Below are 72,089 nucleotides of genomic sequence, written 5' to 3' on the forward strand. Positions count from 1 at the left end.
CATGACTTAGTAAGTGAATATGTCCCTTTAAGTTCACACATAGGTAGGTGACCTGTGGGAGGCAGGGGCTTTCAGGATTTAGGTTAAATGTAACATCTTTGGATAAAAGACAGTTTTAGCTCACTTTGTATATAACATTGTAAATGTTTGTACCATATTTAGATAAAGTGTAGACACAACACTGTTACAAGGTGGTCATTTAAGACACATAAGTAAATAAGTGCATGAACTCTGATTTAGTAGTACTTAAAGCTTGACAAGCTCAGCAGAAAACACAAATAATTTCTCTGATAAAATCTTTCTCTGTAACAGTTTTTTTATATGTTATTCAGAGCAGAACAATATTAAGATAACCTTGTTATTTTATAGACATAGAGAATTTGACATATCCCCAGAAATCTTTTAGGCAACTCTTAGATTATACTTAATTTTGACTTTATCACACACTGAAGCTTTTTATTATTCACTTTTAAAACTTACTCAGACCTTTATATAACATATGAAACCCTTTGATGGCTTGTCTTTATCTCTCTTATTTGAAACAATCTTTATGATAAATGCATCTTTATAAAATCCTTTTTTATCTAAAAATATTCCTTTTTCCTTTAACTTTTCAAAAAATAAATTTATTACCTATCTATATCCTTTTAGTTGTTGACTTTATAGCTTGTATTTTAAAATTAACTTTTATAAGAATTTTGAATTTACTATATGGACTGGAGTAACTAGTAACCCTTGGTGTTCTAAGGAATTTATGATAGGCAGAAGGCCTCATTGTCCCTCAGTCTTGAGGGGATATTGCTTTGCATGTGGAAACTGTGAGGGATTTTTGAGTTTTGTTTGCATAGGGAGGTCTGTCCAAGCTCACCCTACACTCATCTCATCAGTCCACATTGTGGAATCTATTTGTTCCTGAAGGAGAGGGCAACAGAAATAGCTGCCTGGGGGGAGGAGAAATTGACTTTTTACTTGAGATAGTAATTCTTGTCCCAGCAGGGACATTGGAGTTTCAGGTACTGCGAGAAAAGAGTGACAGAAGAGGAGGTCTCTCAAAGAGCAGGCCAGAGGCTGAGTAAAGTAGCAATCTAGGGGCTTGCCAGATTTGCCCCAAATGATAACTTTTGTCATTAACCGAGGACCTGGAGAGAAAGGTAAAGCAGAGAAATGAGCTCCATTGTCTAGCTGGAAAATGATCTTTTGTGGTTTTTTTGTCATAATAGCTACCATGGGGCTCCTAAACATCGATGTCAAGAAGTCAAGCGTGGACAGGGGGCCAGGACTCATCAATCCATAGGAGGTGGCACCTCACCTTCCATCTGGAGATAGGGGCACATAGACCTCCAGTGGTTACCTTTTCAGAGAGGGCAGGGTCCTGGTTGGGGGAGGGTCTCTCTCCTGGGCTGTCCCCCCTTAAGCATTCTCTGCAGAAGTGCCCCTCTTGTCCACCATGGTAGCAAGTTCAGTATGTAGGCCCCAGTCAGGTGGGGTCAGCAATGAGGTCATGTCTCTCTTCTTTCTCTCTTTTAGTAATGTCCTTGTTATAATATACAGATATGGCTAGTTGTATTAGTTGATCCAATGAATTTTCTCCTTCAGCCACAGACTTTGAGTTTTTGTGAATATCTGGGGCTGACTGTTAGAAATTTTCTTTGAGGAGAATGTCTCTCACCTTTAACTCTGGGTCCATTGTGGTACACTTTCTGATAGCATCCTTAAGATGCTACAGAAAGATAAGGGGATTTTCTTCAGGGCATTGCTGTAAAGTAAAGTTGTTATTTTACATTGATACCTGACACTCTGGAGAGCAGGTCTCTGAACTGTTCTGGGCCTCAGTTTCCTCACTTGAAGAATGAGAGATCTGGTTTAGGTAAAAATAAATTCTTCCACTATAAGATAGCTGAAGTGACATTAATGCCACTTATCTTCCTTACCATTTTTTTTTGATTTAGTAATGTTGGGGAATTGAACCCAGGGCTTTGTAAATGCTTGGCAGACACTTATTCACTGAGCTACTTTTTCAGCCTCAAATATATTTTTTTGTCTTTGGCTGTACTGGATTTGAACTCAGAGCTTTATTTCTGTAAAGTGGCACTCTACTGCTTTAGCCATATCACCAGGCCCTTTTAGTGTTGATCTGTCAAGGGACCTGCCTGTGCCCCTGTAGGTAGGCACATTTATTCTCTCATTTCCAGGTGCCACTAGTATTGGAGCTCATTGTAAATGGTAATCATTTCCAACCTGAGTGGCCTGGGCCAGAACCCATTACTTTTCTAAAGAGACAAGAGTCTATTCATGTAGAAGCGTAATATCCTTTCATGTCAGTTGAAGGTTTGGATCACAGAGATAAGGCTTGGATGTATTGGTCTCAGGCATCAGAATAGCTGTCCAGATGTTTTTTAGTTTCCCTTAGATCTGGTAGCTGGAAGGGGACATAGACTGGCCATCTTCCTACCATTACCTGTTGAAGGGAGAAGCACCCATTAGGATGTTTTCAATATTGGCATGGCTTGGAAGGTAGAAATTTGCATAGGGGACCTCAGCTTACTTTTTTCCCTTTTATTGAAAAGGTCTAATTGGAGTACGGTATTGTAATTTAAGGAACCCTGTGAAGGCTACTTTTCTTGGACTACCAAGGCCTATTGAAGCCAGGCCTTAGCACAAAACTTTTAACATCTACCAGCCAGAAGACTGGAAGATGCAGATCCCATCTAGAAAGAACAAAACATTAGGATCCTGTCTTTTAGTTAACAGCAGGCAGCCTCTTTAATAAAGGCTACCTTTTTAATAAAGGAATAAATCATCTATAAAGATAGAGAAGGGCATTCAGAGGGCATCCCAGGACAATAACAGTACCATGCTGTCCATTTTGAGATATTTGGGAGTATAACTTTGAGCTAACAATTAGCTTACAAGGGCTAGGTCCGGTGCCCCAAGGTGTGAGGAGGGGCTAGGAGTAGGGCTTGTGCAAGGCACCAATCCCCTCCACACACACCTGGGACAAGCAAGCCTTTCACCCTTCTCCCCTTCCTGTGTACTCTGTGTGCATATTTCTAGGAGAAGTGGTGGCGGGCTGCAGCCATCACCACGTGTGGCTGGCGTCCCAGGATGTGCAGGATCCTCTCTATGGATTTTCTTAGCTATGGCAGGCGTTTTTGCTGTGTCCAGGAGCAGGCATCCTGTGCATGAGAGCGCCTGTTTGCTTACCCTCGTCCCCTTGTGGGGGTGGAGTTAGGGTGTGAGTTTGGCAGCCACAGTTTTTTGTAAGCGCTTTTTGTAAAGCAGCTCATTTAAAGTTACTTTTGACTGAGAAGCTGGTCAACCTAGTTGGAAAAATTTAAGTCATAAGGGACCATGTTACAAGTTTTTCATGGGAGGCAGGGTCCCAGTAAGCCCAGGGAGGGGAAGGAAGACAGAGACAAAGGACATGTGGTGAGACCATGGAGGAAGCAGAAAAGGTGTCCTGATATCTTAAGTAAGGGAGGGGAAGGCAGAGCCTGGAGGCATGACACACACCTGAGGAATTAGCCATAACCTGTGCCTCTAGGTCATTCCCATTGACTGGTACTGTAACACTTCAGCAAAATGAAACCTCCATTCTTCAGTCACTGTCTCAGGAAAAGGGGACATTATTAGAATGAGGCATACCAGAATAAATCCCGGGCTTGGTCTCAGCCCACAGGGAGGGTCCATAAGCTCCTCAGAGCCCAAATCGCCATGAGGCCAGAGCTGGCAAGGACTGGCTTGTTTAACATCATGATGGAAAAGTCCCTCATTAAGATAGGAAGAGACAGGCATGTTAAGCAGTGCAAGAAGTCTGTTTACATGGGAGGTTTGGGAGAGGAATTTGTTGATTTAGAAACTGGTTTAGAGACTAATAGAATCTGCACAGGGGAACAGGAAGTACAGAGGGAGGGTTTGGTGCAGAGATTGGGAAAGGGTCGGTCATAGGAAAGTTCCTTCTATTTACCAGCATGCTCACAGAAATTGTATAAATCCCTTAAAATATTGGGATTGAAAGTGCCATTAAGTGGCCATTTGGAGGCATTGTCTAATGGATATTGGGGCCATGCCTGATTACAGAGAAAAATGAGCTTTCATGGCTTAAGACCAGGTGTTAGGCAGAGGGGCCCAAGGTTGACCAGGAGACATCCCAATGGGGAGTCTGAAGGAATTTGGGATGGTCCAACTCCCAAGGTGAGGGCTGACCTGAGGAGACATATGGTGGGCATCCCCAAAATCTGAGGTTCTCAGGAGAGAGAGAGAGAGATGTGGAGTACCCATAGGGAACTTCTTTGCCATGGGATTCCACAATTCTTAGTGGGGAACCCAGTTCTCAGGGACTAGAGCGAGCTGAGACCTAGTGCTATGATTTCGAGGAAATGAGAGAGATCACAGCTATGCATGCGAGGAGGACTCACCAGGAGAGAGGACCTTGAGGAAAGATTGGCTGGTAGTGGATGGCAGTTGGAGGCATGCTAGGGAAGAGGAATTTCCCTTTGAGCTAGTGAAGAAGTGGCATTTTCTAGGATTCTAGGATTGGGAGTTCTGGCAAAGCAGCTCAGATCCCAGAGGAAGCGAATGGGAGTTGAGAGAGAGAGAGAGAGGTATGGGTTGGGGAAGTCCTGGAGAGCAAAGTCAGTGCCGGGAGTGTACCCCAATCTGAGTCACGGCACCAAAAACACCACTCACAAAGAAAGCTCACGAGAGAAGTCTCATGTCCGTGGAAGAAAGTTTAATGGCAGGCCCAAACTGCCAGGTTGGCTGGGGAAAAGAGGGCACAGCAGGGAATCTGGGCCAGGGGTGGCTTTTATAGAAGGGGAAGGTTAAGGAAGTTAATGTATATGTGGTATCTCTGGTGTGGTTGGGCTGTCTTAGAGAGTGGGAATTTGTTTAAGGGCGGGGCTGTCCTTGGAAGTTCCTCAAGTGAGGTCTGAGGATAAAATGGCCACTGATTTATAAATGGCTACATTATTGTTCTATCACCAACACTCAAGGGGAGGAAGGTGTACACAGCAGGTGGAAGAAATCTTAGACATTACCTTTTATTCTTTGGCTGTATTGTTAGTGCCTTCATTGTACTCATGAATTGTGAGTGCTACATTATCCTCATAAATGTATGTATATTGTGATCAATCAGATAGAAACTAATAGAAGCCATTATGGATTTGATTGTGTAAGGGTAGCAATGACAGAAGTGACTCCATTTTGGATGAGAGAGGCACTTTAGAAACAGACATGTAAAGTAGTGTTGGGAAACAACAGGCTTGTCAGAGAAATAACAAGCTTCTCACCAAAGTAACAAGATGCAGCTATACAAAGTGAGTAGTGGCCCAAAGGCCAGAAGAGTTGGGCAAAATTCCAAGGCCAGGAATGTCCGGTTCATATTTAATGAGAAAATGACTAGGTGCCAATCACAAAAAAGAACAATTGGACCTAAGCCAATGCCCTGTGTCATCTCCTGGACTTCAGCCTTTCTTTCACTAAGCCCTTTCACTAAGTTCCACCCGTCAGGGTGCTTTGCTATCCTTTCAATAAATTTTGCACTTGCTTTAACTCTTAATCCCTGGTCGGTGTCTTCAATCATCAACTACCCAGGGCACTAACCCAAGGAACAACATTCTGTTATCAATTAGGCAAGACCATTTCATAACAAAGAAAGAACATAAACAAAGGAAAGAATCCAGTTGTGATATTCAGGACAGCATGATATGGCAGCAGTGAAAATAGGAAAGTGCATTGGAGACAGTTGGGGAGCTGGGGTATAGTTTTTTGTTGTTCTTGTTGCTGTTTTTTCTTTATCTTTATTAAATTGTTGAAATTATTAGTATATTACAGTTGTACAGTGGGTATATTGTGACATTTACAACAGTGCTAACAGTATATGTTAGCCAGATTCATCCCCTCTATCCTTCCACTTTACCCACTACTTCTCTTTGAACAGTTTCAACAGGTCTCATTTTTACATTTTCATGCATAAATAGATAGTAATTCCACCATATTCGTCATCCTCACCCGTTCCTTTTGCCCTCCCCTCTTCCAATGGTACCCATCCCAGATGGGGCTTCTCTGACTTTCCTGACCTTCATTTTTTAAAAACACATTTTGTTTTTTTATGATAGTTATACGGGGACTTTCAATCTGAGTTTTCCATATATAGATTATACTCCAAATTGGTTCATCCCCTTTCTATCTTACTCCCTTTCTCATGGTGATTTCAACAGGTTTGAATGTTCCTTACTCATAGTGGCCTAAAAAGTACTTCAACCACATTCACCTTCTTTACTTTCTTCATTTACATCCCTCCTAATATTAGTGCCTTTCCTTTGGTGTGACCTGTTTTACATTCTTGTCCTTAATTGTTTAGGTGTTTATTCATTGTTCAGTAGGATTTTTGTCTTGCTACTTTGCCTGCAAATGTACTGTGATTAAGTCATTCTAAGCCCACTCCACTGCATTTCTTCTCCCTTTCTCCCCATCCTGAATTGTTCAACAGTTTTTAGTGTGTTTTGTTGTGTCATATTCCTAAACAGATGTGATATATTTCATTATTATTCACTATCTTTATTTCCTTATCTTCCTCCTCCCTTAGTCTCCTCTACCAGTCTCACTTTTGGGTACATGTTCTGTATATGTTGATATGTATATATGATAGTGCTTGTATTTTCATTTGGCCTATATTCCAATGAAAGATAGCATATGGCCATTGTTTTCTGAACCTAGCTAACTTCACTTAAGATGATGTTCTCCAGTTAAATCCATTTACCTCCAAAAATCAAAATTTCATTCCTTATAGCTGAATGAAATTATATCATATAAATACGACATATTCTTAATCCATTAATCACTTGTAGGGCACCTTGACAGTTTGTATAGGTTGCCTATTGTGAGTAATGCTGCAATAAACATTGGTGTGCGGTTGTCTTTATTGTAACCGTGACTTACATTCCCTCAGGTATGTCCCTAGATGTAGTCATATGGCAGTTCCATTTTTAGTTTTGAAGGTCCTCCATACTGTTTTCCATAGTGGTTGTACTAATTTACTTTCCCACCAACAGTGTATGAGGTTTCCTTTTATAACACATCCTTGCCAACATCTTTTGTTGTTTGTGTTCTTGAACTCAGCCATTGTAATAAGAGTGAGATGAAATCTTAATGTGGTTTTGATTTGCATTTCCTTTTTGGCTGGGTTGTTGAGGATTTCCTTGTGTGATTTTTGGTCATTTGGAATTCTTTCTTTGAAAAAGCTCTGTTCAGTTTACTTGATCATTACTTCATTTGGTCATTGATTTTTTGGTAAATACATTTCTGAGCTCCCAGTATATTCTGGTTATTAATCCAATGTCACATGCATAACTGGTGAAGATTTTCTCCCATTCTGTGAGCAGCCTCTTATATCCAGTGAAATTTCTTGTGCTGTGCAGAAGCCTTTTAATTTCATGTAGTCCCATTTGTCAATCCTTTCTTTTAGATACTTAGCCATTGGAGAACTATAGGAAGTTACTGCTTGTGCTTATATGTTCCAGTGTATTCCTTAATCTTTACTGCACTAGTTTCAAAGGTTCAAGGACCTTGAATTAATGTCCCACTTTATGTTAATATTTTATTTGTACAGGGTGAAAGAGATGGGTCTAGTTTCAGCTTTCTGTATGCAGATATCCAGTTTTCTTGACATTTGTTGAAGAGAGTGTCATTTCTCCATTGTATATTTTGGGCAACTTTGTCAAATAACAAGTGGGCATTTCTGTATGGATTTATATCTGGGTCCTCTATTCTGTTCCTTTGGTATAAATGTCTTGTTTTGTGCAAGTATCTTGCTGTTTTTATTGATATAGCTCTGTAAAATAGTTTGAAGTCAGGTATTATGAAAACTTTAATGTTGTTCTTTTTGCTCATATTGTCTTAGGTATTCATAGTTTTTTTATGCTTCCATATAGACTTTAGGGTTGATTTTTCAACCTCTGTGATGAAAGTAATTGGAATTTTGATGGGGATTGCATTAAAAATGTAGATTTCTTTTTCTAATATACTCATTGTCATAACACTGATTCTGCCAATTCATGAACATGGGAGATCTTTCCATCTTATGAGGTATTCTTTGATTTCTTTCTTCAATGATTTATTGTTTTCATTGTAGAGGTATTTTACTTCTTTGTTAAGTTCATTCCTTGGAATTTTTTTGCACTTATTGTAAACGGAATTGTTTTCCTAAACTTTTTCTCAGTCTGCTCATTATTGTTATATAGAAAGGTAAACTGATTTTGTATCCTGCTCCTTTTCTGAAGATGTTTAAGATGTCTAGGAGATGTTTGGTGGAGTTTTCTGGGTCTTTTAGGTGGCTCATATCTTCTGCAAATACAGATCATTTTAATTCTTCTTTTCCTACTTGAATTCCTTTTATTTCTTCTTCTTATCTTATTGTTCTGATTAGAAATTTCAACAGTATGTTTAATAAGAGTGGTGAGAATAGACACGCTTGCCTTGCTCCTAACCTTAGAATAAATGGTTTCAGTTTTTCCCCATTTAGTATGATGTTGGCTATAGCCTTGTTGGATATAGTCATAAATATGTTGAAGTGCATTGCTTCCATTCCTCATTTCACTAGAGATTTATTGTGAAAGGATGTTTAATTTTGTCAAAGGCTTTTTCTGCATCTATTGATTTTGTGTTTGCTCTGTTAGTATGTGGTACATTCAATGATTTCCATGGGGTGAATGATCCCTGTATACCTGGAGTGAAACCAACTTGATCTTGGTGAATAATCTTTGTGATATGTTGTTTAATTCATTGAAGATGTTTGCCAATAATTCTCTCTTTTTGCTGTGTCCTTGTCCAGTTTTGGGATGAATGTAATATTGGATTCATAGAATGGTTTCGGCAGTGTTCCTTCTCTTTCTGTTTCATGGGGAAGTTTGATGAGTATTGGTATTATGTCTTCTTTGAAGGCCTGATAGAATTCACCATTATCTATCAGTTCCTGAACTTTTCTGCTTTGGTAGACTCGTTGTGGCTGCTTCAATTTCATTAATTGTTATAGATCTATTTAGGTGATTTATATCCTCTTGGTTCAATTTTGATTGGTCATATGTGACTGGAAATTTATCCATTTCTTCCAGATTTTCCAATTTATTTGAATATCGGTTTTCAAAGTATTCCCTAATAATCTACTTAATTTTGTGTTTGTTGTCATATCTCCTTTTTCATTTCTAATTTATTAATTTGGTCCTCTTCACTCCTTATTTTAGTTCAGTTTGCTAATAGCTTATCAATTTTTTTTATTTTCTCAAAGAATCAACTTTTTGTTTCATTGATTCTTCATCTGTTTTTTGGTCTGTATTTCATTGGGTTTTACCCATATTTTTATTATTGCTCTCCCTCTACTGGTTTTGGGTTTAGCTTCTTTTTTTGTCCTAGGAGCTTGAGATGAAGCATTAGGTCATTTATTTGACATCTGTCTGTGTTTTTAGTTCATACATTCATACCTGTAAACATTCCCCTTAGCACTGCCTTTGTTGAATCACATAGGTTCTGGAAGGTTGTGCTTCATTTTCACTAGATTCCAGGAACTTTTTGATAACCCTGCAGTCATGGAGAAACATGTTGTTCAGTCTCCAGGTATTCAAGTATTTTCTGCTGCTTCTTTTGTTGTTGAGTTCTAGTTTTATTCCACTGTGGTCAGACAGTATGCGGGGGGTTATTTCAACTTTCTTACATTTATTAAGCCTTGGTTTGTGTCCTTAAATATGATTTATTTTGGGTTGCTGGGAACAAAAGTATATCATTCTGTTGCTGGATGAAACACTTCGTAGATGTCTGTAAGGTCCATTTGCCCTCTGGGGTCATCTAATTCTGAAGTTGCTTTGTTGATTTTTTGTCTGGATGACTAACCTATTGGTGATAGTGGAATAATGATGACTCTATCACTGTGTTGGGGTCTATCTGAGTTTTTAAGTCTAATAATGTATGTTTAGTGAAGTTGGGTGCACCAATATAAGGTAAGTAGAAGTTAACAATTGTTATTTCCTCTTGATGTATTGTTCCATTTACTAGTATTAAGTGACCTCCTTTGTTTCTTCTTACTAATTATGTTTGACAGCTATTGTGTGTGTGTGTGTGTGTGTGTGTGTGTGTGTGTGTGTCTGTCTGTGTAGATACTCTTGCCTGGTCTTACTTTTTAATCCAGCATGACTATAAAAATATGGAATTCTTTACAAATGTGTGTCTTTCTTGCACAAGGGCCATGATAATCTTCCCTGTATCCCTTCAATTTTCGTATGTGTGCTGCCAAAATGAGTGCTAAGATATAGTTTCAAATACTGCAAACTGGCTGAAAACAGACCACTACAACTTCAAGTTAAGAGCCAAACACTTGTTAATGGAGTATTAGCAAAGGAAAGGCAAAATGATATAATGCAAAATAATTAATATTATTGTGAAATTTATGAAATCATGCTACCAAATGCATAAATAAACAAATTAGAAATGAGTTTGTGGTCACTTAATTACCACGTGGCAAAAGCAGAATTGTAATAGAGAAGAAGTTCAAGAAAGAATGCAGGGTCTTAATGGACTATGTTTAAAAAACATTTTTATATAAGGAACAAGAGTGTTTTATTAAAAGCTTTACTCAAGTTAGTGAGATTGTTGAAGCAATTCTGTTTATGTGTCCAACTGAGTGCTATGCCTACTCAAGCCATTGGCCCCACGAATGGGTGAGAAGGTGAGAGCTTGAAATGATACCTCTCACTTGACCATAAACTGCTTTGTTCTTTCAGTCTACACTCTTCCTTGGGTTTCCTGGAGCTCCCATATGTGGAGGTGCTTAATGAGCATGAGGTTTACCAGTCAGAAAGATCAGAGTGAACACTGAGTGTGGCTCTCAGTCTCAGAATAATGCACTAATGCAGTATTACTCTTATCTCTGACTGGAAAAAGGAAGGACAGGAACTGCTATGGGAGACTTGAGTAGCCATAGAGATTTTCCCAGATGTCTACAGGCCCTAAGCCATGGAACAATAATTGCCAACAAATGGGAGGCCATGATTAAGGGGAGAAACAATATAGGAGATGGCAAGGAACATTGCATAGCCTTGGTATAGAGCATTGAGGGGACAGACATGAAATTGGAGGTTCTGATTCTCTTTGTATCAATTGGGTCTTAGGGGAAGAGTTCAACTGCATTTTCTTGTGGTGATTTTGTACATTCACCTCACTATTAAAAGGGTTTAGAAAGAATGTTACATATACAGAACCCCTATTATTTTATCCATAGTACACTTTCATACCACATTTTTTATAAAACAGTGGGCCCAAATTCATTGCTCCTAATCAAAGTTGAAATACATTTTCTCTCTTAACTACATGATCTACTTAATACAATGAATCTTAAGTTTTCTCTGAAAGTCCTTTTAAAAATTCTTTGACACAAAAGTAAGGCAGAATTCCTAAAAGCTTCCATAAAAGTTACTAGTAATCTTTAGTCTTTCACAAAATGTCTAGCATTGCCCCAAAAACTTTCCAATTTTCAGGTAATTATATGATCAAATCAGTACTTCAGAAGAACAGATGATCTTAAGCATTGCAACAATTGACTAAACAATCATGGACAACTGTCTGATGTCTATGAACTCAAAGCATTTCCCTTTCATCCTGAGGAAGGAGGCATGTGTTCTCATGGCAAGAATGGTCCCAGGGAAGGAGTCAGAGCCTTACACAGATTTCAGTTCCAGGAGCTCTCCTAGGACTGTGGGCAGTTGTAGTCCACTCACTTCAGACGTGTTCCCAGTGGAAACAGTATTTTAGGAGACCAGGATCAAATTCAACTTTCTTCCTCTTGCAAATGAAACAAACATGATTCAAGGGCTTTGTACACAACAGAGATTCATGAAATGCTTGCTACTAATAATGCTTCCATCCCTTGATATTTAACACCAGTTGCAAGTTATTATGAATTTCTTATACAGGAAGCTGGCACAAAACAGGAAGGACTGACTCCCAAGATCACTTTGTAGGTAAATAACAGTCAACTGCACATAAGGTTTCTTCCAGTGAGGAGGGCTAAAATGTCACTGAAGTCTGTCTGCCTGGTACTTGCTCACACAGTAAGCATTTAGGTACTTAAAGAGACTGAACAGCACATGTTGAACATCATTTCATAGTTATATTGCAACTAGGTCTTCTAGAGAAATGAAGATTGGCATGGAATGGTAACGGACTCTCTACTATAAAGTTCACCAATTAGGAATTCAGTAGTTCCCCTCAGAGGCAGTGTTGATGCACACACGGACTCCTTGGCTGTTCAGCTTTCCTCTGAGTCCCATGAAGCAATATGCCTGCAGAATGGCACTGTAATAAACTTCACAGAATGTAGATTTTATATTGAGGGTGCAGAGCCCCAGGAAGATGCATTTTCAAGTGAAGTGACTTGATTACCATGGCAGAAAGTCTGGAGAGTCTATTATGTCCTGTGAGTAAGTAGCATTGTCATTTCTGGAGAGCTTTTCTGAGAAGGAGAGTCTCACGTCCTACCCAACTTTCCTGAGTATGATCTGCATTTTAGCATGATTTATATACACATTAAAACTTGGGGAAAATTTGTATAGATGATGCAACTAAAACTTATTTTTAGGGATAATAGCAAAGAGGTCACTGATAGTGGGAAGTTGCTGGCTCATGTTGGTAATCCTAGCTACTTACAAAGCTGAGATTGGGAAGATCATGGTTGGAAGCAAGTGGAGATGGGGAGGAGTTTGTGAGATGCAATCTCAACCATTACCTGGGCACAATGGTATGTGCTTGTCATTTTAAACTATGCAGGAGGGTAAGATTGGGAAGATGGTGGTTCCAGGTCAGCTCTGCTAAGAAAAAGTTTTTAAAATCCATTTCGGCAGAAAAGGCTGGGCATGGTGGTGTTCACATGTTGATCCCAGCTGTGGGGGAAAGTGTAAATAGGAGGATCAAATTCCAGACTTGCCGGGAAAAAACCAAGAAATTACCTCAAAAAAAAACAGAGCACAAAGGGCTGGAGGTATAAGTACAAAGTCCTGAGTTAAAATCCCAGTCCCAACCCTCCCTAAAAGTGTCACTCATGTTTACTTCTGAGAAAACTGATTTTAAGCAGAATCATACCTTCTAAAATGAAGGTTTAAATAAAACACACAGTCTCTAAATAATACTCCAAATATTTTGGTCTCAATATATTTTTTGAGGTCTGCTACATTTTTTATTAGGATATATTTATTACATGGGGGGGATTCATACTATCAGTTGTGATTAGGTTTATATTGTCCATTGGTTACATTGCCCCAATCAACCATACCCCTCAACCCCCTTTTTGCTCTACATAGAGCAATGATAAGAGCTTTCTTTGTTCCATTTTCTATATGCATATGAAGTCCATCAAACATATACTTTCACTTTAATCTCCTTCATTCACCTTACTTCCTCCCACTTGTTCACCCACACACAGTACCTATTTGACAATCCTGCCTTTCATTATTAATATTTAAGTTGATGTTCAAAGGAGTTTTTCAATGTATTCCCACTGTGTGTGTACTTTACTTTTATTTGTTAAACACTTTCTGGTCTGTTCTCAATTTAAAAGTTATTCACCCTGGCAAGAAAACTTCAATTTAAATGAGAAAATTCAATCAGCAGACACCAATACTCAGACGTTAAAAATTACCTGACAAGGGTTTTAAAACAGACATCAAGCATAAACATGTTCAAAATAAAATTTTTAAATGGAAGGTCTCATTAAAGAAATAGAAGATATAGGGAGAAACAAATGAGAATTTAGGAAGTAAAAATAAAATAATTTTAAAAATCTCAAGGGATGAGCTCAACAGCAGAACTGATGGATGATGAGAAAAAGTCAGTGAGGTGGAGGACAGAACAATAGCAACTGCTCATCTGAGCAGCAGAAAGATAATGGGGTGGAAAACTGGGTCAGAGCCCATAGAAGTGTAGGACCAGAACCAAAGGTCTAGTATTGGTGATGTCAGGGTACTGTCTGGAAAAGGAAAAGAAAACAAAGCTTTATAAACTATTCAAGAAAATAATACCTAGACACTTCCAACTTTGTAGTCATAAATGTGTGCATTCAGGAAAGTGAGTGCACACTAATCAGAATGTCTACAGAACTTCAGGTAGTTACACAAGATAACAAAATCTGGAAACAAAATGAAGAAAGCATGTTAAAAATAGTCACCTTACCCTAGGGAAAAACAATTCTAGTGAAAGTATATTTCTCAAGAAAGTTCAGAAAGCCCAGATGAGAGTGGCCCAATATTTTGCAAGCACTTAAAAAGAATTGCTAATCAAATTCATATAAAAATGACATCGCCCTTCAGCAATTAATATGTTGATTTCCTAATCAACACATTCTTAGATGATGGAAAACCAAAACAACTGGTCACCAGTAGAATAACACTAAAAGAACATTTACAGGAAGCTCTTTTAACATGGAGAAAATTAAAAGGAACCTTGAACCATCAAGAAAAGAAAAACACAGTAAGAAAAAATATGGGTAAATACTGTAAGTTTCCATATTCTTCATGATTTTCATAAGTTGTGTCTGATGGACCAAACAAAACTAACAACACCATCTGCTCAATTATAAATATGTATTGGGGACATATTTTTAATCATATTATGAATAGGGACAGATACATTGATGCCAAAGGAGCCAATGCTCTTATGTTGTTGGTTTTAATGGGGGGGTTTCTTTGGTTTGTGATTAAAGTCCTTTATTTTTGTATCATATTAAATGATTTTATACAACCAGTCATGTAATGAAACCCAACAAACTCTTCAAGGATTCTGAGGATCTGGTCTTAGCAGCAAGGATTTAAAAGAACTTAATGTCATTAGCCAAATTATTTGAGCAGCCAGGTACTTGAGACTTATCTTATTATTCCAGATACCTTAGTTGTACTTTTGTCTGGTAGTCTTATTCTGTTTATTTGTCAAGTCAGTGCGAGTGCCAGCTTTAACTAGGCTAATAATGATAGAATCCAAGGTCAAAAGATCACTGATGGGGCTATTGTACTGAACATTAATATGAAGGGCATCTTCCCTCCACAGGACTTACCTCAGCACCTCAGAGCAGCAGGAAATTTGTGACAAGTGTCACTGGTGTGGAAATCAACTGGGGTAACTGAGTTGACAGTCCAGATACAGTAAAGTGAAACTTTCATGAATTCTGGGGTCATGGCTAGTCAGCTTGTAGACATACTTGGTAATTTTGCACTGAATGTCTTTGCTTTGGTGGAATATACACTAAATGTACAGATTACATTCATAGTTGTCCATAGCATTGTAGAATTAGCGTCTGTGATAATTTTCACTCTGTTAATACTTAGTTCTATTTACAAAACACATTCTATGTTGGTGGCCTTCATGGTTTCATTCAAAGGTATCATCTGTGAGAAAACTTGAGCAAATCAAAGATCCTCTTGAGTATTCCCATTTTCTTTCAGACTGAGGTTCACCATGTGAAGCAGCAACCTGCTACACTGTTGGAATTCCATGCTTTCCATGTAAACAACTCCTGCCATAAATGATGGAATGAGAAACATCAGTATTTTCAGCACTTAAAATCTATTCCCAAATATAACGCCTTCCATGTGAAGAGTATCTCAGTCTTGACAAATGGACTCCAGTTCCTGAAGCTTTCTACATTCAGTTCTATTCCCATAAGGATGGATTGGTGGGATTCGTTCTTTTTTCCAAGAACGTCATCACCATCTTGAAACTTTTCCAACATGGCTAAATATCAATAGTGACATGCTTTTGGTATGTAACAGTTCTCATAATCATTTACATAAGAGGATCCAAGAGTTGTAAAGCTACAATCTGAGTTCTTAGATTAAAATTAACATTGGAGAGCAACAGTTCAAGGACATCAGATTTACAGCTTTCAGCATTGACCATCAATGGCATCATCCCATGGCTGTTCACTACTATTGCTGTTCACCATTTTTCCAGCTCCTTCACAGTATCTGTGTGCCCAGCTTCATCTGCAAAGTGTAATGCTGTGGCTCCACAATGTGTTATGCCATTGCTATCAGCTCATTGTTTTAAAAGGTATGTGACCATGTTAGTGTGTCCCTTATATGCTACAGTCATTAGGCATGTGTCATATATATTGGCAATGGTGATGATGTCATTAGACCTTGGTCCTCACAGCCCATTCAGTAGGATGTTGCACTTCCACAATACCCAGGCAGCAGCATGTCTTGAGGAGAGCATAGACACAGAGTAGCCATGCTATAGGAGGCATATGTATAACCCAGCCCAGGAAGAGAAAAAAGTTAGAATAGGTATCAATGCAATTTAAAACATAAATCAATAGAGAAAAATCATTGGAACAAAGGACTGGTTCATTCAAACTATCAGTTAAATTTATAAACCTATAGCAAAACACACACACACACACACACACACACACACACACACACATAATACTCTCCCCAGGAGAGTTAAAAGCAACTTTTGGGAGTTTCCAAGTTGTTCTAATGATATGACTTGGGATATAAATGTTCAGAACTGTTTTATATAAAGGTTTATTTATGACTTTCCTAAGTAGTACTCTGAGTATGTAGGCAGCATGACTTATTTGGTGAAGGTCAACTGCCCTCCACCTTTCTTCCAGATTTTATCTTTCTTATGACAAAATCATTCAGTTTATGGTGATACACTGATCACCCTTGCAAAGTGAGACTCTTATGTCAAAGTGATGACTTACAAGGTAAAAAAAATTAAGCACCATTTTGAGGGTGTGTGAAACTAAGTGAAGACCACCAAAATGAAGCTACCAATTTAGAAGTCACTACAGCAAGAGAGTCAGCCATAATCATGTTTTGGAAGAGAAACAAAGACAGGTAGGGAAGTGGTTAAACTTTTCACAAGGGGAAAAAGATAGAAAAAGAAAGCTTCAGATATGTCCTGATTCAGAAGATTGCCAGAAGTGAGGCACCCTATGGCAGCAGGTACGTATTTGGCTTTCTCTGGTCTGCCCTGAGGTGAACAAACCTCTCAAGTACATGCTGAGTGGAAGGAGCCATACTCAAAAGGCAACATATGAGGTGATTTCATTTGTATGAAATGTACAGCACAGTAAATCAATAGAGACAGAAAACATGTTGGTGTTTGACAGGGGCAGAGGGGAGAAGAGGTCAGGGTAAGAAACAGCTTAATGGGTACATACTTTCCCTTTGGGATACTGAAATTGTTTTGAAACTAGCTACAGGTGGTGTTTGCTCAGAATTATAAAATGTGAGTTATATGACAAATGAATTAAGCTCGATAAAAAGTGAGTTAGATTAAAGTTGATAGAAATGTAAGGAGCAATGAATTCACTGAAAAACTTCAGATAATCAAATCAGCATTTCCACATTTAATTGCTTTACCTGGAGAGTGAATCAACCTGGAACACTATAACGAAGAAACTTGTCCAGCCTTAAGAGAGGACAGGCAGCTATAGCCTCTGCCATGGATTTTGGGAATAGTTGCAGGTGCCTCATAACACGGAGGGTAGATGGCCCTGTGGTCAGGCTGAAAACCTGCAATGTACAAAACACTGTGTCTTATTGATTTGTCCAAGGAAGCCTTAAGCCTGTTTGTCACTTGTGTGCTCCAAACTGCACTGATGACATAACTGCAGTGGAGACGCAAGCTTCCTCCCTCTCAGGCACGCAGGACCCCAGTACTGTTCACAACTCAGCCTTGCTTCAATAGAGAGGAACAGTTAGAGGAAATGAGTCTTTGGAGGTAACTCTAATGTTTCTTTTTGTGATTTCCAAGGAAACTCCCATCCAAGCATGACTCCCTATCTTTGCTGGAGGAAATGTCCCAGGGTTTGTCTGCCTTTCACCCACTTCCAAATCACTGTGACTCACACCCAGGTTTCAGCCAAAGCAGGACCAGACCCAGAGTTTTCTGTATTCCTTCTGCCACTCAGACTACTGAGAACCCAGTGCTCACAAGATAAAGGATCTGCTTTGCTGCCTCAGTGTCCAAACATTTGTACAGGAATCACAACATCAGCCCAGCCAATCAGAGACAAGATGCACACACACCATAAGCACAGGCACATTCATGCATGCACACACTCATGCACACTTGCCTGAGCACACATGCACCTCTGATCTGCAGAGTTGGAGGTAGATCCATATTGTCATGTACTTTTAAAAAATATACAGAGGAAAAATATATAATTTTCAAAAAGATTGAGGTAGTTTATATTTTTTGACTTGCAAAACTCTCTTTTGCCTAATCAAACAGATCTTGTTTTACACCCTGCCCTTCTGTTTTTAAAGTATGTCTTAATTGTTCAAGGAAGTTTTGCTGTGGTATTTCACACATGAATATATTGGACTTCAATCATATTAACTACCTCTATTGCTCTCTCTTTCCCTTTTTCCCCTTACCCCCATTACTTAACAGCTATCAGTGCATTTTGTTATGCCACCTTCATATGAAATAAGCAATACTAATATAATTGTCCCTTTCTATCAAATTTTCAAGATTCATTTATTTCTCAAATGCATGTGCTATAGTTGAAAATCTGGGAAAATTCAGATATTCTCAGAGGAATAACATTCAATTCATGAGATTTCCATTGGACCTTTGATGAGAATGAAAATTGAGAAGGGTGAAAGGACAATATCCAGGCTCTTCCTCCATGTTTTTTCTTCCCTGCCCCAGGTCTTGATTTCTTCTAACTTTTGCCCATTTTTTTCCTTTCTTTCTTCTGCAAGCATTCACTGAATGCTGTGGGGTGCATTTTGCCCCTCAATTAATATGCTGATGTCCTAATGCCCCATACCTCAGAATGTGACCTGACTTGGAGATAGGCTCTAAACAGAGCTAATCAAACTAAAAAGAGGCCATGAACATAGATCTTAACACAACATGAAAAAAGAAATTGGAGACACAGACAAGCATAATTTAAAGATTATGAGAAGAGACACAGAGGGAAGCTGCCATCTACAAGCCCAGGAGAGAGGTCTGGCACAGATCCTTCTGAGCTCCACCCTTAGAGGGAATCAACCCTGCCACTGAGTTTGGACATTACCACCAGAACTGTGAGATGATACATTTCTGTTGTTTAAGCAACCTACCTTTGCAATACTCTGTTACAACAGCCCAAAGAATACACTGAGCACACCACAATCCTTCACACCCAGGCTGTGCCTTCCTCAGCAGACAAACAGGTTTGTACTGCAGTCTTCACTTAAGCATCTTGGGTGAGGAATGGTGACAAGTGAATGTGGCATGTCCCTCTGCTGATTTCTGGTTCAGTGCCATCCTTTCTTAGATCTAAACAATTCACTCAGAGTCTGGACCAGAGTCATCTTTGTCTCTGGCCTCAGATTTCAAGTCAACATTAGAACCTGGAACCACAGGTCAACCTCTACATCTTATCTGGGGTGGAGGAGGTAAAAGAACACTGGTGCATCAACCTAATCACCTCCCACACTTGACTATGACTGTGGGGAATACCCAGGTGAGAGTAGGTCAATAAGATAGCAGCTCCTGGCTAATACATCCTCCCCAGTTTAGTCTTGTCTTTAAAAAGGAAGAAAATATGATCCAGACACCATTCTTACCCCAAGATTCCCTTGAGAATACTTAGGAGATTAAAAATCTAGAATAAAAATCTTATGTACACAATACATGAAGGACCATTTTTTAACAATCTTAGAGAAAGAATATATCTCATTTGTAACCTGATGTTCCAAGGAACTCAAAGAAATTTTCTTTATATCCAAGAAAAACTCATGAAGCCTAATAGAGTCATAAGAGGATGGAGACCTTTCATCCAATTGAAGAGAGTGAATGAGGTTCAAATGCAGAGGAGCTGTACTCAGAGTGACTGGGGAAAAAGTCTGTGATCCATGTACTGAATTCCCAAAACAACTCTAAAATCATGTGTCTAGGAAGACATTTATGAATGACATGTCTTGGAGTAAAGGAATCAAGAGACCTGGGGTGGCACTTGTCCTGTTATGGCAAAAGGCTTATACCTATTCTCTGTGTGCCTAGAGCTGATATGCAGATGATTGGATGTGTAGAAGGAGGGACAAAAGGAGGGTACTATAAGAGGGAAAGGGGAGCAGCCTTCAAATTTTGCCTTATTATCTCAGATTTAAGATAATTGATATATACTGAAAAGTAACTCCCCCCTAAAATTCTACATTTCTCTGTCTGTAACTATGAAAATTGGCAAAATTAGATCATTTGAGCTTTAGAGCTGCACAGTTACATCCTTTTCCTTTCTGTTATTTTATTTTCAGTACAGGCAATTCAGTTTAGCTGAATTGACAATTCAGTTAATTTGATTATGATTTAGAGATAGTGGCCATGTTTGCTTCAAGAAGGCAATATTAAAATGGAAAAGACTCCCTTATAATCATGTGATCAGATTATAATGAGAAAATGAACATAAGTGTTTTGGGAAGGAATAGTGAATGGACCTGTCCAGTCTCTTTCCAAGGGACCCAAGACACCAGGATATCCTAATTGTCCCTTATGAATTTCTGTTAGAAAACTCTGCTCTCTTGGGAAGAGCAGATTGACCCATGAACATGCAGAGGGGACTGCTAGGACACCTGGGCAGAATGGATGTTAATTCCTCTCCATAAGACTCTGAAATAATTCTCTATGTGTCATTTAAGAAGAAAAGCAACAGAGACACCTTTGTACATGTTCCAGAGCCCAGCTGCAGGACTTAGATGCAGACTGCAGGTAACTGGGCAGCACTGTGCATCCACAGAACAGAGCCTGAGTCTTCAGGTTTACGAACCATGATAGGCAGAGAGTTTCCATTCTTAGATAACAAGTTGTTTGTCTTTATCATTTTCAAACCCAACTCAATGTAATCTAAAGAGGAATCTGGGGCCTTTCCTAGGATCTTGCTTGTACCACTGTAGTCCTTGAAAATAACTGATCATATAACTGCAGTTGAAGCTGCCACTATCTCCTTCAAGGAGTCTCAGGTCTCAGACTCTCCTCCACCTCTATTTTTCCATGTAACCCTGTTAATAAAATAAATCAGAAATGAAACAAATCTTTTATTTCAGCAGTAGTCCTGTGAGGAGCTGAGGCAAAGTCCCTGTCCTCGCCAGGTTGTGTGAACCTACCCCAGTTCTCATCTCTTAACCTCCTACTTACAGCCAAGCTGAAGCCACAAGCCTAAGAACACACATTGCAACATGTTCTCTATCCTGCCTTCTCAGTCTTGAGACAAGCTGTAATGATTCCAAACCTTCTGTTCTGACAGGAGCTGTCTTAGTTCTTCTACTCTGATGCGTGAGAGAGGCTTTCTGTTGTTGGCTCAGCCAATCAAGTGCACTTCCTCTAGTAACTTTCAGGCTTTGGAAATCCAAGGCACTTGTGGAAGGAGGAGAAGGAATACACTGTCCCCTAGTGACCACAAGGACAGTCTCACAGTGCTCACTTAATGTCACTGAAAAGAAACAGGCTGAGGAAGGGGATAATCTTCTATTTGATGGGCATAGAATATTAGAGGTTTAAAATAGAAATCAGAAAAATTTTCTCTCTCTTATACTTTTAATCAAGTCATTGTTCTTTCGATGGGCTTTAAAACTAAGTAAGTACCACAAGCTACAAAAGAGTTGATCTAAGCATTATATATGATAGATATTCTTTCTCTTTAAAACATACAAGTACTCAACAGGTGAAATCACAAAAGAGCCAGAGGTCTAAAAAATGGGGAAGGGTAAACAGCTTGTGGGGATATTTAGAAACCTTTTGATGCCATGTGTAGAGGGTTGGAAACATAAGTTAGAAAATCTATTTCCTCAAATAATTTTTTGCATGACTATAGGGACTGACACTATGAGTGGCCTGAACTGAGGATCACACACTTAGTAGATATTAGGAGGGAATCATGGAGGATCACAACAGAGGGAATAAAGATTTTCATTCCATGGTACACAGTACTTCATCATGTATAAGTAATTTGTAAGTGAACTTTGTTACTGAACATGTATTTATCTATTGAATTAGCTTATATAAGTTATCTGTGGACTTGTATCAGTGGCCCCATTCTCCCCCAGTAGACCTATCCACACAATAGCATCAACTCTCAGGTGCATCATTTCCATGTTCTTCCATCCCTTCTCACACTCAGAAATGAAAAATAAATAAATAAATAAATAAGTGGCACAGAATTTATTGCACAAATACTATAAACAAACGTTTTCTTTTGATTTTTCTTTGAGAGTCAATCTCTCAAGAATCTCAAATAAACTAACTCATATACAATTTATCATGCAATGATTTATTCTAACCACACTTAGCAAATTCTGACTCTCCCAAATCATTTTTGAAGGCATCTTTTATCTGTTTCTGGATATATGTACACCAGAAAGAAGGTGGCAAGACAAATCCAAGATTATTACATGGACTACTTGCAATATAGTAAACCAGAAGACCAAGGAGGTATGGCATGTGTGATGGGCAACAGAGACAAAGAGCTAATTCACATATGTAAGTTTATGCAAAATTTGGATTAACTTTTAAAGTATTTTTAAGTTTTTATTTTGAAATAATTAAAGATTCATGGAAGTTTCAAAAATGTATAGGGAAGTTCCTTCCAAAGGTAATGTCTTATTCAACTACAGTATAGTATCTATCTCGAAAATCAACATGAGCACAATCCATAGAGCCCAGTTAGATGTGTGCAATTTTACAAACATCTGCATGTGCATGTATGTATGTGTGATGTTTCTGATGTCAAATATAATAACTCATCAACTGGACACAAGAACTGAAACTTTTTCCCCTGCATTTTTTCTAAAAGTTGCATTTTTCATTTAAGTCTAAGATTCATTTTGAGTTAAATTTTTGCAATTTGATTTTTTTTAATTTAAAGGTAAAATGTAAATATCCTTTTAATAATCTTTTGCTGACTGCTGTGATCCAGTAAGTGCCTTAGAGAAATCTATCAAAATGTAGACTGATGACTTCTCACAGAGGAGTCAAAATCTTTTGACTGGGGGAATGGCTCAACAGTAGAGTGCCTGTCTAGCCTGAGAATGCCTCAGAGAGTTTTGCATGACAGCTGTGGACACTGGATGGCCACACTACATGGCAGTGGCTATTTCTGTCACTTATGTATGTGTACTCATTACCAGACTGCTATTATTCTACCATTTATCTCTCTGTAGTCTTAAGAAAGGTTCAAATCATGATTTTTAATGGATTGGAAGGCAAGATAAAGTAGGTGGTGAAGCCTGGGACAAAGATATAAAAATGTGGATTCATACAGATGTGAGTAAAATGAGAGAGAGAGAGAGAGAGAGAGAGAGAGAGAGAGAGAGAGAGAGAGAGAGAGAACTAGAACTGATTCTCCTACAGTCCCACCGTTTGTTGTGGGGAACCAATGTAGAACTGAGAACTCTGATTTCTCTGCCCATTTCTTCTCACCCTAAACTCCATCAGAACATAACAACCTGCCTCTTGCTCTAAACTTGGGAAATGAGAAAAGCCTGGGTCCTGAGTCTGTGGCCATTCTTTTGCGTTCTGTGGGAGATAACATATGGAGATGCAAATCTGGTTTTTGGGTTCTATGCTGAAGTTCTTAACAAGGCAAATAAGAGCCATGACTCCCCTAAGCAGGCAGGAGAAGAGCATGTTAGATGTTCTTCCTCTGAGTGCAATGTGTGTGTGCTGTTCGGTCTGAAGTCCAGCTCTAAATGCCTGGCCTGTGCCTTAGAGGACATGTGCATGATTTCTGAGAGGTTAGATATTTCTGGGTAAGAATAGGAAATGTCACATGTTGGTATCAGTTCATCTGTGTGTTAAGCCATGACTTTTTGACATGATTGGATATTCTAACCTGCCTGCTTGGATTTGTGGTAATTTAATATCAATAATTATATTTGAACACATATATGAGTTAAATTAAATTGAAGGAAATCAATAACCACTGTGTTCAGCTAATGATCTAATATGAATGCATATGTTTCATAACAAATGTCAAATATTATGAAAGGACACATTATCATCTGCCTTTTCACATGGTATATGATTTTTGTCTCCAGCCAGTCTACAATGAGATATGTTCACAGATTTTTCTTGTAGACTGTAGGATAAAATTATTCTTTCTCAATAATAACTCATTCCAAGGCACAGGATTCTAGGGGAGTTTACATGGGACGAAGTACATTTCCTGCTTACTGGTATGACAGACAGTTTCCTGGGTTTTTTGCCTGTTTCTAAGCAGTAAGTCTGTGCTAGGAACAATCTGGGTTGTGAACCCTGCATCTGATAATCAAAATGCAGTGGCCCAATGTGCCATCCATGCATTGCATTTCTCTTACTTAAAAATGAGGAACACAAAAACATCAAGCGCCCCTATCAACCATTGCTACAATGAATGGGCTTCAAGGGTCCTCACTGGGCAGTTCAGCAGCCCTGTGCTCAGCAGGGATTTTGTGAATGATTTGCTTGGTGTCACTTGATGATTTGTGAGTGTGATTCAGCAGCTCTCAGCTTTTAATCATCTTAGTGTTCTCTTCCTGAAATGAAGATACATATTTAGTGACATCTAACTTTTATATTATAAGAAAAGCGATTTTCAAGTACAAGATGATTCAATTAGTGACATTTGTATCAGAAAGAGGTTTCTCCATGCACACGTTTGGCTGACGTGGACACAAAGACACCTCTGAGGTGATGGAACTGGGTTGTGTATTGTTTGTTATGTGGTGCATATGGTTCTCAGACACATCATGCTGAATACGTAAGTGCATTTCATTGCCAACACAATTGTACCTCAAAAATTCAATTAAAACAAAATAAGACATGCAGAGAAAATTAATTGTCCAGCATCCTATAGTAATTCCAAAATTTATTTGAACTTTTCTAATTGGTACAAGGTAGCTGTGGTGCTATGATTACAGACTCTTGCTAACCCCTGTAACGAGTCTCTGAGATTTGAAATCAACAAATATTAGGGTGTGTTCACAGGTCTCAAGATTTCAAATATACAAAAAGAAAATGATTTAAAAAATGGAATACCACACAGTTCTCAGAATAGAAGTCTATGGCCACAGACAATAATCTGAATAAATCTCTTAAGGTCAATATTGTGTCAAACAAGCCACATAGGAGAGTACATGTAAATTACCTCATTCACTTAAAATGCAAAATGAATGAGTGTGCTTAGTGCCCATCATGGTGACTTTGGGGGAAGAGAGGGAATAGATATGGGAGTGCCTGGCCTGTGGGTAATGTCTTGTCCTTGATATGGGTGCTGGATGTGTGGGCTTTCCATCTGTGAACATGCAGGTGCCAACACTGTATCTATGTTATTTTATTTTGGTTCATTCTTATGTAAGTATAACTGACCAATTAAAATGCAAATGAGTTTTAGAATTTTGTACTCTTCATGTCACCATCACCTAAAATAACAAATTAAACATGTCCATGATCTCTGAAAACCTCATTGTACCCTTTCCATCCTATCCTTCTTCCCAGAAGAAATGACATTTTTACCTCTATCTGCATAATGTAGGTTTCTCTGTTTTTAGAGTTCTTGATGGACCTTTGTGTTGTTTCCCATTTCGGCCACAAATGAATATGGCTGTAACAATCATTTTTGTATGGGTCATGTTTTCACGATTCCTCACTAAATCACCATGAGGTGACTGGCTGAGCCATTGTAGTCCCCCAAAGTGATCATGCCATTTTAACTCCCACCAACACAGTCCTTGTCTATATGTTTGCAAATGTTGAAATTGTCAGAGGGTTTGCCTTCAGCCCTCTTATTGGGGATGAGTGGTATCTGAATGTGGACTTAATTTACATCTTCTTCACGACTAATGGTGTTTAGTACATTTTATGGACTTGGTTTAGTGCATTGGAGTTGGTATGACAAAATACCACAGGTGGCTTACAAACAACAGAAATTTTTTTTTTCATTTTTTAACACTGTTAAAATGTGTATTTATACAGTGTTCATTTTTATTTGGATTTTGCTTATTTTCACAATGCTGTTTTTCTCCATCTTCATAATTAGGTAATAATGTCAGCGTTGTTAACTATTACAAACAGGAACAGTACTTTTTACAATCCTTTAAAGTGGACTACATCTTACCAATCTCTTCCTCTGTGGATATTAAAATTTGGGATCTGTTTGAGAAATTTTCCCTGCTACAAAAAATATAAAAGTACCTTATGTTTTAAATGCTTTCACATATATATTCACTTAGATACAACACCTGTTGTGTACATGCAGCTACACAAAATTATCTATTTATTCCCTCAACAAAACAAAATACTATTTCAGACCATTTTGATCACCATCCAAATCTCTGTTCTCATGAGAGACCCTAAGATGGCTCCACAGTGGTTTTGTTTGTGTGGCATGGGGAGATAAATTCCATTAATCTTCAGAACAAAGCTTTTATTCACGTGTGTGGGCTCAAGAGAATTTGGATATACAACTGTGAAAGTGTGACCGTGAAAAGATTCATTCTGTTTTAACATCATTATATAAGTAATTTTGACATACCAGGCTTCCTGTGAGGGTCTCCCCAAAGGTCTCTGAGCCACACGATGAAAGAAATCTTATAACAGACAGGTAACCTTACTCAGGTAATGTGGACCTTGACATGGAGTCATTTAGCTTTGCATCAAGTCATAGTTTTCATTGTAGTAACTATTTCCTTTGGAAGCTAGGTTTTAGGTACTCCACATTACTACCCAGCCTGTCTTCTTTCTAGAGTCATTGTCTGGTGTTTAACTCTCTCCTGGTTATTCATTTAATTATGAGTTTCAGGAATCTCAGTTAAAATTACTCTTTGCCCTGTGTCTGCTGTCCTCTTTGTGGAGGTCCTTTTAATATTTGCATTAGTAAAACAAGCCCAGCAGAATGTTTAAAGGGCAGTTTCATTATTTTCTAGGAATGTTATTCCTTTATGAAAGATAAGATCATATTAAAGGTAGAAGTCACAGTGTCATTCTCTGCTTACATATTACTGCAGACAGCTGTGGTACTTCCTGTACAAGCTCTGAGGGGCAGTGCTCTCCACGGAAATGGCCATGACCTTGAGTAAAATCAGTTAATTTGTTAACATTTAAAAGACTGTTTCAACAATTAAATTAGACTGTTATGTCCTACTAAAATTACAGTTTAAATACAGTTCCCAACAAGAGTCTCTGATAAGCTAACCATCGAGCTGCTCATATACTGTTGTACAAGCTCAGGAATTCATTCCAGAAACATACAGAGTTATCTGTGATGTGTGAAGCCCTGCAACAGATACATAACCAAAACAACTTGCTTTCATTGCCGTGAGGAGCAGATGAGTAAAGCAAATCTCTGTGCCTGTACTCCCTTTCCCTGGGCCCTGGCATTTGGGATGAGGGATCAGACAGCTGGTAGACAGATAATGGGTTTATTATGAGGCAAGTAAAGCCTGTCGAAATACCTTGTTCCTGTTGTTTAGATTTATTTTTGTCCTTCTGTTGCCAGTGGTGAAGTGTGGTGGAAGTGAGACTAATGAGAAAAATTTTCACCTTAAACATCTCTGCCTATTGGCAACCTGTAGAGGAGAGTAACATGTTTAAATGCTTTCTCAATATCAGAACCATGTCACAAAAGAGGTAATTTGAGAATCATTTCATATCAATTCTTCTTATAAAAGAGGTCTCTAGTATAATTATGGAAAGTGATCTAACAAGTAATTTATTCTGTCTCTTTGGATAGAAACTCTATTTTTGAGAAAATCAGTAGAAGACATTTTATAAGACGTGGTTTAAAAATTTTATATAATAATGGTTGCATATATATGTGGATAATTCTACAAATTTAACAACTCCTCAATAGCTACCCATTTTGCTGAAAGATAATTTGATAATTTTCTCACTCAATATAACCAAGATTAAAATTGTTAAAATGCATTTAACAAATAGTTTTTACATGTGCTATATATTTTTCTCATTGTACTATAAATAATAGAAGATACACATGCTTCTAATCAGAGACATGTCTAGATATCTCTGTGAATTGAGCTGCAGTTTCCTTACAAAACCCAGCTTTGCCAACACAACCCTTCTTCTCCCCTCTGTGGTGGGGTTTCACTCTGATTGAGGTTTGTGTGGGATTTGTGTGGTCCCTCTCAGTGAGCAGAAACACACAGTTAAGTCTCCCAGTTCTGACCTGTGATGGTAAGGCTGATGGAACTGGCTGACTTCTGGAAGTTCAAAAAATACTGGCCCTCCTTTGCATTTTGCTCATTGTAAGAGTCCTGGAGCATAAGGAAAACCATTTCCCCACTTGATGGTTGTATGTACCAGAATAAAGACTAAGAATAATCACTGATTTCATACACACAGTCAAGGATCACAGCCTTCTTCTCCATCACAGAAATTGCTGTCTGAGCCTGAGTTCCCTTGTTGGCCATGCTGGTCCCTTTAGGGAGGAGAACAGAAACAGACTGATTCACTATTTATAAGCAATGTGTATAAGCACTTTGGACCCAGGGCTCTGATTTCCTCCCTTCCAAGCCTCATAAGAGTAAAAAACTGCTCTTCTCTCCCTACACCTTCACTCCTGTGGATGTGCCATTCTTAACAAGACAGATGCACATGATGGCTGCCCCAGCAGGCTGGTGATCAACATGGTGTTAGCTCTTCCTGAGTGAAGTGTTCTGCCTGGAATCCAGATGTCAGTCTGTACCCTGTGCTCAGGAGGAAAAAGTGAAGTTATTAGGCTGTAAGATGTCTACCCAACAGGAAATGCAGTTAGCAGATATGTGACAAGTTTGCCGGTGTCCTGGCCCTTCCTTCCAGTACAGGGGCAGATGCTAGACTGTTCTGAGCACCTGTTGTGACTATTCATCACTTAATGTATTAGAAATAATGAGGGGTACAATTGACACACGTTCAGGTCATTCTTCTTGGATAGAGAAAGTAGGCCTTACACTTTATTGTTAATTATAGCAAAACACAGGATAACAAAGTCTTGCACCTTTTGGCTTACATATGCCTCTTTTTCTCCAGACAGAACAAAGAAAAAGTTAACCACCAAGATCTGACAAATTAAGAGGAAAGTGCAGCTTTTAGTCTCAACCTTTGTTCCTACCTTGTCAGTCATGGAATCCAGCAATAGTTACAGGAGTCTGTGCCACAAAGTCTGTCAAGTATGTGCCATGGCTAGGAGTAGAGGGGAGAAAATAAAGAGAAACAATAAAGTTTAATTCCCATACTTCTCAGGGAACCACAAAGGATCCAGAATAGGTATGGCAATTTTGAGAAAGAAGAAAGGCGAAGATACAGACATTTTCTATTTTCAGAATACATTTCAAAGCTTCAGTAAATAAAACAGTATAGTAATATGAATAAGACACATATGAAAACCAGTGGAAAGGAATAGAGATCCCAGAAACAAGCCTATGTATATAGATTGAACCAAACTCTGTCAGGGTGTGAAGAACACAAAATGGGATAAAGAGTCTCTCCAACAAATGGTCTTGGGAAACCTAGGTGTCTATTTGCAAAAGAATGATATTTGAACCTCAGTTTACATCTACATAAAAGTGAGCACAGTGTGGATTAAGACTTAAAACTGTAAAATTCCTATGAAGAAAAACATAGGAGAAAAACTTCTTTCCAGTTGTCTTGACCAACTACTGGCTATAATACCAAAAGCAAAGGGAACAAAAGCAAAAGTGGACAAGTGGAAATGTGTCAACCTAAAGAGCTTCTTCACAGCAAAGGGCACAATCAATAGAGCCAAAGGTAGCCAGTGACAGGAAAGAAAGTATTTACAAATCATGTCTTATAAGAGCTTCATCTACAAAATATATAAAACTCCTCTGGCTCAAATAAGAATGCAAAAATAATTTGACTTAGAAATGGACAAAGGACTTGCTAGATGTTTCCTCAAAGAAGACATGCTTATGACAAAAGTTACATAAAAAGATGCCCAATATCATTAATCATCCATGAAATGAGATTTACATCTTTTAGGATGGCTGTGAGCAAAAAACAGACAAGTAAGTTTTGGCTAGGATGGGGCAAAACCAGACCCTGTCCATTGTTTTGGGGAAAGAAAAACAGAGTATCCACTGGGGAAATGGTAATGTAGACGCTTCAAAACATTACAACTACAACTGCCACATAATCCAGCAGCTCCACCTCTCCCCATACACCCACAGGAATTAAACTGTCACCTCAAAAGTTATGTTTACTCTGGTGTTTGTCACTGTCCACAACAATCAAGGAAGGGAAAGAACCTGTGTTGAGTGGATGAAAATAATGCTGTATACATAAGAAAACACCACAGGAAAGCCAAGAACACTATGCTGAGTGAAATAAGCCCATTCAAGAAGGACAAACACTGCATGACTCCACTTATTGCAGGATTCTAAAGCACTCAAGCTCACAGAAACAGAGATTGGAGTGGTGGCTGCCAGGGGCTGAAAGGAGGGAGAAATGGGGAGATCCTGGTGAAGGAACCAAAGTTTCAGTTACAGGAGATGAATAAATTCTAGAGATCTGCTGTACCACCTTGTGCCTATAGCTAATTATATTGAAATGCAGATTTACAATTTTGTTAAGATCATAGATCTTATTGTATCTTACCACAATTAGAAAAAAATATGATTCCTGAAAATGTAAACCCTAGTGAAATAAAGGATCATAAAAAAAGTCATAATAAAAGCACAAATACTCTGTTAGAAAAACTCCAAGCAAAAATGAAAAAGGATACAAAAATAAAGCTAGAGCAAAGAGGCATCAAAGAAAGTAGAGGATGCCAGCAGCTGAAGAAACTAAAGCGAGAACATGAGTCTTTGATGCAATAGGAGAAGACGACTGGTTAGAAAAATATCCTTGAACAAAGACCCTCCTCAGATTTTTATTTTAATCATGGGATTTTGTTTTTGAAATAGGGCTCTCTATATTGTCAGCCCTGTTCTCATATTCCTATTCTCAAGCAATTCCCCTGCTACTTCCCACACACCTGGACATAGGAATATTTTAAAAACTATTTCTAAAATCATGTTTTAACACCTTTTAAAGATTGATTCAAAATGAGGCAAGAATCCCACATCATCTCATTTTATAAAGCAGATTTAGGTAATTTTAACTGTTTCTAAGAAATGAAATGACTCACTTTTTAATTTCTGTAATTTATGAAATGGTAAATCCGATAGGCTTACCTTCCTCATGTGTCATAGTATCTTAAGGGTTGGGGTTTTTTTTAATCCTATCATGTGAACCAATCACAACAGTTTGGAAGTAAATATATATTTATATCATATACATTGATGTATTTTATATAAAACATCTTAACAGATTGGTTACTTCATAGACTTGTCTCAGAGTAAATAAAAATGTTCTCAGGTTTTGGAGATCTCTATGAGAATTAATGTAAAGTCTAATGCAGTAAAGTTCAGTAGTGGAAGTCTATTTTCCTGTTAATTTTGTTAATGTGTTTTCAAAGAGTAAAAAATGTTGCTAAAGGTTTATTTTACACCATGTCATAAACTAGTATGATTTTTTAGAATTTCATGATTAAGAGCGCAGTAGGGAGGAAAAATAAAAAAAATAAAAAGACAGGTTTGTGTTCTGATAATGTAGTAGGGGGAAGGGATAGCATAGCAGAGAAATAGAATTTACAGAATTGAAACATGAAGAAGGTCGCATAGCACTGGGAGAGAAGTAGCCAATAGAGTTACATGCAATCACATATGGATTAGACTTTGTCTTTGCTTCTGTAACCTGCTTGCAAGGGTATATAAGGTGAGACCCCTTTGTTCTCGATGCTCTACCTTTGGACACGTCCGCTGAGTCTTTGCTGGCACAATAAAACTTCGCTTCCTACTAAACTGCCTCAGCATCCTCTATCTCAGCTTGAGATTCCCACAACAAGAGCTTTTCAATCATTTTATCTGCTTCATTTAATATTTTCTATGAGTTAATTGCCTCAAATTTTTAAGTGGAAATCACTGGACTAATTGTTTTAAATGACAACTGAGTGGCTTTTAGATTATCACCATGGCTTAAATAATTATTTCTGTTAGTTCTTTGGTTTTATGTGTTGCTTACAAGATTAGAAATGTAGCTACTTTGTGTAATATATTTAACATATATCAGTATCATGGTGGGATATTATGTTTGTCTAGAGTTGAAGCTTTCATCTAGGTTGAGAGTCTCCAGAGCACTGAGAACCTGTGCCATTAGCATTGCCCTAGATGAGCGTCTGGGCTGCAGAGCTGCTCAGATAACAGCCGGATCAAGGGCTTCAGCATCTGTGTGTTGGTCACCCCTGAGGCAGGCTATTAATGCTGAAATGACTTTTGATAAAAGTGTCACTGCCCTGACACATTGTGATATGCCTTGTTCAGGGCAGGGTGGGATGAAGAGTAGGGAGGAGAAGGTGTCCCTCTAGGAGAAATTCATCTGAAGACCTCCATTTGGGGCACTGTGTGTCTTAACACTGCAGGGCACTGACCAGGAAACAACTGTTCAGGAGACAAACACTCCCCAGGCTCAGCCCACTGCCCATTTGCCTTCACAGAAAAGAGATCTTCTTGAAAAAGCCCAAGTTCTTTAGTCACAGAAGGTCCCCTGTCTCAATGTGTTTGAGCTCAGCTCCCTCTGTAGCCCCAGGCACTGTGTCACTCAGAGCACAGAAGTACTGTGCTGTGTCTCTCCACAGGGCTGAGCATTTCTTCAGGTAGATGGAGGTTTCATTCTTCCTAAACTCAGCCTGGAAACCATGGATGCCTTTCAAAAGGGTGCTTCTGAGTTGAACGTGAGGATCTGGAGGCCTTGGCTGGGGCATTGCACGTGCAGGAGAGAAATGGAGGCACAGTTGATGAGTAGCTGCACCTCAGCTGCAGCTCGGCTCCTTTACAGACCAAGACAAGGCCCTCAGGCTGGGTCACTGGCTGCACCCAACTCTTGCAACAGATAAGACTTGGCCATGAGCCAAAGGTAGATCCACTAGGATGAACTCAGAACAGTCACCTTGTGGACAGGGACCGGGATCCTCCTGTACTCACTCAGGGTTGAGACCATCTCCAGTCCTGGGATGAGCAGCAGGAGCATAGCTGAGCCTAGGGATGCTGCAAGGCTCAGCAGGGGTGGAAGCCCAAGTCACCGGCCTCTGGGGCTAACAGAGGACAGGCTGAGCTGCACAAGTCCCTTGCCTTGGCAAGTTTCAAAGATGGCAGGAAAGAAGAGGCTCTTAAGAGCCTGGATGTTTCTTTTCTCTTGTTATCTTCTCAGGTCGCCATTAGAGAGGCTGCACCAGCAGCTGCAGAAATGAGGTATAGGGAGAAGGAGCTCAGTGGATGAAGAGATCTTTGGTGGAAATGGATTTTCCCTGTGCAACATTGCCCTCTAGAGGCCAAATGCGGAAACCAAGTGTCTAGAGAGGCCATTGTTCTCTTCAGAGATTAACAAAAAAACTTCAACAGACTGTCTTCCTTCCCTGATCTGTGATGCTGTCATCTTCTGTAGTAGATCCTGAAATGAATGAGAAATTGGAGTTATGTAAAAAATGAAGAACACAAAAATTTACTTCTCTCAAAAATTAGTCAGAGAAGGCAATAGACTGTGGAATTACATTGAGACTTTCCATAATATTTGCAAAACCCTTCATTCACAGGATACTATGGCTGAGATGACCCTTCCTATAACTCTGTGATGTTTAAGGTGAGTATCACAGTGGGAAAAGGGATTGTTTCCTCATTTGTTGCTAAACGGAAAAAGTGAATTGATCAAGTGACTCATACTAAAAATCAGCTTGGATCACATGTCATTTATTAACCAACGTCACTTAATAAAGGCTGTAATTTGTTATGAAGAAAGAGTGAAGATTCCTTTGTCTCAGGTCAACAAGTTTGATATTGGTTCAATTTATGAGAAAAATAACTGAAATACCACATTTCATAAAAAAAACAATCTGTTCCTATTATCAATGAACAAAAACAACTGGCATATTAGGACAAATTATGGAAAATCACAATAAAAGGACCATTGTTGGATAGTCATGTGTGGGGAAACTTGAGCAGAATTATAAGATCAAGGAAAATGTAACACAAATAAATAATTCTGGAAATAACTAAAGAGAAAAAAAAAGCTAAACTGCATGAAATCAATAAAGCAGAAAAGAGTGCACCAGCAAGCCAGAAATATGAGGAACTTGTGGGAGAAACAGAAGACGTGGCAGAATTTGACAGACCCTCAACACAGTTAAGCAGCCAGTTGTCCCATGCTTGGATGTTGGAGCCAATCATTATGTAATTGATGGCTGAAAAATAAAATGAAACTCTTCCTCACAAAACTTATTCCAGCATGGAGACCATTGGAACCTAAAAGTGAAATTCATAACCTAATAATAAGGAGAGAATCTCGGGTGAAAAGCGAATCTGGCCAACAGGAATCTTTTCACAAACTCAGAACTAACCCTCCCTTGTTAGCACTCCACAGAGTTGTGAGCACCAGAACCACATCTCCCCCGAGTTTCCACCTGTGTCTTAATCCTGCGAATAGATCCTCTTTCACATGTAAGACCAAATAATTTAAACCATTTTAATATTTAGATATCACTAGGGTACATTTCTGATATAATTTCTGACTAATCACATGTACTTTTATCTTTCCACAATTCCCACTGAAATAAAATTTAGAAATATCAACAGGATGAATGTAAATCCACACTGGTAAATGATTTAAAAACAGAGATGTAAACATTCATAACATGAAACACCGAAGAGGGAAAAGGTTCAACTCAGAGGGAATTCTAAGAAGACTGCAGTGGAAATGTGAGAGAAGAAAACCTAGTCTCTGGGACATTGGAGGGGTTCTGGGTTGAGAAGAGAGTAGGGGTGGTGGAGGGTGGGAGGGAGAACACAAGGGGACCATCTGAGGGTAAGTACATGAAAGGGATACACCAGCCTCCCTCCTATGGCTATGCTGGTGTGACAAACACAGGAAGCCAGGCTTGCCCCAGGTGTTAATCCTCATTAAGTTAAAAAGAACCCCCAGGGAAGGAAGGGTCAATCCATCTTCAAACTGGCACTAGGTGCAGAGTAGCAGATTGTGACAGATCTGCCATTGCCTGCTCTTTCAACCTACTAAGAAGCCTGTGCTTTCATATGTGAACCCACGAGGCAGTGCTTCTGGCCAGCCCCAGTTAATAAGGGAGCTTGTGGAGATGACCACAAAGGCATAAGGAGGCCATTTTTCTCAGAACATGCTAATGCTAGCCATTCATAAATACAGTTTAAGGTGTCTTGTTCTTTCTACACACAGAAACCAAAACTACCAGCTAAGAATCACTAGCATCATTTCCATATTGATACAAGCAAAAGGTTCAATGCCTTAGAATCATTCCCCAAAGAAATGGAAATCAGCACAATCACCCAGGTTCTTTCCAGGTGCCACAATGCCAGAAGACACCCAATCAAGATGAAACTGAAATTTAAGTGTCATGATATCCACACAACTTTCTGCTCTTCCTCATGGCCTTTCCTACTCTCTGTTTCATGACAGGGAAATACTTGTTCAGTGTCTTCAATTCTGAAGATTGAGAATTTAAGCACACCCTGATAAGGTGACTTGTGTTTAGTCAACTGCTATGGACAAAAATGAACATAAGTCTTCATTCCCCATTTCCAAGTTTTTCTGACCCTTTGGATTACATAAACAAGGTCATGACCAGCAGGCTAAAACTTCAATTTTACAATGAGTGTGACTTTTTTCTCCCCAATAGTCAACTTAATATCTGTTATAAGAGCTATTTCTATCAGGCCACAAATAATTTTGCTGAACTTAGCCATTATGGCAGGGCAATTCTGTGGTGCCCAGGAGTCAGGGAGTCTTCAGTGTCTTCAGTGTCTCCAACTCTCCTCAACAACATTTGCCAAAAGACTCTCAGTGCCTTGTGGTCTTTATTGCTGTTGATCTTTTGTATACTTTGGTCTTTTGGAGTGACTATTTGGTTCTTGTTGTTTTCAAGGTAAGATCTCACTATATAGCTAGCTTGAATTCTGATCCTCTGCCTCAGTCAAGTTGTGGGATTATATGTGTATGCCACCCTGCCCTTGCCTGGCACCACATGTGGTCTTTGGTAGCTAATCCATGCAAGTCTTTCTTTTCTAAAATAAAGTCCATTGGTGTCCATACTCTTTAAACACCTTCTCAGAGTTGCTTCTCAAGAAATCTGGAGTCAGCATGCTCCATGTCCTGATGGGGTGTGCGCTCTCTGTAGCTGTGGTTGATGATCCTCACATCCACCTGCCACACATAACAACACGGACCCTCTCTCTGCAACTATCTGAGCTTTTTTGTTATGATATATTCATTGTACAAAGGATCTCATCGTGGTATTTCCAAGCATTATACAATATATCTCAAATGCACCCATTCTATCTCTTGAACACATCTTCCACCCTCTTTCATAAAGCAGTTTCAACAAATTGTTCATTTTTAATCCCTGTGTATAAAAAGTACTTTTGTCCTATTTACCCCTTTCCACCTGGTCCTTTCACTGACTCCTCCTGTGCTGGTACACATCCTCAACAGAGCCTTTGTACAATCCTGTCATTCTTTATTAAAGAGTGGATTCAGCATATGAGAGAGAACATATGATAATTTTCTTTCTCTCTCTGGCTTATTTCCCTTAACATGGTGATCTCCTGTTCTATTCAGTTTCCTACAAATGGTGTAATTTTATTCTTTTTTATGGCTGAAAATTACTGTACTTTGAAGATACACATTTTCTTTCTACATTCATCAGCTGATGAGCACTTAGGCTAATTCCACATTTTGAGCTTTTAATTTTAAACAGTTCTTATCGTCTGACTCTAGTTCTTCTATGTATCAAATCTGTCCTTATGCAGGAGTGTGGTTACAACTGAGGTATAAGATCTATAAGTAAAATAGTGTATGACTCAAATGTTTTTCTAAGTATATTTGTGTGACTCTTTTCTCCCTTTGCATTTTTGTTTGGCTATTACAATCCTGATGCAATGCATCAGACATCTTGAGAAGCTGAATGGAAAAAAGCAAGGCAAGCTGATAAGTATGAGGGAATATCTGTTATATTAAAATGTTTTCTTGAATATGAAAAGGCATCAGAAAATCAATATCATGGAATAAACACATGATATAAAAAACTGGATTGGACATCAGGATGCACGTACTAAATATGTCCACTTTTTGTATATCAGCCACACCCCACTTTTTAAAACAAGAGGAAGGAGATGTATAGAGGTAATGGTTATATTTGTAGCAACGTTTATGCTGACAGTTTCATGGGCATATATTTATCTTCAAACACATCAACATACACATTAAATATGTATGCCTTTTAAGCATACTTTAGAATTTGATCAGAGTAGAAGGAGAAAAATGGAAAATATCTCAACCAGAGAATCATAGCCAGGGTTCTGCCCAGGAACAGCACCAAGAGAATTAAATGAATGTATATATATGGATTTACACAACTGGAGGCTGAGTAGTTCAACACTTGCTGCGTGCACACCAGAGAGCCTTTGTTCCATCCAGCCCTTGACCTATTGGACAGTGCTGCCCACACTATTTAGGGCAGGTCTTTTACCCTTTCTTGCTGTCTTGTATACCAATTGTGTGTGGAATGTCAACAGAAATGTGCTTATCTAATCTTCTAGTTATCTCTCAATCCAGTGTAATCGAAAAGATTAACCATCACATAGAGCAATATTGTATCCTTAGTTTTCCTTCAGGGAAAGGTATTTTTAGAGCATCAAAATACTTCCCCAATCAATGAATAGTGCCTGCTGCTATTGCTCTTAATTCCCACGATATTTAGAGCACACAGAATTTCTCTGTGGTCTGTGCTCCACCTCAGGCCCTGCTGAGTTTGAGTGCAGGCTGCAGGTGTCTGGAGAGCACTGTGTGCTCACTGCACAGAGATAGCTGGCTGAGTCACTGGGCTGGGAGCCTTTGATGTGCAGAGAAAAAAATCTACTGGCTGTATTGAGATGTGCTGAGAATCTTCCTTCATTTTTATCACCATTGGAGAATGCAGACACCAGCAGCTGAAGGCCGTTCCCAGATTTCTGTCTGTACCACCTGAAGCTATTAGAAGCACTGTCTCTATATGTGCAGTTGAAAGAGGCCATGGCTCCCTCTGGAACACTGACAGATTCAGGATGCTGCTCCACTTCCGTCTGTTGGCTGCTCACCCCTGTGCAGAAAGACAATGGTCAGACAAAGAATCTTGGTTGGGTAGTGGACACTCATGTTACAGAATCTTAATTATTTTTTCACAGGCCTTACTTCCTCCCTTAGTGAGAGGGTAAAAAGTTTCATGTTTCTTCTCATAGTCCTGGAACACACAATAACTTCCAACAGTGTGTTTTATGTTCCCACAGAAATGCAAACTCACAGCTCAATTGAATCCACAGTATCACTAGTAAAGAACTAAAAGATCTCATCATTCTTTTCCCATGGTTCACGGTAGACTTAGATTTCAAACTGTAAAAGAAAATGTACTTCATTCTGACATTTCTAATTATTGTGCTTAACAAAACATAAAAAGACTCGGTTCCACCAATTGGATAGAAAGAGGTTCTTTTCACCACCCCTGGCTGCTACATCAGCAATCTCTTCCCCTCCCCTTCTATCTCTTGGTCTCTCTCTCTCTCTCTCTCTCTCTCTCTCTCTCACACACACACACACACACACACACACACATGCACGCACACGCACATAAACCAACACTTGAGAGGTTTTCTGGGGTCCCTGAGAACACACTGCCATCTTATGGTCATGCACTACTGTCAGAGAAATATTCTTCTTACAAAAACTGCTAAAAGTGAAAAATCTGGCACTCTAGTTAAGAAACATTTGCTGCAAGCCTTTTACTGGGCAATGTCCATGTGTCCTTGCATTTTAAATCTATTCATTTTCTGAATAAGAACAGTGATTTCCAATGGCTGCTTTCCTCCATAGAAACACTATTCCTAACTTTTCTCCTATAGATATCTGGATGATTTGGGTCTTGCAATTCAAGGAACATATTGCTGAGCTCAGTCCAGGCACTTGCATGCCATGCCCTAATCTCCAATTTATAAAGAAATTTCTCATAATTAAAAGGAATGTTTCTAAATCAAAATAGCTTAAAATATAACCTAATAAATATGGTTCCATCTCATAGCATGGACAAGATTTTTCTTAACAAGGTCAAAGACTAGGGGAGCCTGAAATACTTCATTCCAATTTGTATCGGTGACACACTGTGTACAAATTCTGCTTTCTCTGGGTTCATGTGGGAGACATGGAAAAGCCTTCAGCATCTAGAATCTAAACAAATCCCAGTGTGTCTGTTCATTTTTCTAGTTCTTCTTGTTCCATTCTCTTGAATAGCCTGGATATCTAGGAATTAAACTTTGAACGTTAAGGTTCTGGTCTCTTTCTCTCCCCCCTCCTCTCTCTCTTTGTCCTTGCCTCCCTCTCTTCCACTTCCAACCTAACTAATACCCAGACCTATAAGCTATTGCAGGGATATCTGAGCCAGAAGCTTAATTGAGTCTCAAAGAAACAAATGTAGAAAACTCCTTTCCCTCCTTTGTCCCACAGTCTGCTTCATATCCTTTCAGAAGCTGGTGGCTGGAGGTCAGAAATATAATGGCCCTTTCCTATTTGACAGTCATGGAATCAGCACCAACCAAAGATGGCCTGGCCAGACTCTTTCCTTTCCCACCCACAACTGCACAGGAATTAGAATGAGGGGAAGAGAAGAGCAAAATCCTTTTCTCCAAGAGTGCATTGTATTTGACAAAAATAACAAGAGCCATTTCTTAGTAATTGTGAAAAACAAAGGAGGACAATTTGGCAGACACCACAGCCTTGGCAAATGTTTATTAATGAAGCATAAAGCCTGAAGTACAGGATGTGGGTCTGAAGCACAGTCTTTGTAAGAAGTACACCACTCATAAAATCCATAACCATAATAAAAATAACATGTGGTGATCAACACAAGAGCCACATCACTGCTGTCTAAATCACAGAATTCATTTAGCATCAAAGTTGTCCTGCAAAGGCTTCTTTCAGTGGTGAGGGAGAGGTGAACCCCATCCTTGGCTTGCAGGACAGTGTTATGCCATCAAGAAAGAGGAAAACCACAGGTTTCTCCCCACATTTTTGTTAAGCAGTCTTCATTCTCCACGGTAGTAAATTTATAGATATTTCTTGTGAATCACAAAGTATGAAAAGCTAGTTGTCATTCAAAGGAAATTTATTTCAGGCAAATCCTGATATAAATGGTACTAATTTTGTGTCCATTTGTAATATGTAAGTTATACTATTAAAGACATCAACAGTGAGAGAGATCTTTACCGCATGGAAAAGTTTACCTACACCTTTACCCACTTTCTTTCTATTAACATACCTATAATTTTATGCAATTGTCTTTTAAATTATATAGGGTAAAAGAGGAGTTATAATCAAAAGTACAAAAATTATAGCTTTGTTTTTATTTACATAGATACTTTTACCATTGTTTCTTATTTTTGTATGGCTCAAACCTGCCCAGTGATGTTTCCTTTCATTCTGGAGGACTCCTTTAGTATTTTTTGTAGGGAAGATCCATAAGTGATCAACACCCAGAGTCTTGTCTATATTGAAATGTTTTGATTTGTCCTTTATTTTTTAGAAGTAGAATATTATCCTAATATATATATCCTAATAATATATATATATATCCTAATAATATTCTAATGTAATGCAGAATATGTACTAATTAATCTATCTTCAAGTTGACAAGTCATTTCTCTTTGAACACTTTAGATGCCTCATCCCACTGAAATCAGGTTTGAAGTTTCAGATGAGAAACTGGCTGTCAGTTTTCTTAAAGATCTCTTACATGGGATTATTCACTTCTCTCTTGCAGGTTCAAGATTCTAAGCTTGTCCGTGTCTTCAGGAGTTTTATTAGAATGAGTCTCAATGAGGGTTTCTTTGCCATTGCCCTCTCAGTACATGTTGAACTCTTGGATGTGTAGAATCATGTGTTCCATGAAATTTGGGACAATTTTGGTCATTCCTTGTTCAATTATTTTTCCTACCACTTAATTTTTCTCCTCTTCATCAGAGATTCATATTATATGCATATCTGTACATGGGATAATGTCTCACATGTCTCTTATGCTCTGTTCATTATTCTTTCCTTTTTTATTCTACTGCCCAAAATGGATAACTCTATGAACATGTTTTCAAGTCTAGGATACTTTATCTTGTGTGCTCAAATATTCTGTTGAATCACCGAAGTGATAGGGTCCTAGGCTATGTGAAATGAAGACAATACATTGTCATTACTCCTGCAGGGAGTCCTTGACAGGTCAAAGCAGTCAAGCACCATGCTGTGATAACAAGGTCCAATCTGGCTCCACCAGCATGAAAAACCGACACTACTATTGTGCATTGCCATTTAACTGACAACTATGGGCAAAGCACTAGTCCAGTCACTAAGGATAAAGTTGTGAATTAAACAATACCCCAGCTTCCTTGACACACAAATCAATCGCATCCTGCATGCTATGAAAATTACCATAACAGGAAAATAACCAGGATGCTGTGATAGAGAACATGAATGTCTACTTTAGGCAGGAGAATCAGCACAAGTCGGAGGATTTCTCTACAATAGAGATATTTGAGCTTACACCTGAAAGATGAAAGTGAGTCAGGCTCACTAAGATTTGGGGAAGGAGCATTTCAATGGATGAAATAGTAAGACTACACATGTAATATTCATGAAACTGAAAGGAGAGTAGTGCTCTTGCTACATAGAGAACCAGTGAAGGAGAGTTAAGAGCTGAGACTGAAGGGTGAGGCCAGGTTCAAGTTATACAGAACCTTGTAGATCACAAGCCTGAAGTCTGAATTTCATTCTAGGAGCAGAGGGAAGGCATTGAAGCACTTAGGAAAGTACAGATATCTCTTTATTTGTACTTGGGAAGTCACCAAGGAAACATGTCATATTGATGGTTCTCCAATTCTTAAACGATAGATTCTCCTAAGGATCTAAGTAGCATGAGACTCAAGTTCAGTAAACCTAGAGGGAGCCTGAGATTTTGCACAGGTGCAGATACCATTCCTCCTCACTTTGAGGAGCAAAAGCATGTGCAATAGATACCTTGAGAGAAAAGAGGTCAGCTAACTTGAACAAGAACAACATTTTTCAATACCTTCCTGTAGAATATGACACTTATGTTGTGTATGGACTCTGATGTTTTTAAATAACAAAATGTATGTTAATAGAAAGGAAAATTAAAGTTCTGGGAAGACTATAACTTGAGAAATTCAAAATCATTTTAAAATAATAATTTCCATAATTGATAAAGTTTTGGGAGCTCAGCATCAAGCTGTCACACTGGGGAATCACAGTCTGGGGAAAATATTTTCCTGGAAATTAGGCAATCAGTGTTGTGTGTTTTATCTTATTTAAGCAACTCTATTTCCTTAAATACTACAACTTCATGATGTTCATTTAACTTTGTCCATACTACTAGACAATTAGAAACAGTATGAAAAGATGATTAGTTTAAAAATATATGTCTTGCCTAGGAGTCGATGGCTCACACTTATGATCCTACCTATAAAGGAAGCAGACATCAGGCGGATCAGAGTTTGAAGCCAGCAATGAGGATAAATAGTTTGACACACCCTAACTCAACAATACCCAACACACACACACACACACACACACACACACACACACACATACACACACATACACACGGGGCTGTCAGAGTGGCTCAACTATTATAGCATCTTTCTAGCAGGCATAAGGCATTGAGTTCAAACCCCCATAACACCAAAATGAATAAATAAATAAATAATATATATCTATTTAAAGAATCTTGGCAATCATTTAAAATTTTGCTTTCAGAAGATTTTCTAGAATAAAGATTCCTAAATATAAAGAAAAGAACAAGCAAGTAACAAATATTGAATACATAATAAGCCCCTTACAGAGAAAAGCACATGTAAATTTGTATCTGAAAAGTTTTTGATCATGCTTCCCAGAAGTTAACATGGTAAGAGATGTCAGTTCTAAGTTATGAAATTATAAGAGTATTCTATTTTCATTTGAGTATTTACATGTTCTCATTTATCAAATGTAACATGTATAATTAAATGACCAACATTTAATATAGCTCAAGTTGACAACACACAACTCCCTTCAGACTCTGGAACTGACTTTGCATCTTTTGTATTAAAGCAATGCCAAGGGACCAGAACACCTGGGTTCTTCTCCTAGCCTGCATTGCTACAATCACATTTTGAGAAAGCATGCCAGGCATGTGGATCCCAATGCTTCCCTCAATCAAATGAGGAGCCTGGGCTGGTTCCACCTTTTCAAAAGCATGATTGACACAAAGGTTAGGGCAAGCAAGACAGAGATGAACTTTTTTAATAATTACAGATACAATGTTATTTTAATTTGTACCAGGAAACATATAACCAGCACATTAAATATGTGATCTGACATATAATAGCAACTAAAACCAGGAAAATTTTTACAGTTATTTTAAAGTTTATTTCATGTTAAAATAAGTAAATAAATAATTCAATTTCATCATTGCACGTAGAAGTTGGTACATTATCCTCCATTGTTTGCAGAAAAGATTATAAAGGAACTCCCCTCTAGACATAAACAGAATTCCTCATTCATGCCTGTAAGGCCAGGCCTGTGTCAGGGTTGTGGCCCAGCTGCAGAGTTGTGGTTCAGACTTAAGTTGCTTTGGGAGCCCTGGGCCACAAATCATGGAAGTAATGTGAGTCAACTCTCTGTTTGGCTATCCTTATCTCAACCAGCAAAAACAATTGTTCCTTCCTATTATTGCTTATATTCTCTCTTCAACAAAATTAGAGATAAGGGCAAAATAGTTTCTGCTGGGTATTGAGGGGGTGAGGGGGAGAGAGAGGGGGTGGAGTGGGTGGTAAGGGAGGGGATGGGGGCAGGGGGGAGAAATGATCCAAGCCTTGTATGCACATATGAATAATAAAACAATAATAAATAAATAAATAAATAAAAGAAGTAGGTGGCTGAGTCTGCAGGGTGAGTGGCTGGGATGTTCAATCGCTGTCTAACTTCTTCTTTCCAAGCAGTTCTTCACATTTTGTCTTCCTGCTCTTTCTGGCTGGATTCAATTAAGGTTAAAGATACGAGTCCTTTCGCAGGATACTGCTGGAACTAATGGAAGTCGAAGACAGTTCTCTCTTGAGCAGTGCAGGTAACCATGGTGGGCAATCTCTCCTGGATACTCAAGTGTGAAGGGCTCTGCTCCTATATGGGCAGGCTACTCACTCCTGTTTAGACAGAGGAGATATACTCCTCCTGAACAGCCCCACAAACGTGTAAAATAGTTCTGATTTTAAGACTTTACTACAATCTCTTCTTTATATTGACATCTACAACCACCAATGCTCAGCACAGTTGCCATGAAAAAATCATTAATACAACTCCATGGTCTCCATATTTCTGTCGCCTCAGATGCATTGAGGACTCTGGTCAGAGTCTGAGAGCCCTCAAACATGGCACACTGAATGGCTTGTTCCTCTGAGTACATATTCATATTTCTGTCACTGTGGCACCTGACACATGAAACCTGTGTTTCTCTGAGTTTCAGAGAACTAGAAACTAGATCCAGCCCTGTGCTCATATCACACAACCACTCCTGATCTCAGCAGTGGGAACTGGGAAAGGACAATGTCAGAGCTAGGTGCAGGTGTGCTGGAGAGCTGAGCTGTGATTTGTCTCCTAGATTTGTCTTTCTTTTTGTTTTCTATGATAAATATTAACTATTTACCATTCGCAAAAATGTTTCTTCCTCCAAGGAAGCCTACAAAGATTCTTTTCTTTTCTCTTCAATGCAGAAACCTGTTAAATTAGCTCTCAAGTATGAATCTAAATTTTGGCTATGAAGGGCTTAGTATTGGTGTTATATACAAGCACTACTCCATAAAGCATATGTGGATTCATCTTAGAAAGTACACTAGCTGTGCCAGGAACAAGAAATTATCATTTGTGAGGGCTGGGATGTACCTCAGTGGTACAGCACTTACCTAGCATGCGTGAGGCCCTGGGTTTGATCCCAGCACCAAAAAAGAAAAGACAAAAAAAAAGAAATTATCATTTGTTATGCATAAAATCTATAAGTTACAGAAATCAAACAATCAACCATGAAAGTAAGTTCAGATAGAGTGGATAAAAACCAATGAGAAATAGAGGATGACTGTGCCACAACCATGGTGAAATAACACCATGCCCCAAGAGTGGAAAGCAAAGCCTTAATCCATACTTGATTTTTCTTGTTATTTTTCTTAAATTGTCTTCACTGCATTATCCTACCTATGCCCAGGAATTACTACAATTACTTGAAAAGTTGTGTTCTAGTAACATAATTTAGTCATTTATTTTAATACATTTAATTTAATTCAGTGCTTACAACCATGTGGCAAGCTACATATCATTACAGACAATGAAGTATAGGTGCTGTAATTTAAGTGATTCTGCCTGGAGTCACATCATTTAGTAAGTGGCAGGCATAGCACACCAGCGCCTAGGCTTGTGAGCCACCACATCAAACCTACCAGTCACTAAAATAAACAAAGGAAATTCCTGTATTGGAACACAAACATCACAGTATATTTCTGTAAAAGAAAATTAACACTGCAGACAAATACAGAGCAAAGTCTTATGACAGAAGGCTTCTGGTCTCTGCATTTCTCTACTCCTATTTAGAAAAAAAAATCCTGTCACTTATTGAGTTTTTAATAAGTGAATATATAATAATACACTAAACGTGTGTTTGGCCTTCAAGACTTAACTATTTTTCTATATCTCCACACAGCTTTGCCTGATCTGTTTGTGCAAAATGATCTCATTAAGAATGTTCTTGTGATCCGTGTACTTGTAATTTTAACTGTTGGTTAAACTCTGATGCATTTTATCTTTTTCTTCAAATTGTCAGTTTCTTATGTTAGTTTCACTCTGGATAAAACCAATATTTTATACTACTTTTCAATAGAGTCATTGGTCTGGATGAAACAAGTTTACACATGAGGCTCCCTAACCATTCTGAGTAGATATTCTCCACTTTTTCTCATCTACTAAGTGATCAAACAACAGAAGTATCAACACCTGCTTCTCAAACACAATTCCTGCTTCTCCATTTCTTAATATTACAGAAGCTTTTATGATAGTTGTTATTATCTGCTGATGTTTACCATTAATTCATTTAACCCCCATTTCAACTGAGAGAGAAAGAAGTTACTAATGAAGCCAAGACCACACAGATAGAAGCATTCAAGATCAGATTCAAATGAATGCAATCCAGATCCCTGAATGTGGATGCTCAATGTGAGTTTGTGAGAAGATAATTATTTCTCATGGAGTCACTAGGTGGATTCACAGGCTCAGCACCTATGTGGTTTCAAAGAGGTCATAGGAATGAGTCCACCGAGGAGTGTGCAGACCAGTCACCTTATGTCATGTTCACCTCCAAGAAAGGAAAAGGGAGAGAATGTCAAGACAATATTGCTAAGAACTGTATTCAAATTGATTATTAGAATGCTGTGACTTCTCCTGTTATATAAGACACAAAAACTCACTCATATGGTAGGAAAAATACCACTTGTTTCTGTCTTGACTTCTCATGGATGGATAATTACTGGGAACTAACAAGATTTATTGTGGTGGCATATGGGGGATGTTTTCATAACATAAATAATAATGAGCTTGTAGCAGAAGATTTGTGCCTGGATAGAAAATGAAATGTCTTGGAAACAGTTTAAATTTTCACTACTTTAGAATGAGTGAGGGAAAATTGAAACAAAGAATAATAATTCATTATACCCCTGGAGAAAAATAAAATTTGACCAGTGTTATTTTCATGCACTGTGTTTAAAATGCTTAACTGAGCCCTTTAGAGATATCAAATATCAGGTTCTCAGACTGATACAGGTGCCCAGGTAGAATCCAATTAGCGTAATGAAAAGAATCCAGAATTCTTGGGGCTGTCCATGTCATCAAACAGGAGATGAATTTTCATTGCTGAGGTAGATGAAGCATGACTGTCAAGGACCTGATTCCTCTTCCAAGCAAAAGGAGAAATGAGTTCTTTGACCTGATGCACATCACTTGTTATTGTTCAAATACTGAGTTACAGATTGAAAATCCTTCTATACCTGCTGTCCTGTTCTTAGAATTTTATACACCTAAGCAGAAATGAGATATTCCTACAAAGGAAGCCAATGAGATCTGTAAACATTCAAGTGAGCTGCCTTGTTAGGGAGCATCCTCAACTGGAAATACATTTTTGGCCAAATTTCTCAGAAAAAGCACTTCCTTTCCTTCCTAAACTGGAATGTACTCTTACTGGCTTTATGTACTTTTGCATTTTTGACCAAGTTAATAATTTATACAGATCTGTTACTGAAGAAAGCTGGACTTTAATTTCTTCATTTGGAAGACTTTGGCAGAATGTCAGGACAGAAAGAGGTGTATGATGGCTGGACACATCTAAGGTTACTTATAACTCCAGAATTCAAAGAGATTTTGAAGTGTGGCCAGTTGAGTAATCTCCTTACCAGTTACCATGAACACCCAAGTCCTGGTGTCATTTACTCACAAGTTAACATTCACTAAGATTTGCAAGTGAATTCACATGTATAGCCCACAAGACAATAAATCAATCTTATTTCATAAGATTACATGATATCTTGTGATATATATATCCATGTTTAAATTTATGTCCATTTGTCAGCTGCTGATGACAGATCAGATACATTACTCTGAATTTGACCTAAGACATTTGCTTATGTTTTTGTTTCTTCATTTTTAGAGGCAGACAAAGAAGATTTTTTAAAAATCTACAACACTATATCCACACTAGACAGAGATTATCATTTGAAATGCTTGAGTGTGTATCTTTCATATTTTTCTCAGTCAGTGTCTGCCTTTTGCATAAGCCCTTCCATGATTCTCAAACCATATCTAAATTTCTCTAATAGACCCATACAGGAACTTCATGGTTTTGCAATGTAGCACAGAGTTTTCAATCACACATAGGCATTCTGTCCCTTATGTGACTTTTCTAGACCTCTGGAAGCTGAAGAGCCCAGACTGTCATTGTCTTGCTTAGTAGGATTGGGCCTGCCAGTGTCACATTGCCAGAAGAGAAGTAGAAGAAGGTGACAGAAAAGATGGTGCAGCTTTGGAGAGGTGTTTAGATCTGAAGACCAGCTGGTTGATGAAGTACATCTTTCCTAATGGCAACCTTTCTGAGAACATGAAGAGTATATGTCAAGGGAAGGATTCAGATCAAGGTATTGCAACCAGCCACATGGCCTTATTGACCTTCTACTTAGTCAATATTCTATATGTAGCTGGACCCACGTCTGAGCTCTTCTCTCCCTTGCAACCTAAGCCATCACTGGTTCAGTAGCAACAATGCAGCATGTTACCCGCAGGAACAGCCCTCATAGTAGTTAACTTTACAGGTTGAGTAACAATGTCCCTAGGCTATGTAGACATCCAGGTTCAACCTCAAATCCAATCATGTCTGTGAAAGAAATAGAAGTTTACTTTTGAAAACATACATAGCAGAAAATTGGCATCCCTGCTTCACCTCCTCACCTCTTTGCCAGCCTCCAGGAGCAGATTTGGGTATGGGCTGCAAGTGTCTAGGGAGCACTGTGCGCCCTCCAAATGGATGTAGGAGGCAGTGTCACTGGGCTGGGAGGCTGAGATGTGCAGGGAGCTGTGTTTGGCGTTTGCATCCAGGGTTGCTGTGTATCTTCCAGTGGAGGTTTTGCTCTCCTTGAAAGTCATGCCCAGTAGGGAAACAGGGCCTCTGCCTGTGTCTTGTTGGTATCTTAAGTTGTTAAAGGGGCTCACAGCATAAAGGCACTGAAAAATACAGTTCTGTCCTTGCAGGACAGTCAGGGACCAAGACTGCTCCACCTGAATTTTGCCACTCATCCCTAGTCAGAGAGCAAACTGAGATTCAAAATGTCATTCATCAGGTCTTAATGCTCCCTAATTTGCATCCCTTCCTTGTTCCACACAGGAATCCCAGGCAATCTAGAAAATGACCCTGTTGCTACCCTCCTCCCATCCCAGTGCTCTACACCTTACCCCAAATCCTAAGGAAATGCTTTCTTCCTGTACTTCTGACAACCTGGCTAAAACTAACTTACAACAAAAGCAAAGGCACAGAACCACCCACGAGGGCCTCAGTTGCTCCCCAACTCTTATTCTGCAGTGTGAATTGTCAACTCAATACCTTCCGTCTCTTGTAACATTAAACATGGGGATTTTCAGAGTGTGTCCAGCCAATCAGAGACAAGAGCTAGCTACCTACTTCATTCCTGCACAGCACCGATGCAAACACTGCCACCTTGGGGTCAGAGCTATGCTTGCTCAAAACCTCTCAAGCTTTTCTTCACTGTTCTCAATGTAGAATGAAAGCCCTTATATGTCTATATTCCAGAGTAGTAATTAAGGCACATAGTCAAGGACCTTAGTTGAATTTGAGTCCATATGATATAGGATAGGAGAGAGAACCTTTAGCATTTTCAGCTGAAAATAGATAAATTAATATTTAACTAATAATTTTTGAAAGACTTAAAAGAAATTATTCAAGGGACTATGAAAGTGAGTAGCATGAATTTACCTCTCAATTAATAATCAAGCTGTCTTAGGACAGATTTTTCTCTTTTCTATTCTATACTACATCTTCAGATTCAAGAATGGGTTTTGTAACAAAATAGGTACATAATAAATGAATGCTAATATTTACTATAGTAGTGATTGTAGTAGTTTGATCATTCTTATTATTCAATATTAATTTATTTATATTAATTCAATAATTATTTTTTAAAGGATTAGTGTTTGTCAGGTATGATAATATATTCTGAAGATTAGCTAAGTTCTGGCTCTCAAGGAATTATCCATATTGAGAAAAAATATGGCATATTTGAACACAAAGGCTGTCAAGTGATAAGTGTCGAAGTGTTTGTAAATTCTCTTCTTGATTTTCTGTTCTCGGTGAACTAGAAAGCCAATGAAAGTGAACATGTTAGTATGTGGAGTTTGATTGCAAGTTGAGATTTTATGCACATATATATAATAAAAAATAAAAAATAGCTGGTGTATTTTCCTCATACATGACAAATTAGGCTTTAAGAACAGACTTACTGGAGGTAAAGGAGTTTAAGGTTCTATTTTATATGTCCAATTGACAAGGGCATGGAACCCGAATATTTGTTCTAACACTAGTCTAGATGTAACTGTGATGGTACTTGTCAGAGGAGATGCATATTCAATTTAATAGATTTTGTGTAAAAAATATTATTCATAATTTGGTGGGTCTTGTGCTAACATTTGCAGGTTTTAAGAGAAAAATACCAACGTCTCTCTCCCAAGGAAGAAGAAATGTTCTTCAAATTTGTGCTGCAAAATCCACTCCTCCCTGGGCGTCCAGGCAAGCAGAAGTTGGACTAAGCAGTCCCAAACTGCATGAGTCAATTCCTCAAAATAAATTGATTGTTAGATAGATATAGATAAACAGGTGTATATTGATACAGATACCCACATAATGGTCTTAAATCTGTATGCATCTAAATAATATACTTATTACTTACAGCTTTTATACACTTTTGTGAGCATTTGTTGTAATTTACAATAAAATGATATCAAAAAATTGATGGTGACAATATTATAGGCCAAAGAAATGAGCTAACAAGTCATGGAAGACATGAAAACAATTGAAATGACAGTTATTAAGTGAAAGAAGTCAATCTGCAAACACTGCATACCCTGGACTGCTCTGTTCCATCATGCCCTTTCCATCATGATGGCCTGGCCCTCTGAAACCAGGAGCCAAAATGAAGTCTTCTTTCTGGGCTCTTTAAGTCAAGTATTTGGTCAAAATTTTGTAAAGTTAATGATACAGAAAAAATTAGTATCTAAGAAGTTGGATTGTTGCTATGACTAAAAGTGACAGTCAGCCCTTGAAACTTGTTTGTGGGAGAAATTTGATAAAGCTTGGAGAAGTGAGCAAAAGAGACCCCGGAATGCTGGATGCAGATCTTAAAGGGTGATTCTGGTAAGAGCTCAGAAGATCAGAATGCGAAAAAGAATGCAAACAACGAAGGCCGGGCTCACAAGGTTTCAGGTGGAAATGAGGATGGTATTTCCTCATTGAGAATTTTGAATGTTACATTTGGCAAATAATTTGTCTACATTTTGTCTGTGAGCTCAAATGTGAGTTAAGCTGAACTTAACAATAACAGACTAATTAATGTGGTGGAAGAAATTTAAAGACAGCATATCTTTCAGGCTGTAGCATGATTATTGCTGGCTTCTTTTAATCAGGTTTATTCTGAGAATCAGTAGCAAAAGGCACAGCAAAAACACTTAAAAATCTAAAATTTGATCACAAAAGCAAGTGTAAAGTTGGGCATAAGAAAGGCATGGATTCTGGGATATTAATGTTATTGAAAAAAAGCCAAGGACATTGCACTAGGAAAGATATCATAGGCATCTCAGGAATTGGTCAGACCCCACCTATTGCAGGCTCAAGAACATAAAGAGGAAACACATTTGAATGAACTTCCCTTGGAAAGAGAGCTCTTCCTCTTCTGTGGCACCTGTTCACACAGGGTTACCTAGGAAGTCTTCTCCCCAGGATTCCTTTCACCATGCTCAGTTTCCCAGGCAGAGAGAGGCCAATGTCTGTGGGACAAGGGAGCTCGGTTACCAGTGATTCCAGTTTTGCAGGCATGCAGAATGCAAGGTTTATGTCATCAATAATGCTTCCGTGCAGATTTTAAAGGAAGATTTGGACAGCGAGGCAATGGATAGGTTCTTATTTTTGTCTTTTCTCCTTTTATTTTATAATTTTTACATTTACTTACATGTGTATGCACTTTTTGTGCCATCTCCCCATTATATTGAAGAAAAAGCTTAAGAGGTAATAAGAAAGACATATCATTTTTGCTACTTTGAGATAAAAAGAGATTCCTAGTGTTGCTTCCACCCACTTGTGTGTTTCAACCCACATTTGTTCATTTCTACCAGACCTCTTCTCTGCTTCCTGGTCCCCTTCACATAGTGGTCTCTGCCAATTTAAGATTACTTTATTTGCTCTTCAACAGGGAGCACATCAACCACATTCAAGTTTTAGTTTTCCTTTCCTTTCCCTATTTTTCCTGTGCAACACCCCCTCAGTGTGTGACCCATGTCCAATATATTACTGCTTTGGGTCTATTATCTGCATATGAGGGAGAACATGGTATGTTTGGCCTTCTGAGCCAGGCTAACTTTGCTTAAGATGATGTTCTCTAGTTCCATTTATTTACTTGGAAGGACAAAATTTCATTCTTCTTTGTGGCTGAGTAAAATTCCATTGTGTATAAATACCACATTTTCTTAATCCATTCATTGGTAGTGGGGCATCTTGGCTGTTTCCATAGCTTGGCTATTGTGAATAGTGCTGCAATTAACATGGTGTGCAGATGTTTTTGTAATAACTTTGAGTCACATTCCTTAGGTTATATTGCTAGGAATAGGATTGCTGGATCATATGGCAGATCTATGTTTAGTTTTTTAAGAAGCCTCCATAATTTCTATAGTGTTTCTATAGTGGTTGTACATCCCACCAGCAGTGTATGAGGTTTCTTTTTTTTCCTATATCCTCACCAGCATTTGCTGTTGGTGGTGTTCTTATTGATAGCTTTTCTAACAGGATTAAGGTAGAATCTTCGTGTGGTTTTGATTTGCATTTCCTTTATGGCCAGGGATGGTGAGCATTTTTTCATGTGTATTTTGGCCTTTTGGATTTCTTCCTTAGAAACAGTTCTGTTTAGTTCAGTTGCCCATTTCTTTATTGGTTCATTGATTTGGGGGGAGTTTAGTTTTGGAGCTCCCTGTATATTCTGGTTATCACTCCTTTGTCTGATGTATAGCTAGCAAGTATTTTCTCACACTCTGTGGGTAGACTTTTCAATTTAGAGACCATTTCTTTGGTTGTGTGGAAGCTTTTTAATTTCATATAGTCTCATTTTTCTATCCTTTCTCTTTGTTGCTGGGCTGCTGGAGTTCTACTGAGGAAATCCTTGACTATAACTATTGTTTCCAGAGTATTACCTGCTCTGTCTTGTACTAACTGCAAGATTTCAGGTCTGATATTAAGACACAGATCTACTTTCAGTTTTCTGCATGCAGGTATCCAATTTTCATAGCAACATTTGGTGAAGAGGCTGTGTTTACTCCACCATATGTTTTGAGCATCTTTGTAAAAAATCAGGTAGGAATTCATATCTGGGTCTTCCATTCTGTTTTACTGGTCTTCATAACTGTTTTGGTGCCAGTACCATGCTGTTTTCACTGTTATGGCTCTATAGTATAGTTTGAAGTCAGGTATTGTGATAGCTCCAGTATTGATCTTCTTACTCTGTATTGCCTTGGCTATTTGTGATCTTTTGTGCTTCCAAATGAACTTTAATGTTGATTTTTCAATCTCTGTGATGAATGTCATTGGAATTTTGGTCAGGATTCCATTGAACATGTAGATTGCTTTTGGTAATATATCCATTTTCACAATTTCATTCTACCAATCCACGAGCATGGGAGATTTTTCTACCTTCTGTAGTCATTTTGGTTTCTTTCTTCAATGGTTTATAGTTTTCATTGTAGAGGTCTTTCATATCCTTTGTTAGGTTTATTCCTAAGTATTTTTCAATGCTATTGTAAATGGAATTTTTTTCCTATATTCTTGCTCAGTCTATTCATTTTTGGTGTATAGAAAGACTATTGATTTTTGTAAATTGATTTTGTATCCTGCTACATGCAGAAGTTGTTTATGACATCTAGAAGTTTTTTGTGTGTCTTTTAGGTATAAGATCCTGTCATATGCAAATAAGGATAGTGTGACTTCTTCCTTTTCAATTTGTATTCCTTTTGTTTCTTCTTCCTGTCTTATTGCTCTAGCTAGGAATTCCAAGACGATGATGAATAACAGTGGAGAGGGTGAACACCTTTGTCTCCTTTCTTACTTCAGAGTAAATGGTTTCAGTTTTTACCCTTTTGAGATGATGGCTATAGGCTTGTCATATATACCTGTTAGTATGTTGAGGCACATTCCTTTCATCAAAGCTTTTTTACATGAAAGTCTGTTGGATTTTGCCAAAGGCTTTTTCTGCATCTATTGAGATGATCATGTAGTTTTTGTCTTTGCTTCTATTACTATGCTGTGTTACATGTATGATTTACATATGTTGAACAATTCCTGCATTCCTGGGAAGAAATCAACTTTATTACAGTGTATGATCTTTTTGATATGATGTTGAATTCAGTTTGCCAATATTTTATTGGGGATTTTTGCATCTATGCTTACTAGAGAGATTGGCCTGTACTTCTCTTACTTTGTTGTGTTTTTGTCTGGTTTAGGGAGTTCATAAAATCAGTTTTGCAGTATTCCTTCCCTTTCTACTTCATGGAAGAGTTTGAGCCATTTTGGTATTCTTTAAATGTCTGATAGAATTCAGCAGTTAATCCATTACATCTTGGACTTTTGTGGGAGACTTTTCATTGCTGCTTCAGTTTCATAGATTTTTATAGATCTATTTAGGAGATTACAATCCTCTTGGTTCAATTTTGGATGGTCATATATGTCTAGAAACTTGTCCACTTCTTCTAGATTTTCCAATTTATTTGAATGTAGATTTTCAAAGTGGTTCTAGTCCACTCATGTGGGCCTCCCTGTCCCCACCATCTTGTGAGTGTGACATCAAAGACCTGTGCATTCTACAGTATCCTGGAGTTGGAGGCAGTTGAGCTGGAGGCACTTCAGGATATTGAATTTTCCCTGTTGGCATACAGGCTGTGCCAACGATGAGTGGAGCTGTGTTCCTCTCCTTTTTTTTTTTTCTGGACTATTGGCTGGATGTTGAGCCCTGGCCTCTTCTCCAGATTCAAAGTAACAGCACAAGTAGATTGTCATGGCAGATGAATTCCCATGAGTCTCCCAGGAGATTCATGGAAGCCTAAATCTGGTGGGCTGGTGGTTCCCCTCCCACAGGTCATAGTATGTCAAAGCACAGGTGTTGTCCTGCTGTACCTTCTCTGCCTCCCCAAATTCTCTACTGGCATATACTGCTTGGGAGAAGGAAGTAACTTAAAAGTTCCTCTAATGTTAGTGGGGTGCAGTGACTCATACCTCCCATCCCAGCTACTTGTGAATGATAAACACAAGGATTGTGGTCCAGGCTGGTCTGGGCATTAACATGAAACCATATCTCAAATATAACCAAAGTGGTTCATGGACTCAAGTTTACTCTAGTCAAAAAATTTGTGAGACAAATACCTGTTACCTGTGAGATGAAGAGGATCATGGGAGAGGGGGAGGAGAGGGAGATTTGTGAGACTCCATCTCAATGGAAAACAGCTGTGTGTGGTAATTCATGCCTGTCATCTCTGCTGCTGTGGGGAGTGTAAAACAGGAGGATTGCAGTCCAGGCTGGCCTAGGCAAAAGGGAAGACCCTATCTCCAATTTAACCAGAGCAAAAAGGGCTGAGGGCATGGCTCAGGCAGTAGGGCACGTACATAGCAAACAGAAGGCCTGAGTTCACTATTGCCACCAAAAAATGAAGCAAAAATGGCTACCAGTGTGGCTCAAAGTGGTAGACAGCCTGCATAGCAAACATGATGGCTGAGCTCAAACCTCAGTAACACCAAAAAGAGAAAAGTTTTTCCTAACATTCACGTTTTCTCAAAATCCAGAGCTCCACTGGAGTTTAGCATACCTGCACATCTTATAAAAACTTTCAAACTTATGCAAAGGAATAAATATTAGTTTAAAGAACTTCCATGTGCAAATCATCCCAATGTTATCCATCCCACACACAAATACACAAACACACACACACAATGTTTTAATAGCAGCTTCATGGAGATATAATGCACTTACAATAAAGTTCACCCTTTTATGAGCATCACTTCAGTCCAAAAGTTTGAGAACACCCTGGACAACATAGTAAGACCTCATCTAAAAAAATCATTTTTTTTGAGACAGGGCCTTGCTATTAGCCCCTGATGGCCTCAAATTTCCATCCTCTTGCCTCAACCTCTTGGGATTACAGGTGAGCATCACAACACCTAGTAAAAATTCACTCTTCTAAAAGTATATAATTCTGTTTTGTTTACCATATTCACAGACTTGGGAATCACCACTATCTAGGTTTAGAACATTTTCATCACTTCAAAACATAACCTCAGAGTCACTGGTAATTTCTTTTTACTAAATCTTTCCCCTAGACTTTAGCAACTGCCAGGTAACAGTCTACTCTATAGACAGCAATTTTGGTAAATAAATTTTGGTATTGTGAATAAAGCTATGTTTTGAACATAGCTTTTTCAAAGTGAGCATTAGGATTCCTCCATTTTGGGTGTCTTGCTACTTACTAAATTGATTGGCTGACCACATTCCAGGAACTTTTCTCAATCCGTAAGAAAAGTCATATTTGTAGACACAAACCTTTTGGTGCATAAATCCAGTACTGTTTGCCAACAATTATATGTTCCAAAGTCACAAAACAAAACTGTCATCTGAGATGGATTTCAGCAGATGTATGAGGACATTGAAAGAAGGCCATTAAGTGCCACAGCTCAGGGGATGCATCATTTGAAATGGTGGGCTGTCAGAGGGATAGCAAGAGAAGAGGAGAAAGAGAGTACTTTTGACAGGACTCTTAAAATCCAAATGTTTTCTGTGATCTGTTCCTTCATGGGTTTACTGGTGATTTACACTAAAGAAGATACGTGTAGTAACTCTCAGCTATAATCCCAACACTCAGGAGACAGAGACAGGAGAACTGAGAGTTCAAGGTCAGTATAGGCTAAGTAGAGAAAACTGAAAAAAAGACAGGACTCAGTACTATTCAGTTTGGGGCCTCTACTGGAGTCTATGAACATATCCCTGTGCAAATGGGTAATGACCATACATCTGGATCCAATGAAAGATTTAATCACAGCAAAGGTTTATTTTCTCCACAGGATCAAATTATAAATTCTCCACAAATGCAAATTATCTAAATGAAGACTTCATTAAAGTATTTGGTAAGTCTCCTCATCTTGTGACACTTTTGGACTGTATTTGAGGTCATCTGCTTGTTCTTGGTTGTCTCCAGGTCACCCATCCCTACTGCTTTAGGGGAAGCTCTTGAACTGCAGTGTCAAAGCCCAGTGCAGACCAGCTGTACCACACCTGTGTCCATGATTTCTGTTCATGAACAATGGTGAGACCCTGGCTGCAGAACCTTGTCCCAGGATTGTCAGCTAAAGCTGAACATGAGAATCTCTTGGGAAGTTGTTATAGGAGCCATAGAACCTGCCCCTGTGATCAGATTCAGTGGGGCGGGGTACAAGCTTGTCTCAGCTATTTATTTACATATTTTGGTGCTGGGTATGGAACCCAGAGCATCATGCATACTAGGCAGTACTGTACCACTGAGCAGTCCAGGTGACTCCAAGCTGGCAGTCGCTGATCTACTACAAGTTTATCATTTATGACATGAGAAAAACTAAGACCAAGGAAGTCCTCTTTAGTAGAGAGAACAGCTGTGAGCTGAGGAATCTTACCAAATTCCAGCAGAATCACTCTTCCCATTGCTTGTGATTAGGTTAGGAGTAAAGACCACAGCTGCCCTAGGTCTGAAAAATACCTCCAGAATGGATCTGTAGCTCATTCCTGTTGTTCTAGCTACTGAGGAGGCAGAGCTTGGGAGGATTGTAGTTCCAAGCCAGCCAGTGCAAAAAGTCAGTGTGATTTGACCTCAACAAAGAAAGCTGGGCCTGATGGCACATGCCTATCATTACTAGCTGCATGGGAGGCATTGGTAGGAGGATTGAGGTCTGAGGGTAGCCCCAGGCTGTCCCTGCAGCTGATCAGCTGTGCCTCCAGTACTACCCTCTATTACTCTGAAACCAGCCTTCTTCACTGGCTGTGCAGCCAGCCCTGTGTACTGGAGGGGAGTCAGAGCCTCTGGAGATGAATGTCTGCTTCAAGGTTGGGAGGATGCATTCCCTCAACTGACTACTGACCTGCCTTTGCCATGTCTACACTGAACTTGACATGGATGGGCTCCCTAACTTGCCAGTTGTTATCTGTGCAACATTTTAGGGACTTGTATATCAGCACCTTCATCCAGGAGATCATAGTGAGGAGGAATCAGGGTTTTCTTGGTGAATCTGATGGCTCCTTGAGTGTGTTGTGAGCTCCTGTTCCACATAGAGCATGGATGCTTTTGAAAATAGACACAGAATTTATATAGTGAATGAGATTTGTGATGATTATTTTCTGTTGCTTAGCAAAGAAAATCTAGAAAGGGAAGTAAAACTGATGTTTCCCAGGGAAATGTAGGAACCTGAAAGCTTTGCAAAGGAAGCAGACCTGAATGTGCCACATAAGGACATTTTGGTCAACAGTGCACCATACATATGGTCGTGGTAGCCTGGGTGTATCATATGCTGTGCTCTGTGATGTTCACACAATGATGAATTTTCCTAACAGTGCATTTCTCAGAATGTATTCTCATCTTTGAGGGACAATGAATGTATTTCAAAACATGTAAACAATGAATTGGTGAGCTTTATAAACAAAGTAATTTCTGACCTTATAGAATCAATTAACATACTTTGAGGACAGACAGATTTTCTGTCTGGGTTTGTCAGGTCCTCAGCAGTGCCAGTATTATGGAATTGTCAGGGGCAGGTTCCATCTTTCTTTTGGTCCTACTCTGATGAAATGGGGTGATCATCACATTTGATCTTTGTTCAGGCTGTTAGCCCCAGAAGGCTCCTTCCTAGTGTCATGACTGTAATACACTGGCCCACAAGGGCTGTTGGAACACTGTGAATACTTGGTTGTTGATGAAGGAGTTGATATAGGCACCCAGAATCTGTGGGCAGGGACATCAGGGAGACTCAGTAGATTCTATGGACAACCAGATCCAGCTTCAGCCTTCCTTGGCAGGACCCACTTCCTCCTGAAGTCTGATTAGCCATGGATCTATGTTCTGGCTGTTAGGGCCCTGCTGGATTTCTTCTTTCCCCTCTGTCTGGCAGTGGATTTGCTGCTCTTGTGTTGGTGTGCCAGTCTGGTCATGTCTGGGTACAACTGGATTCCAGGAGAGGCAAAAAAAGTCTTAAAGAAAGAAATGAGGTGCATCATGTTAATTCACAAAATAGCTTAGGGATGATCTCAGGGGTGGGTCAGAATGACACCACAAATGAGAGGGAAAACTATGGCACTAGACAGGAAATTTTCAGCAGAGTTTCTATCCAGGTATCTTAGGTGAACAGTGCTAACTGCAGATTACCCAGTGCAATTACAATTTTCAGAAACGATTTAGGTAGCTGGGGTTTCCCTTGCCAAGCCAGTATTCCTGAAGATAGCATCCTTCATCCATAGAGTTCATCACATTTATTCAAGCATTCAGAGAGCTCTTTAGGCACTTACAGAGCAAAACATGTCAGTTCTATGTTGTGTGTTAACATGGCTTTGTTTGCGTTCCTGGAGATGAAATACTGCTGCAGTTGTTTCACAGTGAGCTCTACACACTATTGAATTATGAATCAAAATCATCTGGTCAGCTGATTACAGGGGAGATGTGGATGGAGGCAAGTATATGTGTTTGAAGCTCCAAGTGCCCACATTTCTATAGGCCTGTGTATTGTGTCAATGTAGGATGCTATCATTTTAGCATTCTGGAAGCCAGGGACTGGTAGGTGGTACCAAATTGAGATGTGAAGGAAAGAACTGTCTAAAATCCTTCCTATAATGGTCCACCAACTATCGAGTCAGGTGACCATCCCTATGTTATGGAGTAATCCCTGAAGGGCACAGCCAGGTGGTATCTGCCATTGTGATGCCTTTCAGAAACAGGAAACTGACTTTGAGATAAGGCTCCCTGTTCCTTCAAGGAACATGCTAGGCATAGTGTAATATCTTTCTTTTCATAAGAACTTTTGAATTCACTGCCTACATGTGCTTCATTCACTTCCTGGAAGAGCATTGCCCTTCCACATACATCCAACCACTGACACCCTGCCTTGTAAAATATTTGCTCAGGGCACCAGAGCTGATTTCTCCTTTAGCTTATGCTCAACTGCCAAAGCTAGAGAATCCAGCAGACTACATGTGAAAAACCTTAGAAAAAAAAAACAAAAGAAAAAATCTCATGCATATCAGTCCCCTATCACTTACAAATAACAGATAAATTGTTTCCATTAAGAAGAAATTTGACAATGTCATTACTTTCTAGGTTATGCCAGTTACATGTGCTGTATTGAAATTATAAGACTATCAGTAAAGCAATTTTATAACTAATGAGCATGCCAATGTATTTCATTAGCTGCTTGATTAAGAAAACCTGAGATTATTTTACTGTATGACCTTGCTAGCTTACTCTCCACTACGTTTAAATAAATGCCCTTGCATGACTCAATATGATGAACACGTTTTCAGTAAAGTGCTTTGCACATTTAAGTGTGTCCGTTCCTAGTAATTTGACATTGTCTTATGAGTGTGTTTATCATTCGTTGGAAAAAAGCTGTCATACATGATGTCATTCAGCATACTCCATATGGGTCCCTCTACCAACTATCTTGTATTGTCAAAGCTGCCGTGTGCACAGAGTTGTCAGGAAGCCACATGAAAATAAGGTTTGTATTGGAACTTGAGGTTCTTGTAGGCTCTTCACCAATGTTTTTTGACACTAAGAATAGGAGGCTGCAGGCCAAGGCTTCTCTCAATATACCTTGCAGAAAAATAATAACTTTAAAAAGTATACATGCACATTCAATGAAAGATTTAATCACAGTTAAGATTTATCTTCCCATAGATTATCTCCATCCTAAACACTTGAGTAATTCTGAATTTGGGTCATTTTTGGACAATCTAGAAGAACATTTGGCTAAAATATTTGGTAAGTTGCATCCTCATGTGAAACCATCAGGATTTATTTGAAGAGTTGCCTGCTTGTCACTGCTTGTCTCCCAGGTCACTCCCAGGTTGCCACTTTAAGGGGAGGACAAGCACTTTGCCTTGTAGTTAGAGTCTGTTTCTTTAAGTCCCAAAGTCCTGACTAGTAAATCAATGTGTAGAAGATAAATAATTGGAAAGGATCTTTCTCATTAAAGAAGGAGTCATATAGCAGAATCAGGGCCACCACCTGGGAACAGGAGAATCCTCTCGGGCAGGGATTGTTGCAGAGATATTCCACCCTGTCCACAGCAATCAGATCTGGTGGTGTGTATGGAGGGGGGATACTTGTATGAATAACTTTTGAAGCTCTTCAGGAATTCTCAGCATACTGAGATAATCTAAGATGCCCATTTAGTATTTCCTGCGCTGGTGGAGGTGGGAGGCCTTGGAGCTCAAAGATATAAAGTACAGAATCTTCTTCTCACTAGAGAGGTTTGATTGTAAAACCCTCCATGGCACCTGTGAGTAGGCTAGGAAATGCAGGGGTCCCTTCTCCAGCATGCTTGCTGCATGCCACACAGATCTCTTATTTTTAGCTTTATTTTTGCAGAGTGCCAGCTTGTGAGCCTATGGAGTTTCCCAAGGCTTTTCTTTGCTTTTTTGCTTGTAGTCCTGCTGGGGGAAGATCCCCCGATTTTCCTACCACTTTTCTTAGTTGTCTATGTTAGGCTCAGTTGTTACTTTATAAATAAAAAATTCAATATTTCTGGATTTCACTTGGGCTCTAAGTGTCTATTGTTTTCTGTTGACTTCCCTCATCTTTACAACCCCACCTACCTTTCCCTAAAGCCAGGAACCTTATGCTTTGTCTCATAAACCTTATGATTTCTCTAGATAATAGTTTTCTAAAGTAGAAAAGAGTTTTGGAAAACCAACTGTGTGTATCAAAACCTGGTAATTGTTCTTAATTTTTCTGCTGAAAACAATCCAACAAATGATCAAACTTACGACTTATCACATGTAAACAAGTCTTTCAATCTCTAAAGAACTTTAGTTAAATGAAAGCTTATGACCATTTTGATGGTAAGTGCAGACCAGTTCTTAGCTCTGTTTTTTTTTTTTTCACGGTATAGAGAGAAAGAAAGTAAAAATGCATATGGAAATGTAAAGGCTAGTTTTTATACAGTTCTCTCAATAAGCTAGGTGAGCACAGACCGTGGTGGGCTGACACCAGACTATCCAGAGATTCTGTCCCTTGAATCTGATTTGACAAATTGGAATATAGGAAGCCAAGTAATTATGAGTCATATTAAATGGGGGTTCTCTCTGTCTCTCCCTCTCTGTCTCTTTCTTCATCCTTCTCTTCCCTCTCTCTGTCTCTCCCTCCCTTCTTCCCTACCTCTTTTTTCTTTCTCTCTCTCTTTTTCTTTGTATTTCTCCTTTCTTTCTTTCTTTCTTTTTTTATTTTGGTACAAGAGTTTGAACTCAGGGTTTGAACCTTGCTGGAGATGCATTCTACAACCTGATCCACTAATCCACCTTTTTTTGCCCTGGTTATTTTGGAGATAGGCTGTCACTCTGTGCCTAAACCAGCCTGTACAGGGATCCTCCTATTTTAGGCTTCCCCTGTTAGTTGGGATGAGAGGTATGTGCTACTATTACTAGCTTTTTCCTGTTAAGATGGGGTCTCACACTCTTTTTACTCAGGCTGGCCAGGAACTGCTAACTCCTGTCTAACTAGAAAGACAGGCATGCTCCACTATGCCAAACTATTGGTTGAGATGGGGTTTCTCAAACTTTTTGCCTGGGCTGGCCTTGAACTTTGTTTCTCCTGATCAAAGACTCCCAAGTAGCTAGGATTACAGGTATGAGCCTTGAGTATCTGGTTGGGGAGTTTACTGTATTTTCTAAACCAAATTGAAATAGGAATAAATTCCTCTTTTTCTGGGAATAATTGGGGCTTAAAGAGGTGGTTATTACGTGCACTTGATAGTCTTGTAACATTGCAGCGATTTCTCATCTCTGTGAAGTTGGCTAAAGAGGAGTAGTGAAACATGCCAGAAACTGCCCCTCTTGGTCTTGGAGTTCTCCCTTCCAGGGCCTGGGGCTCCACCCTGTCTTGATTTCTTTTGTGAGCTTCAAAATATCTCATCCTCCACCATTCCCAGTTTAAAAACTTTTCTTTGCATCTGCAAAAGTATTCAAACAAATCTTCCCAAAGATTCTGCCCTGGATTCCTCAGAACATCTCTTATCCTTTTCCAGTGCCATTCCTTTGTCTGACAAATACAGTGCCCCTGGCCTCCCAGTTCTCCAATCCAAAGTGACTCAGGGCCTTTGCTGAGTCTCCTATGCAAATAAGTGAGTCAATGGCAGAGCTAGAAAGCAATTATTCACTCTGTCTTTGTTCTCCTAAACATGTGTGTTCTTAAACATGTGTGGCCACCTGGCATTAAAGATCTTCTAGATACAAACTCATATTTTAGGCAGGGTCTTCTACTTAGAGACAAAATGACTATTTTTACTGGCTCTACACATGTCATTTGATACTTAAAGATGCTGATTTTAACTTTTTAAACAATGACTTTTCTTGGACAAAAATACTGACAGTATATTGTTACCAAGGAAATTCTACTCAGTTTTAAAAAAAGATATGTTATAGATACAAGATTTAAAAAAAACAAGAGAGAGAGAAGGAACCACTCCAACCCTGTGGACAGGTCCCCATCTAGTAATATTAGCCATACTTATGGCTGGTAAAGTTGCAATTTTCACTCCTGGTATTCATCACTCCTGAATAAAAAGGCAGCCATTCCTGAAGAGCCCAACATCTGACAGACTGTCTGTGATTCAACTAACCCCCTTAGATTAAGGTTCCATAGGATGTCACAAAAGCACATCATTGCCCAAGAGAGCTCCAGCCTTGCTTCAGCGACCTCCTGGAAGCTGGTTGGTCAATGCACAGTGGAAGCCTGAGGATTTTTCCACAAGGTCACAAATGTATCCCCTTTTCTGCCACCCATACCTTATCCTGCTGGTTAGCCTTGTTGCATTACTGTTTGCAGTAGGACTGGCTGTCACAGCTCCCCATAATTGGAATGTAGACCAGAGATTACTGCTGGCCTCCTGTTATCTTCTCATAGCAGGAAGCCTTACTGCTGTTTGGTGTTGTCTATAACCTAGACCCTAATCTCAGGCATAAAGTCTCTGATGTGTTACTGCCTTTTGACTCTACTACATTTTAAGGTTGTTCTATTGAGAGGCTAGGATGCCTGCTCAGCTTGCTTAAAAGCACTCTCCTTTCAGAAAAAACTGTGGTATACCTTCACTTTTTATCAACACCTATGACCCGTAAGCAGCATATCAATTTCTAAATGCATCAGTGGAGGGGTGATTTACTATAAGGGAAAAGCAGACAGGCCTGAGCAAGTCCTACAAGAACAAAGGCACTATAGGGCATATGGGTTACTGACAAAAAGGTGGGGACCTCTTAAAGACATGAGACAATAAAATGACAGGGGGAGGAAATAAGACTCTTTATGTCTGGGCACCCTACCCTTATCCCCCATCCCCAAATCAGTTCACTAAGGGGAGAGCCGCAGATCTAGAGGCCACCCAGAGGTGATTACCTGGATTATGAGCCTATAAAAGACATTGATCTGCCACCATAATGACCCCATAAAGTCTTCCTTCTGGGACAGGAAACTTTAATTTAGAACCCCAACTGTACAACCTGTTAAATGCAATTCACCATCTCCTAAATCTTACAAACCCACCACTGGCAGGTGATTGTTGACTCTGCCTGTCTACAGTTCCCTCCATTATGTAGCAACCCTGATGGGTCCCCTCAATCAGAGTGTGCATGAAATTTCTCTCAACTCTACCAGTACAAAACTCAAAGTAAAAATATATGGCTATCTCAGAAGTCCCCTAATTGTATCTACAATTCAAGAGGATACTATCCAGTGGGGGATCTGGCTGCTGGCCAGTGTGCCCAGATCCAAAACTGTACAGCTACCGCCATTTGATGTACAGTTGACAGACCATGGTGCAGCCGCCCAGACACCTTCTTTATTTGTAGGACCTTTGGTTATCAGTGTATTCCAGCTAACTCAAGGGCATTTGCACATGAGCATTCCTCAATCCCCCAGATAAACATAGTGCCTAACAGACTCTCCCTGTACCTTTAATGGCTCACATGCAGTTAAAGAGAGCTATCCAATTCATACCTTTATTAATCAGATTAGGGATAGCAGCTGGGATAAGGAGAGACCTAGAAGGGATTGCCTTGTCAGTTTCGTACTATAATCAATTATCTACAAACCTAACAAATGACATAGAACAAGTAGCTATGCAGGACCAACTAGATTCCCTATCATCAGTGGTCTTCCAAAATCAGAGAGGGTTAGATTTATTCACTGCCAAAAAAGGAGGGCTCTGCCTCATTCTAAATAAAGAATGTTGCTTTCATATAAATCAGTCAGGGATAGTCAGAGGTATGGCTCAGCAATTGCAGAACCCAGTTACACATAGGAGACAGGAATTAGAGAATTCCTGGAACAGGTAGATCAGCATCTGGAACTGGGCTTTTTCTCATGTTCTTATTGACACTGATATTTGGTCCTTTCATTCTTACCACCTTAACTCACTTTATTAGCTTGTGAATGAAAGCAACAAAGTTGCAGCTCTTGGGAACTCAATATAGGCCTTTGGGACAAGAGCAACCTTATGGAGTTCCTGAAATTTAATGTCTATGCTTGTCCACAAGTGAAAAAAGCATCACAAAGAGGGAACGTAGAAGAGATTACCTTAAAGGAGGCAGTAAAACATGAGAAATCAACAATTAAAGCTGTAAAAGAAAGTTCAAGGGCTGAGGAAAAGGGCACAATGCAGAGATAATCACCCATCCCTGCCTTCCTTTGTCTCCACTTGTACATAAACTTTCTAAAGCAGATCTCCCCTGCTGTTCTTATCTAAAACAACCCTTGGTCTCTAACTTATCACTAACTCACCTTTTGCCCCTGCACATTCCTTGTAACCTGATTCCCTGCACTGCCTTTTAAATATCCTGTGAATCCTTTGTTCAGACGCCCAGAATTTTCAAATATGAACTCATCAGGGACCACTGGCTTAAATAAAATTCTGAGTTCTCCACTTCTCTGAGTGTTGCTTAGTTTCTTGTCTGACAATATTTCCACAACAGTATCATATAAGGAGACAGAGGGGTTCAGAGATGTTCAGGAACAAACAGATATCCTCTAGTAGATCCTCCTAAGTGTCATCTCTGACTGAGAGTCATAATATCCCTTGCTGTTTTTTTAACTGTACTGTGACTTAAACGTAGGTCCTCATGCTTGCTAGGCAAGTGCTCTATCACTTGAGCCATGCCACCAGCTCCAGTAATATCTCTTGGGAACTGAGAGGCTTGCACATTCTCAGGCTTACCTAAACCCACTTACACCCCCTGAGTCAGAAATTCTGCAGTGGGACCCAGCAATCTGGATTTTAACAAGACATCTCAGTCATCTTGAAGTACTCCACTATGAGAACCACTGTCATCAGGTATGTGTAGTTTAAAAACCCAGGAATTTGTTAAATTAAAATAATGAAACAAAAACACTGATGTATTATAACACTTTTAGACTCTTCTCCAATATTCTCCTTAACTCTTCAATTCTTCTTTCATCATGAAAACAGAATTCATCATGGACCAATGGTCATTTGTAAATGAACACATGTGACCTTTATGTCACTATAATAAAATATCTGAGATAACCAACTTATAAACAGATAAGGTTTATTTTGGCACAAAGTTTCTGGAGGATCTAGTTTAGGACTTATTGTTCCTATTGTTTTGGGCCTGTGGTAAGGCAGCATCTCATGGCTGGAGTTTACAGTGGAGAAATGCTTCCCACTTCATGGGTGAGAAGCAAAGGAGAGAAGAGGAGTCACATGGTCCTCTGGTAGGGCATTCTCCCAATGCTCTGCAGATATCCCATTAGGCCCCACCTCTCAAAGGTCCCCATACCTTCCAATAGCACCACCTTGGGGACCAGGCCCTTAACCCATGGGCCTTTGAGGATATTCAAGATCCAAACTATAGCTACAAATTATTGTTTGTCTTTGTAGACCACATTTTAGAGGAGAAGTGGGTTAAGGAATCCTCTTTTTTCAACAGAGATGTAAGACAGCAATTGACTATTGAACCTAAACACCTCAAGAAGAAGTTAATCCAGGTAACAATCCTCATAGCACAAACTCAGTAAGATCCTCAAGTACACATGTCTCCAGAATGTCATTGGCCTTTCTTGGTATTTTATTTGAAGAGATGTTAGCATATCTTTAATTCTCCTGAGAGAATATATGGTCTGAAATAAAGAATTCGAGTTAAATGAACTCTCAGAAGTTGACTGTCTTTTTGTAAAGATGTTGCTTTTTATCCTGAGTGAAGTTAGCCAGGCTCAGAAGACAAAAAATCCTATGTCCTCCCTCATATGCAGACTTTAGATCAAGGGGAAAGGCAGTAACATTGTTGGACTTGGGTCACATGCTAAGTCCACATACTGGAGGAATGGGATAGGTAGGAAACCCAAAACGTGAAAGTGTCTGATGTACCCACTGCAGAGGAGCTAATACAGTAACCTTAAAATGACAGAGGTCAATATGGGAAGGTGACCAAGAAGTAGTGAAGAGGTCTGGTAGAGATGAATCAATTCGGGTTGTAATACACATGTGGATGGAAGCAATGCTAGGAATCTCTCTGTATAGCTATTCTTATCTCATATGGCAAAAATGCTATGTCCTTCTTATTATTGCTTTTGTCTTCTCTTCAACAAAATTAGAGAAAAGGACAGAACAGGTTCTGCCTGGAAGCGAGGAGAGTGGTGGAGAGAGGGAGGGGGCGGGGGTAGGAGGAAAAATGACCCAAAAAAATGTATGCACATATGAATAAATGAATAAAGATAAAAAGAATAACTTTCAGCCAAATTTAAGTAGTGTGGACTGCCTAAAATCTTTAGACTTTAAAGAAATCACATGTTCTGATGATATTCAAAGATCAATTTCCCTAACTTGTTTAACCAATAACAGTTTCTGTTAAAAATAAAGCGTACTATATTATTTTTAAAAAATTTTACTTTTTCTTTCTTTCTCTCTTTTTCTCTTTCTCTTTTTTTCAAGCATACCAGGTAGGTGCTTTACCACTTAAACCAAGCCTCTAGGCCAAGGATGCTACTTTTGTGTTGACAGGGTCACTCTGTACATGTGCGTCATGTTCTACCACCTCTGGACACTGACGCTATCTAACAAGCCAGACAGATTAATTGTTAAGAATAAACCTAATATGTCTGACATCTTTCTCCTTGTTGAATTGCCTGCTCAGAGTGGGTAGAAACTGGCCCATGCTGGCACCAAACTCTGTGCACCCTCCACACAGCCACTCTATGTCAAAATGATACCCTGTTGTAACTTCCTAATCTTCAAAAATTATATGCTAACTTATTCCTGCAGATCCCTTAGAACCACTTATCTGCTGCCTCTTGACAGCACAGATGAAGATTTTGAACATGCTCCACTTTCTCACCATTACTCAAGAAGACCCTCGACCAGTACTGTATTCCCTGTGTAACCAGCTCTACTCAGCATGTCTTTACACTAAACCTGTTAATTCTCATCAGTGTATCTCCATGTCCTATTTCCCCAAGCCTCCTTCTCTTTGGTCACATTACAAATAGAGTGACAGAATCTTCAGGACTCCCTAGTCAAATGAATCTCCTTCTTTTGAAATCTAGCTGAGATTGCCTCAACTCTCAAGGCTACATTTGGTGGCATTCCAAAGCCAACCTCAGGATTTCTGTAAGAGCTTGGAATCACCTCTGGCATTAGGTTTTCCTCTGCTTGGCACAGTTATGAATGCCTCAAACTTACTGTGTTAGTCAGTTTTTGTTGCTGTGACAAATACCTGAGGGAAACAATTTAAAGGAGGAAGACATGGTTTCATTGTCTGCTGGCTGCCTTGCTTCTCAGCCAAGGGAGACAAAACAGCATAGTGGAAGAGCAGAGAAGAACAAATTTGCTTACCTCATAGCACCAGGAAATAGAAATTTGAAGAATGCTTGGATGGATTCCTCATTTTTCCATGTTTATTCCATCCAGGCCCACAGCCTATGGGATGGTGCTGCCCACATTCAAGGGGAGTCTTCCCCCCTTAATTACTGTCCCACATATTAATTGTTTCTGGAAATGTCCTCACAGACACACCCAGAGATGTGCATTACTAATCTCCAATGCAATCAAGTTGACAGTCAAGATTAAACTGCAGAAATAGATGCATAGGTAGATTGTATATACAGTGGAATTTCCTGAAGCTGTTGGTGTATGGGAGAAGAAGAGGTTTGAATTTTGTATTTTTTTTTCTTTTTCTTGGTGCTGAGGTTGGAACCCAGATCCTATTACATGTTAGGCATGTGCTCTACAACTGAACTGTACCACAGGTTCTCACCTCCATTTTTCTCAAAAGTCTTTGCAGCAGGACTTTTCACCTCTTCAGGGCCTGCTCTCCCCATAAGAACTCTCCTCTGTCTTTTCACAGACTATAGACTATGGTTTGTTGAAACTATTTTTGCCTGCTTTGCTGCTTGCCACTCCATATCCTCAGCATCTCACCTATCAGTGGAAAGGTTATAAATCTATTGCCCTAACAAAGACAGCTCCTTCCCTTACAGGATTTCTGTGACCAGTGTCTAACACTAGTGTTTTCATTTCTGCTCTGAACAGAGCCACTAGGTTGTTCTTGCATGTGGTGTAATTGTGGGTCATTTGGCAGGGATGTACATGGGGTCACTATTGTGTCTACGCTGATGTGGCTCTCATTTATATGTTCAAAGTAAGAGTGTGACATGCAGGTGGCTACTGCAGTTTCTGCAGAAGAACATCTACCATTATGATGACTGCAATTCTTTCAATCATGGTGCTATTGCTGCTAATGTTGTCTGCATACACCTGGAGGAAACAGCCATTGTGAATGGCTCTTTGCATTCACCTTACTTCCAAGAACTTGTGCATATTTGGACCAAAGTTTTTCCTGGAGTTTCCTGAAGATCCCAGATTCAGGAGGAGGATGCCAGATCTCTTAAGTCTGATTGTATTTCATCTTCACCCAGTGTGCTCCTGATCATTTAAGCAATCAATTTTAGGCAGTCTGGTGATTCTGTTGCACACAAAAGTTTGGGATTTCTAGCCTGGGATAAAATGAGAGAAGAGCTGAAATTCAGCTTGTTCACCCTGCTGAGCTGCACTAGTTGTTATCACACAGAAGCATGTCCCTACTGATTGGTAAACAGCAACTTCCTAGAATGTCCCATGCACTTCCCCATAATGCTGTATGTGAAAGTTTAGTGACTGGCATAGCAGGGGCTATGAGAGGCAAGACCTCCATAGTGTTTACTTTGTTCCACTCATTAAATATTCTGATTATCTTTCTGGGCAGCCAGGTTGAAGCACAGAGACAGGAACCTTGAGTGGGCTCTTGGAGGAATGTAGTTTACAAGATCATGCCTATGAACAGTTGCCATTATAAGCCTCATTCTGCATCCCTGGAAACACACATTGCTGATCACAGAGTTAAAGCAGCTATAACCAGGTCACTCAGGTTCTGCCCAACACTGTGTTGGGTACTAAGCTTGTGCCCAGAAAAGGGGATTAGTTATGTGATTAGGGAATAAGTGTCCATCTCCCAACTCCCCCCTCCCTCTGGCTCTGTGGCTACAGTATTAAAATTTCTCCATAACAATGTCATTGTTTCTATTAATGCCAATACTATTGGGACCAGTCACACATTCAGGTCAGACACCACTACCTCACATCCAATTTCTTCCACTGATTCAGGAATGGGGACCTTGAAGCAAAGTGGGAGCCTTGGATTGGGTAGAAGTTAGACGATTTGAAAGCTCCTGAAAATAAGCTGGGTCCACTTTTAAACTCTGACCTAGGCTCATCCATTGTGCCCATCATTCTCTTTCTATGCAATTTATGATTTCAGAAAAAGTGGTTAGGATGATGGCTGTACCCCAAAGAGATTAATCAAAGTTATGAATGGCCTGAGATAGTTATGAGAAAGTGAAGGAGAGAGGTCTTTCTTAGAGGTATTGTGTTGTTTGGAGGCAAAATCAACTCCATACATACCTGCATGATTTTTGTAATTTTGTTTTAGATATCCCCCAGCAAACAGCAAAACAAAATACAGCACGAATGTGAAAAACTTGGTGGCAAAACTCTGAGGAAAAGAATCTCAGAAGTTTGTGGAATCTATAAAAACTATTCTTTAGCATAAACTGGGTCCAGGCACCAACCAAACAAGAATTCTAAACCAGGATGCAAGGATATTCTTGATGTAGAAACCATACATAGACTATTGGATTTTTGGCTACAAGGTGTATTCTACAAAAATGTTTACCTTCTCTTCCAGATCTTGAATGAACTGAGAAAGAGAGCTTTACCATTGAGTCATTATGGTAACATGGCACCAAGAACCAAGCAAAAGAGTCACATTAACCCCAGACAAACCTAACAAGTGATATATTTATGTAGTTAATAAAGCACTGATTAATTTTTCAGTCATTCATTGCACGTATAGTAATAAAACACCTGGCATGTAGGTACATCAAAATTGAATGAGAGAACCAATTGTAAGTCTGGCATGTACTTTGCTCCCTACAAAATCACAGTGGATGAGGAAGTCAAGGACAAAGTATACCAAATATCTTTATCAAGTCATCATACATAGTGCATTTTACAAAGCAACTGGTAAGAATTGCATGAGCTCCTTGTGGGAGGAAATTTCTTGCTTGAGCAATCAGGATGGTTTTAAAAGGAGAAGGAAATGTTGTAATCGAGAATGTAATAAAAAGGGTTGTTTATGAAGGTGTGAGCAGAGTAAAGGGAAGCCAACAAAGAATGTTGAAGCACTCGGAGAAAGCTATTATAGGAAGCTGGAACAGAGACATGGGACTCAGAAGCGAGGAACTAATGCTTTATTGTGCCAGCACAGGCTCAGCAGACT

General features: G+C 39.1%; 1 non-coding gene and 1 pseudogene across 1 annotated transcript; both read right to left on the minus strand.

Annotated features, from left to right (window-relative positions):
* Nucleotides 1-10,189: 10,189 nt before the first annotated feature.
* On the minus strand, nt 10,190-10,294 carry LOC141422054 (U6 spliceosomal RNA). Its single transcript, XR_012446718.1, has one exon. It is a non-coding gene; the product is annotated as a U6 spliceosomal RNA (small nuclear RNA).
* Nucleotides 10,295-14,900: 4,606 nt separating this feature from the next.
* On the minus strand, nt 14,901-49,023 carry LOC141421416 (protein fem-1 homolog B-like; annotated as a pseudogene).
* Nucleotides 49,024-72,089: the final 23,066 nt, after the last annotated feature.

This window comes from Castor canadensis, chromosome 3, assembly GCF_047511655.1.
Source record: "Castor canadensis chromosome 3, mCasCan1.hap1v2, whole genome shotgun sequence".
Taxonomy (NCBI): Eukaryota; Metazoa; Chordata; class Mammalia; order Rodentia; family Castoridae; genus Castor; species Castor canadensis.